At 26.2% G+C, this 62,695-nt stretch overlaps 3 protein-coding genes across 4 annotated transcripts; 1 reads left to right on the forward strand and 2 right to left on the reverse strand.

The window, feature by feature from the left end:
- Nucleotides 1-12,017: 12,017 nt before the first annotated feature.
- LOC145835903 (uncharacterized) lies at nucleotides 12,018-24,392 on the reverse strand. 2 transcript variants are annotated; one of them, XM_082943658.1, is made up of 10 exons: nucleotides 24,267-24,392; nucleotides 19,816-21,036; nucleotides 19,524-19,621; nucleotides 19,301-19,450; nucleotides 18,755-18,913; nucleotides 17,754-17,907; nucleotides 17,179-17,378; nucleotides 15,164-15,424; nucleotides 14,642-14,742; nucleotides 12,018-12,758 (listed from the first exon to the last, which is right to left on the reverse strand). In XM_082943658.1, the coding sequence occupies exons 1-10, from the start codon at nucleotides 24,367-24,369 to the stop codon at nucleotides 12,689-12,691; spliced, it is 2,517 nt and encodes an 838-aa protein (XP_082799784.1). In that variant the 5' UTR covers nucleotides 24,370-24,392; the 3' UTR covers nucleotides 12,018-12,688. The 2 variants fall into 2 exon arrangements, with proteins under 2 accessions (XP_082799784.1, XP_082799782.1); XM_082943656.1 differs by having other exon boundaries at nucleotides 19,524-19,639.
- A 6,078-nt stretch (nucleotides 24,393-30,470) lies between these two features.
- Nucleotides 30,471-35,802, reverse strand: LOC145836439 (lactadherin-like). The gene is made up of 7 exons (XM_082944238.1): nucleotides 35,748-35,802; nucleotides 33,994-34,161; nucleotides 33,603-33,772; nucleotides 33,162-33,312; nucleotides 32,621-32,779; nucleotides 32,259-32,428; nucleotides 30,471-30,644 (listed from the first exon to the last, which is right to left on the reverse strand). Exons 1-7 carry the CDS (start codon nucleotides 35,800-35,802, stop codon nucleotides 30,471-30,473), a joined length of 1,047 nt encoding a protein of 348 aa, XP_082800364.1.
- Nucleotides 35,803-47,689: 11,887 nt separating this feature from the next.
- LOC145836440 (uncharacterized) lies at nucleotides 47,690-54,264 on the forward strand. The gene is made up of 5 exons (XM_082944239.1): nucleotides 47,690-47,805; nucleotides 51,096-51,275; nucleotides 52,826-52,961; nucleotides 53,287-53,372; nucleotides 53,951-54,264. The coding sequence occupies exons 1-5, from the start codon at nucleotides 47,690-47,692 to the stop codon at nucleotides 54,117-54,119; spliced, it is 687 nt and encodes a 228-aa protein (XP_082800365.1). The 3' UTR covers nucleotides 54,120-54,264.
- Nucleotides 54,265-62,695: the final 8,431 nt, after the last annotated feature.

Here is a 62,695-nt window from a genome sequence, read left to right on the forward strand (position 1 = left end):
AATTAAACAAAAATAATTAAACATTCGAATATTAAAATTTATATTAAAATAGTAACAGATGGTATTAAAAAAAACCTCTAAAATGCGGGATTTCTTCCCATGATTTGAAGTACTTTTTATATGCTTTGTTCTTTTTGTTAACAGTAACATTTGTTTCAACTTTGGATACCTACGAAAGAAAAAGTTTATATATCAAAATAAAAAGAATATAATAACTATCAAAAATATTTAGCAAATTATTCTATATATCTAATTAATACTGCTTCAAAGTTTTAAATCGTTAGTTTTTTGATTGCAGAAAAATTAGTCATTATTTTGAATGTTTATTGCCACATAGACAAAATAAACTTTTTTATTAAGAACTATTGCATTCTTTTTACTAACTTAATTTTTATAAAAAATTTATGTATTTATATAGGATTTTTAGTAAAGTACTCACAAAAAATTACTTAATAGCGATTATGAAAACTTAACAAACATATAAGAAAAGCAATTTTTGTAAAAAAAAATGTTTATGTTTTTTACATACATTGCTTAACTACTTTACTTACACATTTCTAAGACAAAAACTTAAAAAACTTAAGCAGAATTCACTTACTTAGAAATTTAACATGCTTATGTTATATTTAACAGGTTATAGAAAAAGGAGTTTTAAATCAGGTTGGCCACTGCTTTTGAATTTTTTTAAATGTTTCTCTCAGACTTTTATAAGTACAATTTTTTGTCATTTTCAGAAGGAAATTAAGCTTAAAATATGAAACTATTGCAACTTAACTAAACTATTTGCAACTTGTAATAAATATCATAACCAAGATATTCAAAACCTTTGCCATTTTTTTCTTTAAGACTGATATTACACAAGTATTAATTGATGCATGTTTACAATTTAAGTTAAGTTTTTTATTTCTTGCTAATTTTGCCTTAAAACAGACTTCTGATTAAATCCAATCTCTAACACTAACTTAATCTTATTTTTGACTGTTTATTATTTATTTTTAAGTATTTAACTTTTTTGCAAAACCTTTTAAAAGGATTAACTATTGTATGTATATGATAGTTGCTTCTTACTTAATCCAAGTTAAATAATTGTATTAACCTGCCACTTCTAAAAAACTTTAATTTTACACAACTTATCAAGAAGATTATTAAGGTTGTTACTTGTTTTTTTCAAAAAAATTTCCAGGTTTTCCCAATTTCTTCCAGGTTTTTAAAAGTACATACTCATTTTTGGGTCTATTTTAATTCAAACTTAAGTTTAAGGTAAGAAGCTGTGTTAAATAGTATAAAAACATTGAAAAGATACTGTAAAGCTACTTTAAATATGTTTTTGGATAAAAAATATTTTGATAATGACAAAAGATTTTTATTTTTATAATAAATTTTTGAGTCAAATCAAAATTTTACTACTAAACATGTGAAAATTGTTAAACTTCCAGGTTTTTCCAGGTTTTTTTTTTTTGCCTAAATTGTCAAATTCCATGTTTTTACAGGATATCAGGAAAAATGACAACCCTGGATTAACTAAAAGTGCTAATTTATAAAATTATCTAAGTACCACACAATTATACTTTATATATTTTTTTATTACAGCTTAGGCTGGTTGTTACTTGAATTTCAGATTTGTAATTTTACACATCTTGTTTTTATAAAAATGCATTACTGTTCATGTTTTCACCTGGAGACTTTATCTTTTTTTTTAATGAAAAATAGGCAATGAGAATTACACATAATATAACTTGTTAAATAGACATTCTAAAAATGTTATTTTTTGTAAATGGAAATTGTAATTTTTTCTTGAGTTTTAAGAAGAGTTGTTGCTAAGTTGTATACTACAGCTTTTTACATTGTGAAATATTTTTTGTTTGATAAATTTATAGAATAACAAAAGTTATTTAACAAAAATATTTTACGTGCATTTTTAACTAATTTACAAGATATGTAAGTTTGTACTTTAACTACAACTTGTAGGCTACTTTGACTAAAAACTAACTTTGATAATTAGAGTTAAGGGTAAACTTAAGAGTTTACTATGTTTTTAAAGCAGTTCTCAACAAATTTATGGCATAAAAAAGTACTTTTAATTGCAAGTAAATAGTATTTAATAGAAATATATTTAATAAAATTATGACCAAGAAAAATGAATCCACAGAGACACTAAATTTACATTGTAATCAAGTTAAATAGTTATTAATTTTATTATAGTAAAAAACTTAAAGCCTAAACATAAAAATCAGAGGCATTTTAAAACATATAGTTTTATAAAATGCAATAATGATTAACTCTAACAACTTTAACCATGGTAGCATCTAAACAAAATTTTATTTTCAAGGATTTATTGAAGAAAGATACCACCAAAGCAACAAGCAAATGAAGGTAAGAAAAAAGAAGAAGTGGTACATAGGAAAGATTAGGGACAAACTTGCTAACCTTGTTCTTTTTAAAAAAGATACCAAAGACAAGTTTATGAAAGAGGTCCCAACAATATTTTACAGCTCATTTGACAGTTTTGAATAAGATATGTTGACACCTTACTAAAATAAGGTCATAATCAATACCATGCTGAAAGTTGAAATAACACTATAAATTTCAAGTGAAAATCTAAGAATAATATAGTTAAAAATATAAACTTAAACAAATAAAAAAATCAAAATATAGTTAAAATTATATTGGAATATTCTTTAATTTAAATTAACTAGGATGTCAAACTTTTCCTGTTCTATTATTTTTTTATTTAGCTATCCTGTGATTTACAAAGACTATTGTAGATTGGTTATTTAACTTGGAAAACCTGAAAGTTGAAAATTAAGGTACAGAAAAACTTAGAACTTAATAAATTAAAATCAAGAACTTGAAATATTGAACAAAACTGTAAATAACTTGGAAATAACAGCAATTTCAAACAATTTTCACGTGCAAAATAATTTAGATTTTTCAAGATTAATAGCATTTATATTAATAAAATAAATAACTATTCAAAATATTAATATATTACAGATAGCCTAATAGTTTCTTTTACTCTAAAATCTAAATGATGTTAAGTTTAAAATTTAACTTATAAATATAAAAGAACAAGCAAATGTGTAGTTTTAAAATACTAAAATTATTGGTCACCCTGCTCATAGGGTTTTTGGGCAACTCACAATTCATTTATGTAAACTAGTTTAATGATAATAATTAATAGTAATTCCACTTTATTTGAAAATATGGAAAATAATTTAAACTTATATTAGAAACATTTAAATGAATTCCAACTTTATATATGTACAAACAATAACTAACATTATCTACTTCTTTTTTTCCTTTAGAATTTTCCACAATCATTTTAATTTTTTGCAATACTGGTTACAATTGACAATTCTGTTTGTTATGGATACTATTAAGTTTCATTCATAAATTAAGAAAGTCTCATTTGAAAATAACAATGTGAGTTCATAATTCATAAAATTCATAAAAAAACCCAATTAAGTCCAAAATGTATAAATGCTGACAGTTAGTAAAAAAAAAAATTATAGCCGTTTATACACATATTGTTAAGGAGGTTTAAAAATTAAATTTATTATTAATTTTTTATACTCAAACTTATAAAAGAAAAAAAAAATTTAAGCCTAATATTTTCTAAGGGGCTTCACTCAAAAAACGAAACCCCAATCCAAAGGATTTTTTAGTTTTTAGACAAAAGACCGTTCTCAAAGATAGAAAAAGTTTTTAATTAGCTATTAAGATAAGGAAAATAATTAGATCCAAAGTTTGGACATTTAAAACGTTTATTCAAGCTAACTTCACACTCGTGAAAATGTCTTTTAGAAAGTAAGTACCATATCATAGCATGTTTTTTAATGAGGCGATGAGCATTTGGCAACAAACTGCTCAAGCATGAAATTATAGTTACAGACAAACTGTGTACTTATGGTTGCCAAGGCCTTGTGAATGTTATTCAAATTAGAAGGGAAAGATATTTGAGAACCATAAAGTGTTCATTTTACAATTTACCAAAAGTAGTATTATTTATTTTTCAAATTATTAATGCTGAGCATTAAATTTTTACCAAAAATAAAACAAAAAACTGAAGTTAAACAAGTAAATTTAAAAATATTAGATTTGATTTTATTTTTTACAAGTATCATTTTAATTCTCAAGTATAAAAGATAACATTATGTATAGTTTTAGCTGTTTTTGTTTTTTTTTTGTTTAACCTGTTATTTAAGATACATTACTTAAAATAGACTTAATTTTAAAAAATATTTTAAAAGACTTTAAAATTGAATGGATAGAGTTTCTTTCTTCTGTTTGCAGCACTAAATATATACAAATGAAATTTAATTATTCTCTTTTATAGAGGTTTGTTACTGTTTAAATGGAAACAATCTGAAAACATTTTCTAATTTAAAAACTAACGATACAAAACTAAGTTAATCTAAACACGCATCTGCTTCATATTTTCAATATACATAGTTTTACTTTCAGATTTACAGATGTGGTTGTGTGTGAGTTAATGTTTTTTTATACTAGTGATTTTTGAATTATATAATTAGTTAAAGGGCCGTTGTAATTATTTCTTCAAATTAATTTTAAATTTTTTTAAAGCAAAAATATAAAAATTTCAGGTGAACAGATTTAGTTTTTAAAAATTATTTATTTTATCTGAGTAAAGTACTCACTAAAACAGTAGCTCAATAAAACACACTCTAACAAAAAACCTTTTTTTTTTATTTAGAAGTTTTGTTTTACTATTTTCTAAGTTTTTTTTTTATTGCTTTGTAAAATAACTACAATATTAAACACAAAAGGACCATAAGTTTTTTAACACTTGGTACTTTTTTAATAAAAACTAGCATTATCATTAGGTTATATTTTTAAAATTGTAAAAATTTAGAAGCAAAAAGTAAGTATAAAAATCTTAATTTATTAAGCAGTAGTAATAAAGTTTAAGTACATCAAACATTTTTTTTTATCGATCTTTATTTTTTCCATAAAAAGGTAATTTTCTTAACTTTTTATAGGCGATACATATAAAAAGTAAGCTTAATTTTATATTTGAATTTTGATCTTAAACTTGACATCTTCACGTAAACAACCCTATATACTATTAAGTTTACCGAAAGTAAAATAAGCTTTTTTCTTTTAGGTTAAGACTTTTTGCTTATCACTTATTATCATAATTTTCTTTATAGAAAAAATTAAATATTCATCTCTTCTGTTGAAATTCTAGAAATTTATTAAAAAGCTCGTGATAGAATTAAACGAAACTAGTCTTATTTGCATCTCAGAAATGATTTTTTTCAAATAGTAATTATATTTTTACATAACATATTTTTAAAATTCCTATAAATCCTTAAAGATATACTTTTTAATACCGATACTCTGTACTACAGCTCAAAATTTCGAAGATGTGCAAAATAACAGATTTAAACAGTCCTAAAACTTTTTATGATGATCTAAAATGTAATTTAAAGTATATCATTTGGAAACGTTTTACAAATTAAGAATTAATTGAAATATTTGTATTTAATTAAATCAAGTTTTTGGATACAACATGATATTACTAGTTATACTAGGATAGCTGTACATATTTAAATTTTTAGGTACATTAAAATCGATAAATCAGTCCATGATAGAAAGCAAAAAATTTTTAAAGTCGTGTCAAGTCGGAAATTTAGCATATGTATATGAGAAATCTTGGTGTGATCTAACAGTTAAAAAATAAAAGCAAGCTAGCATGTGACTTTTTCAAACAAAGCCACGGATATTAACATCATCTCTAAAACTGCACCTAATCAAAAGTTTGTATCTTCTTTTATCTTTAAGTATGTGACCATTAACTTTTTACTTACGCACACATATAAGTTCTTATGTAAATGACAATTTAAAAATTATTATGTACAACAAAGTTGATGTTTTGTTTTTGTCATCCAAAACCACTTTTTCTTGTTTACCTTGTTTTAAGCAACATTTAATTTAAAATAATGTGGACAAAACTCTCTTGCTTATCAAGTATTTAGCTTCGGACTGAAAAAATTTTTCTAGTATTTATTCCGGCCATCATCAACAAAGTGGAAATATTTTGCGCCAACAATAAAAATACTAAATATTAAATTTTTCAATACTCATTACTAATTGCGCGAAGCATATCACATCGTTGAAGACGTCCGTGTTTAAAACTGATTAAACGAGCACAGACTTTAATCTCACAGTAAGCTGACAGTGTCTTAAACGTTGAGCTTAGATTTGTCATTTTTTCAACTTTAACCACAACTTATAGCTTCAGTGCTTCAGTTGTTCACATAAGCCCGCTTTGTTCAAACTCAACAGCGGTTTCTCGCGACTATGCTTGCCTGATGAGTCCTAATTAGGACAAAACCGGTCGTAGGTTGTCTCGGATGCTATGATAGTTAATCGTGTGCTTAAGTTCAGTATTTATAATTATTTTTCAAGACTGACTGGTCATTATTGATTACATTAAAAGGTTTACGTGAATAGGTTTAATTTAGAATGTAGCAAGTTTCTATTATATTTTAACATAATATAAGTTAATTTTATTTTTTATCATTCAGAAACAAATTTTTTTTTTGTAAATTTATACTTTCGCCCAACTTCATTGTTAAGCTGATTTTTGTCTGTCATTTAAATACCATCATTTGTCATATCAAGTTGTTACCAAGTTAATTATTTTGTTTTTCAAGTTGTATGTTTTTCCTTTATTCAAATTCATTTTATCAATAGACCTTAAAGTATTTTGGTACAGCTCAATTAGTTCAAGTAAACAATAGGTGTTAATTGTGTAGCTTGACTTGTTTTTAGAGATCTATTTACTATACTAAACCCCTTGACAGTTTTTATGAGCGTCAACTGTTTTTGATTGTTCATTAAATAACTTATTTTCTAATATTTTCTAAGGTTTGATCATACCGAACCCATCATCAGACCAAAAGCGTTCCTTAGACTGGGATTTTTTTTGTTGCTTACCGTTCATGGTTAAACATGACAAACCGTTTGTGGATAGACGTTCTTGATTTTTCAGTTACAACTAACTGAAAAGTTTCAATGAAAACGAGATCCGGGTTTCGGTCTAACCACGTTTACTTAGCTTGTCTCGCAGCATCAAAAGTCCAGGCTTAGGCTCTGTAGACTATTGGCGACAATTTATTTGAATCTTATGAATTTATTAAAGTATTAATAAATCTAAACTAATTTAAATGCAACACCAAATTTTTATGTATTTATTTTTTAAATGTTTTCATTACATAATTTAGTGTTTAACAAGATAAAATTTATTTCGAACTACTACAGCACGGACGTCGTTATGCGACGCAACAAATTAGTGGAAACAAAACTTCCTTTACATTCTATTTGACGTACGAACAAAATAAGCCTTAGTAAAATAAGTAGTCTTAGTTTGGTTCATCCAACTATAACAAGTATATTAGTTGAAAAGTTCATGCTAAGCCATTCGAAGCTTGATTTTATTGAAATTAAGTATGTTTTAGCTATCTTCGACGTTGAAAAGGTACAAATATTTTCAAAAGTGTAAGCTACGCAATACGGGCTCGGATGCGCTTACCTTAGCCATGTCCCTACAGCAGGGTTTACCAAACTCATTTACTAAATCGCCTCCTTTTCAGAAATTTGAAAAATAATCGCCCCCAACGATTTTACAAAGTAGTTTTTCTCTTGAGTACATACTTAAGAGCCAAAAAAGTTGTGTTCGAAATTTAATTTAGTCTGGTACTTCCTATGCACGCACTTTTGGGCTGTGTTCAAAGCAGTTTACAGGGCTTGAGAAAATAATCTACATTTTTTTTATAATCCAAGTAAAGTGTATTAAAAAGCCTTGTGTAGTCTGTAATCAATCCTGTTTAAATATGAATTGTTTTGAAACTAATGAAATTTTTAGGGTAGTGGTGGACAACTTTTGTAGTCAGCAATTCATATTTACTTAAAAATCTTTTCTAGTTTCAACTCGTTAAAAAGTTTAATTGCGGGCTGCATAATTTAAAAAGCTAACATATAAGAAAATAAAAAAACTCGAGCAAAATTGTAATAGAATGATTTAGTGTTATTGTGACCTAGGAAATACTATTGTGAACTGAAAACTAAATTGCAAGTGTATTTCAAAATATAAAGTATCAAAAAAAAAGATTTTGTTTTTTTTTGCACAAGTAGTTTCTAAATTACTTAGCGGGTTGAAGTTTGACTGGATCTTAACCGTACGTTACCCATCTCAATTCTTAACTGAAACCTGACATTATAATAATCTCTCATATAACGAATTTCGGATATTTAGAAGTTAATACCAAGTAACTTATTTAAGCCGCACAAAATACTTAAACTGTTTTATAAATATGCATTTTCTAAAATTACTATACCAGAGATTAAAAAAAATATAAATGAATGAACAGTTTCTTTTACACATAGTAAAATAAAAATTAAAACATAATTTCTTATCTAGTTTGAGGAAATTTGACCGACTGGTTGGTTATCTCACATGAAAAGTGGTTTCATCAACTAGTAAAGCTTCAGTTAATGCAGTAAAATTATTAATTTTAATGTTAAGATATATTAAAAGCAAGTTAGTTGTAAAGTTAAAAACTTAATTTAAAACATTTAAACCTATACTTTTTGTAGAAGAATACCGTTTAATTTGACTTGTAATAACGTTCAGGAAACTAAACCTTAATTTTTTCTTTTTTTTTTCTTAATTTAAATTCAAAAAAAATCAAATGTTTTACAGTTAATTCTGTGAACCGAAAGTAATCAATTAAAAAATTTTTTTAATTAGGTTAAAGTTTTGTTTTGTTTTGTAACTGTAGCAGTCTTTTTGATGGCTTATTTAATACTGTTTAAATTTATTTTTTCTCTACTTATTAGCCTATAATAATTTTCCAGAACAAAATAGTAAACAAATAAAAGCTAGTGTTGAACTTTTGAAATAAGCAACACATTCTTATTGCTAATATTTTAAAAATTAAGATAAAACAAAAAACAGTTGTATTAAAAGTTTAAAATTCATTAATATATAGATTTTTTAACAATAATAACTCAAGTTAGAAAATAAAATTGAGTTTAAGAATTTTTTAAATGAAAAGTTTGAAGTCATTTCAAATAGAGACCTCAAATCTATACTCTTTTAAAACCAAAAAAAAATTTTTATAAAAATTTTAATGGTTATCAAAATTTTTTTATTTATACAGATATAAGAAGTTATAACAGAAATGTGTCAAATAATTTTTTTTCAAACAAATACTTTAATCACTATGCTATAAAAACTTTTAGTGTAATGTATAACGACAAAAATAAACTACAAAATTAACCAGGTCAAAATAAAGCTACTAAAACATAAACCATTTAATAAATACAGAAGACTTCCGCTTGAGCTCGCACTTTGGACAAAATAAAAAAGTGCGAACTCAAAAATTATTACCATTTTTTTTTTACAAAATGATAAACTTAAATATCTTATATGCAATAACGTTATAAATAAACATGAAATCAACTAAAACAAAAAACAAACATTTATTAAAAAATAGATCTATACAAGCTATTTAATATTTGGTTTTTTTTAATACTTAGTTAGTAATAGACTTTATTTAAGTTAAATTTAAGAAAATATAAATTTGCACTTTTGTTTTGGGTAAAAAGTGCGAACTCAAAAGGAAGTCTACCGTAATTAATATTTGTTAGGCATTATGCAAACCTTTAGTAGAATAAATAAGTTAATAAAGTTTTTATTATAAAAAGACTACTTAAATACAATACAAACCAGGTTAAGTAAGAAGTATTTTAAAAGATCAAATAAAATAAAAAAAATTTTGATAAAATAATGTCTGCTACTTAATTTTAATATAATGTGAAGAATAAGGTTCATGACTGCTTTCAAGTTTTTCTAATCTGATTCTTAATCAATAAAATAAAGCCTCCTTTACAAATATCTAGATTAGATCTTTTGCTCAAGATGTTGAAAATTAAACTGAAAGCTTTCTTAACAACATAGCTAGAAGGAAAAACTATAAACAACAATCTAAATTCCTCTCAAATGATTGGAATTTTTGCCTTAGTTTTTGTTGAGTCTAAAAGCTTTCATATCATTCTTTGGAAAAATTTACTTTAAGTTCAAGGTCAGTTTGTAAGTCTGAGAAGGTTTCCTGTAAGTCGTTTACTTCAAAATGATCTGCCTCGAAGGGATCCATATTTTTATCTATATGATAGCTTTTTTGTGTTAAATCGAAACTTTACTACTTAATATGTTGAAATTGTTAAAAATTCCAGATTTTTTAGGGTTTTTTTTCGCCTAAATTGTCAAATTCCAGATTTTTTAGGTTTCTAGGTAAATTGGCAACCTTGTATAGTTTTATTTCTTAGTCTAACTTAGCCAGTATTTATTTCGGCCATCGTCAACAAAAGTTGAGATGTTTTATGCCATCGAATATAAACAATGAACTTCACCGCACGATCTACAACATCTCAACTTGTTGACGATGGCCGAAATAAATACTGGCTAAAACTGATAAAACGAGCGTGGAGAGTAAAATCTCACATTAAGCTGACAATGTCTAAGACGTTGAGCTGTGAAGATTTGCCTGCGTCAATTTTTCGGACTTTACCCACAAACGGTCGCTTCAGTACTTCGTACTTAAGCCCGCTTGGTTAGATCACAACAGCGGTTTCTCGCGACTATTCCTGCCTGATGAGTCCTAATAAGGACGAAACCGGTCGTAGGATTGTCCCGGATGCTGTTGTTGTAGATCGTGCGGTGAAGTTCATTGTTCATATTAGTCTAACTTAGTGACGTTTCAAAAAACAATTTAAAATATCATGAGGTGATAGTTAATAATAGTTAACATAGATTTCTACAAACCATATATGTCAGGTTATAAAATGGTGAGAGGGATTCCGATCGTCTATGATCTATGTAATTGTTAAATAAGAAAATATATAAATAAAATTATGTAATTTACTTGAAAGTAGGAGTCATAAGTACTTGATTTTTTTCTCTATGTTTTATATAAAGGAAATAAGCTTTTTTGTTTAAGTTTATATTTAGTAAAATAGCAAGATAAAAAGTATAAAATTTATGACAGCTCAAAATTTTAAAATCTCCCCCTTACTATTTATCTCCCACCCTTTAACCCCCTTACTAATTATCGCCCTCCAACTTACTAAAATCGCCCCCAGGGGGGCGACATCGCCCACTTTGGGAAACCCTGCCCTACAGAATTAAAAACTTAACAAATTACGACACTTTTGATTAAGAAACTTCGTGTATTGACATTGTTTTAATATTGTTTAATAAAAACATCTTAATGTTTATATTTTTAAAAACTTTCAATGATATCTTCTGCTTGAGTTAGCAACTTTAAATCTAAAATTTTGTTTTAATTATGCTTGTTTTTTTGTGCTGTGTTCAAAGTGCGAACTCAGGTGAAATTTTTTTAAACTGAATGTTTCTTTTATTTAACTTATAATAAGTAAAATTATTTGTAACATTAGTTATACTTATCATGTAAAATATGGTGTAGTAAGTTTACCACGCATTTACTACTTATTCATTGAAAAAATATTCATAGTTTAAGCTAATAGAAATAAATAAAAGGTGTAATCGTTATTTAAATGATGATGGTTATGTACAGAATGCAGCCACTGGGTCAATTGACGATAAAAATGCTTAATTCAGATATAAACTAAAATATTCAAAAAAAAAAATTTGAAAAACAGGTTCGTAGTTAAGTTATAAACTTTAATATAGTTATTAACAATTTTTGTTGAAAATTTTTTATTTATTTTATAAGAAACACAAATATAAAGACATGAAAATCCGTAGTTAAACAAAAAAAAAGTTTTAGAATAAAGAAAAAAAAACTTTTTAATATGAATTGAAATTCTATTCAACCCAAGTGAAACAATTGTTATACCAAATTTACGTTTTAAGTTAATCAAATTGTGTTTTATCACTCTATCAAAGCCTGCTAAATTGTTATAAAAGTAGTCTAAAGCAGACGTTAAATGATTAAAATAAAAGAAAGCAGTAAAGAAATCAAAAACACAACAAAAATTAACTATTTCAAGAAATTACTGTAACTGAGCTTTATTTAAATTTAGTGTTTCTAACTCAGACAGCTTTTGTTTAAAACGGAAAATGTTGCAATGTATCAAAATTGTAAAAAAAAAATGCTCTTCAATTTTTTTTAGTACAAAGTACGAAAGCAAAGCAGCATCATTTACCTTTTACTAATTGTTTTGTCTTTTCAAAAAATTATACTGCTGAACAAAATATCACACAAGACAAAATTTTCAAAAACGTAGATTAAAAACGCCCAAAATAATTTCACCTAACAAAACTGTACAAGTTCTTAATTTAGCCGAAACTATTTTGTGAAAGCTATTTTATACTAAAAAAAGTACTTTTGACGGTATCAAAGAAAACAATCAAATTCAACTCATTTATATTGAAAAATGTTGTAGTAATAAATGAACTTTTATCTAATACTCTATAAAAAAAAGTAAAGAAATTTAGTGGTAAAATTTTCGTAAAATAGAAATTTTTTTAACATTTATTTAATCTAATAAAAAATATTCAGCTTCTGATGAATCTATGCTTTTTAGAAGCTTTCGGAAATGCTGTTATAAAAAACAAATATAGCAACTTGTCTCATCCATGTCTGTTGTATGAAAACCAAACAAGTTTCCAATCTGTTCAAATCTGAGGTGGCAGTCTCTCGACAAAAAGCTGTTTCTCGAAAAACTCAATAACTTGCTTTGGGAACCTGTGACGAGTTATTAGAGAAAATGATTATTTTTCATTCAAGCTGATTTATAACTGTTTAAATTTTGTGGTTAAATAGGTTACTTATCGTGATCTACAGGATGGACAACTTAAAATCCATATAACTAAAAAAATAATTTTAGTATAACTTTACATAAGTTACACGCTCGCAAAATTCTATGTCTTACAACTCCAACCTGTTATGCACAAAAGGCTGATAATATCTAACTAGAGAAGTTGTACAACCCGATTTTAGAATATTTAACAAGTATACAAAGATTATTTTGTTTACGGAATAACATCACAGTACAACAAATACATTGGCGTGTCATAAAAAGAAGAAAGAAAAGCTATTTAAAAAAAATCAACATGGTTCGATTGATCTAATTTCAAACGTACACCAATAAAGTGCAAGTTGAAAAACTACCTTAGTATTTCCATTATGTAGGAGGGATAGGTAGCTGTCTAAATTGCACGAGGGAACAAAATTTCACAAAAGCACAAAGATAATTTTGCACGGAGACAATTCGGCCGGTTAAATTATTTATTTTTATATTTATAATTGAAGCTTTTTTTTTCTTTAATATCACTGTCACCCCTAACCCTTACCCTCGGTCAGTAAGTTGTTTTTATTCATATATATTTTTTTTTTACTTTCACTGTTACCCTTTACCCTCAGTCATTTTTTTTATAAATTATTTTTTTATTATTTTTTTCCTGTAATTATTTACTCTCGTGCAAATTTGGCTTCGTGCAATTTAGACCCGTTCCCAGAAGGGAGAGTTTATTTTTAGTGTTTGTAAACCACAAAAAAACTTATCCAACTAAGCAAAACTTTTTATGCTTGATAGTTTACATTTGCCTTTTTATGGAACTTTGATATCAAAATTGGGTTGATTGTATTTTTAGATATAGACGTCATATTTCTAAAAAAAACTAAATTTTTTAAATTAATTGGATCGGAATCTTTTTTAGAAGTAAAGGTCATGTGGGGTCTGATTGACTAGTGGTTATTTTGGTTGAAACTGAAATCATTTTTACTGTGATCCAAATATATATATACTTTAAGCAATATAATTTAAGTTTACTTTTGTATGATAACCATGACTGAGTAATTTTTTAATAAAATTAAGTACTGTTTACAGTGGTAAGTTTTACTAAAACTTCGGTGTATACAGAATTATATTAATATAATTTCAAAGACTAACTAATTCACTATTTACAAGTTTCTCTTATAACGTAAAAAATCAAGTAATAATAAAACAAAGATTTTTTTTTAATTATTATCACCTATATTTGATGCTTTTACATTTTGTAACTTAAGTTTCATTATAAAAATTCTGAATGATTAAATATTTAAGTTTCTTTTGAACTATCAAAATTTTGGGAGTTATTATTTACATTACTTTTGTTATATCTACAATATATGGTTAATGTTAAAATATTAACAGTAAATTTATCTAAAATGCACACAGCTATTAGGATGTTAATAAATATGTTTATTTCTATATATTATAAAATATATGTAGTCATCCTTTTACATTAGACTTACTACATTACAGAACTATTTTTGATAAAACTTAAAAATCACAAATACAGTTTAATAAAATCTCTAAAGTTATAATTAATAGAGCATTGAGCACTTAAATTCGTCAAAAACATTATTTATTAACAGTATAACGTTTATTATTTTTTTTATTAGCGTACATAGTATTTGATTAATGACTTTTACTCAGTGCTTAGTAAAGTAACATATGAAAAACTTCTCTTATTACTACTTTAAAAATAACATTGTAAAAAAAAAATTGCAAGTCCTATGATACTCACAAAGCAGTTGATAAAAACTTAATTTTCTAATTCTAAATAAATACAAACAAATATTACTTGTGATATACGCAGGGGGCCGGGATGTATTCGCCTTCTTCAATGCCTTCGTAAATTACCTTCAATCTCAATTTACCATTTGACTTCGTTCCGTTCGTTACCTTTGAAATATGTTTCATAAAACAAAAAGCATTTATGTTTTATATATATATTTGTAATGATTACCACGCTGACAATAAGCATAACTAGCATTAGACTTAAACTTTAATTGGTTGTTTAACATATGCTTATTAAAAATTTGATTATCATCAAAGTTAACTTTAAGGTAATTTCTATAAATGTTTAAATTTCTTAGTTTTAAATAAATTACCACGAAATACAACAGTCAATTAAAATACAGGTTTTTAAATTAATTAAAAACTTTTTATTACATTTATTCGTAAGAATATATATCAAATTAATTTATCACTCTAACAACAAATAATATTTTTTTCCTAGCATTGAATATTTGTAAAACCAATACATAAAATAACTGCATACAATTACTTTCATAAATATACTTGATTATATTGAAATGTTAACCTTCACAACTGGTATTCCCTTTTTCCACCACTTGGACTTCACTTGAATACTTTTTGCTTTCTGAGCCACATGCATGGCGGTTGGCGACGTGTAATCGGTTATCAGGTCCAACTTCCTCGGACGCCCATTTTGTTTCGGCTGCCCCGAACTTGTCGGGTCGACCTTTCGTGGACGTCCCATTTTTTTCGAGCTTTTTTCGGTTTTGCCAAACTGAGAGACGCTTTTGGCGGTTTTGTTCAGCGCTCTTGAAGCGTTTGGAGCCTTCAAAATAATTAAAAGTGAGTTGTGAATGTAAATGAAAGTATTCAAGTTCATATCAACTGAACGTTTAACATGATAGTAATCAGTTTGACTAAGGCAAATTTAGATTTAAATATACATACATCAATTTAGTCATGTTTATAAGAATATGATTAATTAAGTCTGACTTTCTTGTTATTTGGATTATGTCTTATAAGCATTTACATTGTTATATGTAAAATTATATACTTCTTTGTAAATTATTATTAACAACGATTACAATCTATGTAAGTCTGAATTAAAAGAAAAACTTATTATCTAAAAAATCAAAAACAAAAAATTAAGCGTTCTAGAGTGACTATAAATTTTGGAATTTGTTCTAGATCTTTTGACTTTATTATAAGTTTTTTTTCTAATTTTCATAATTTTATAAACTTATCAAAACAGGGTTCGTGCGCGAAATTTTTTTTCATTTAGCCTGACTGAGACCAATTTAGCCTGACATTTTTTTAAAGTAAGGAAAATTCCCTTTAGAAGTCATTTTAGGTATTGTGGAGGCCTTGATTAGTACTACTATAGTCTCCGACTTCAACCAGCTTTATCTCAAAAATATTTTGAGCTTCAAAAGTATGCAGAAAGCAACTCATAGCTTAGTTACAACACAATAAAATAAGACTAAATTGTTAAAAATGTGATTTTACCCCCATCCCCTATACCCTTAACATAACAAATTCAGTGATAAGTTTTAAAATAAGTGTTATATCTAATCTATTACTAGTGTAGAAACTTAATGTATATTACTAAACACAATTGTTCAAATTAATTAAGCACTAAGTAAAAATATTATAAGCAGAAGATCTATAATAAAATGACGTGCATTGTCGTGTGTTATTAACATTTAATATGAAACGCTTACACGAGTATTAAATAATCAAAATATGTTTATTATAGTATTTTGACTATTACTTAAAATTGATACATAACATACAGTGATTGTTGATGTCGTATTAGATTTAAAAAGCTTACACTTTAATTTGAAAAAGTTTAAAATTTTGTTCTTGTAAAGAAAAATGAATTGTATCTAAAATTTGTACTCCCATGAAACCTAGTACTTATATCTTAAAGCTAAGTTTTAGTGTTGTGAATATCTCCAATAACTTTAAACAAACAGTAAAATATATGAACAAACTGCTAAGAGTTTTAATCTAAAAAGTATTGGTATAAAGCCATTTGAAATAAATTTGAAATTAAAACAGTTCAACCAACTAAGTTCTGAAAAACATAGCTAATGCAAACAAATTCAAACAAACAGATAAGTTGTTGAACTATACTGTAATATTTAAACTGTATTTGTTTATGAATTTTTATAATTATGACATATATAATCTACTCAAAACAAAATAATGAAGGTTCTTAAAAAAATTTAAGGTTTTAAGCATTTATTTTTACAAATACTGACTGATTTTGTCTTTAATAACTATATCTTTATTTAGAAATAAAAACACATTTCAATTTGATCTTAAAAAATTTCTCAATTTTTTTTTAATCAAAGATTTTCAAGCATTTGAACTGAGAAAAACTGAGATTCTCAAACTTTTAAATAAAAAAACTGATTTAGCCTGACGTTTTTCAACTTTTTTCAAAAAAACTGATTTAGCCTGACTTAGCCTGATTTAGCCTGACGCGCACGAACCCTGATCAATTATACATGAACTAGACACATCTGAAATTTAGAAAACACAAAGAAAATTTTAAGTACTAATTTAGACACTTACAATATCATTTTTGTTTTTCTTCTTGATTCGACTTCCTGGTGGAGTGAGCTGTATGGACGGTGTTTGAGAAAATTCCCCCAATTTCTTTCGTTCTTGTTCGTACAAAGATGCAGATAATCCCATTGCGTAACCCAAACCGTTCGCTACAAAATCATCAGCATATTTGCTGTTCATCTTTCGTTTTCTTTTGCTTCTACCTGCTATTAAACGTAAAAAACATTGTAAGGTATACAAAACAATTTAGGAAAACTTACTTATCAAAGGTTGATGAACCAACAACATGCAGTTAATTTAAAACAAAAGTACAGAAAAGTAAGTTTTACACCTACATAGTTTTAACGATTATTCGTTGCTTAATACGGTTTGAAGAAAATTACAGTCTAGAGGATTAGTTATCAGGTCGTGCTTTGCTACCACTGCATAGCAAGTTTTCAAAACAAAAATACTTTTCTGTAACAAAATGGTTAATAAAAGAAAAAAAAAACTAAAAATATGTTTTTTCAGATGTAGCTGTAAAACAATGCAATTTTTTAGAACGTTTATATTTATGATGATAAACAAAAAACAAAACTAACCAGTTGATGGCTGTTTACCAATATCCTGACTTGCTGCATTCAATTCTTCCTGGTATTTTCTATCTGCTTCTTTTATCAAACCCGGACAGTCCAGGTCTTTCTTCTGAACATACTTAACTTCGGACTGACCTTTCAACTTTATCGCGTAAACAACCTGTTCAAATTAAATAGAAGATTATACTTAAACTGCAAGTTTGTTTAATACAAACCTTTCTTTAGCTAGTGCACTTTTTTGACAGGTTTTAAAATGAAAAATAAACTTGCTAATTTACCTTTACTTCATTAAACAATGTAATTACTATTTGTAGAAAAATACTTAAATGTCAAGATTAAGTGAGACTAAAACTATTTAAACATAACATCGTTCCCTTTTTATTTTATCTTTCAGTCTACATTTAAACTTTTGTTTTGTATATAAATTGTTAGCTTTGTCTGTTTGATAGAAGTTCAAAATTTTCTTTTGTCTATAAAACAACTAAATCATTAGTGCATGAATGTAATATTTTTGCTGGTAATGGTCAAATCTGATGTGACTCGATTGTTACTGAACAATTAAGTTCATAAATTCAAGTGGAATTAATAGCAACTTTTGAGATTTCCTAACATATATTCAATTATAATTCTGTTATGTATATGATTCAATGTTTAAAAGTTACACATTTTTCTTTTTCTGCCTTTTTCAAAACAAGTCAACCGCAAGTGACTTTTTCTGGTTAATCTGGCCACCCAGGAGAAAAATGTGCCTTGTTTACAGAACATTTATGTTCCAGTAGAAGCTTATAATAAGCTCTAAAAACCTACCATTATGTATCTTTCTAATATTTATATATTTTTTTGAAAATATTATCTCATAAATAGTGATGTACCGGACCAAAATTGTGAGTCCGGTACATCACTACTCATAAAGTACTCAATTTTAAAGACACATAATAAAAAAGTAGTGAAAATTTATATACTTATAACAATGTTGTGTTGCTACATAATAACATAGGAAAAACAACCTTATTATCCAGCATATGTCTTCCTAACATCTCTTGTATATCTTCTTTGGTATATTTCTTACTTTTTGATGACGATTGAGGCACAACAGGAGTTGCTGAGCGACTAAATGCTTTCGGATTTATCCAGTGATAAAGTTCTTTCAACTTCGCTTGGGATGACTGTTTAAGTTTAGTATTATAATAAAAAGTAAATTAAGTTACAAATGTTCTTTTTCACTTCTACACCTTCTATTTCTGGAAAAACAATAATATAGATAGTTATAAAATATATTTAAATATAAATTATTATAAAAAATATAGTTATAAAATACAGTCATCTAACAATGAATCTATATCCGCTGATTTTAATTTCTAGAATTTAAATAAATAACTTTACTGAAACATAAATTTATTGATACTGAAATAAAATTTAAGTATTAATTAAAATATTTTTTCTTATAACCTGATTAAATTATCCTGCTTTCAAAGCTTTAAATGGAAAGATATTTATAAGAAAAAGAAATTAAACTACTTGTGATACTACAAATGATTAAGCGTGTTAGTTACCTGCTTGTTATCATTTTGCTTTACATCTTGCATTTTCTTTTTTCTATCTTCCTGCAGCTTGTACAACATTTCAAACTTGTCAATGATGCCTTGGTAATTGACTTCCAGGTCTTCTAGTTTCTCCCATGTGTTAGCAGCTTTAGGCAGTCCCTGTGAAAATCAGTTAGTAATATATTAAAAATTATTGTACAAACTAAATTATTTTCAATAAAATGTTAATAACCTGCCACTTAACAAAGTATAGTGTGCCGTCATGTGTAACTCTTTTCTTTGACAGCTTTTCTGGAATGTGGGTGAATTTTTTGGGGGAATACTCTTCATCTAGAACAAATTCTTTGACTGTCAATATAACTTAATAAAAATATTACAACTAATTTTTTCACATGATTATATATTACGTAAATAATTAAACATAAAAAAAAATTAAAAAATTTCACTTATTATAAAAGATTAACAATGGTGCAGTTATAATTTAAGAAATTTTGGAAACATGCAGGACTTAAATTTTAACTTACCTTTAGGTGCTTCAGCAGCTTTCTTTTTCTCCAGAATGAAAGCATCAAAATCTATTTTTTCGACTTCTTTTGTTGAGGGTTCTTCCATAGGTGGGGGTATTGGTTTTACAACTGGTTTGTGCATGGAAGTATCTACTGCTTGGTTGCTTACTACTAGAGGTGCACTTGTGACCTTTTCTTCTACATTTGCAACTTTATCTTGATCAGCAGCTGTAGTTGTGGCAATTTGCTCATCGTTGTCAGCAGTTTCTGTGGTAGGTGGTCCACCAACATCAAAAGCCAAATCATCCTTGGTAAGGTCAATTTTATCACCTGGGGATAAAAAAGTGTCTACATCTACATCTCCAAGATCACCTTCAGCTTCCAAATTTGTTTTTGAAGATGACTCAAAGTTGCTTGGTTCAGGCATGGAGTGTTGTATTACATTCTCTGCATTTTTCTGCACCAGTTCTTTGACTTTTTTATCCAAAGTGCTACTTTTTTTCAACGGTGATGTTGATGGAGGTGAAAACTGCTCGCTGATCTTTTCAAAAAGGTTGCCGTGTGAAACAACTTTTGGAGTTGTGGTAGCAGACAATCCACTTGGTTGTGGCTGCTTTCTTATAGGGCTCTTTTCAGGCAATCTAGTAACTTTGCTCTTGTCCAACCTCCTCCTTATTTCAGGAGTTTTAACATTCAAACCACTATTCAGCATTTCTTTTAGCTGCTGAGCTTTTTCAGCAATGCTCAACCTGGGCTTACCCGCAAGTCTCCTGCTGGTCCTGCTGGGAGTCAATGGAGGGGTTGTGACCTCTTTCTTGATTTCAGCAATTTTATTCACGTCACTCTGCTTCTTTATTTGAACGGGACTAGCAGCTTGCTGCTTAAGTAAAACCTTCTTCACCTTAACTGGAACTCGAGGAGAAATGTCTTCTTGAGCAGGCCTTTTGCCCATTAAACCCTTTTTTTCCATCTGCTTCTTAATAGCCTGATTAAACCGAGCTATTAGGTCTTTGGAAATGTTGTCTTCGAGTTCCCACGTGCCTTCGGTTTTGGGCAAGTTCCTCCACTTTACTTTGTACATTGTCTTGCTGTTGAACACTTTCTTGCCCAGCAATTTCTCTGGCACTTTCCCATCAAACAACTTAGGAGCTTGTTTTTGGATGCTTTCCTCGTAATCGCGAATCAACTCATTGGGGAGGTGGGAAGGTGGCTCCCATGTTGACTCGCTTTTTGGGTATCCTGTTGAAGATTGAGCAAAATTATACTTATGCTTGAAATCATAGCATAAGCATGTCAGTACTTAAAAGAATAGGTTTTTTGCAATCTTATTAGAAACTAGACCTCCCATACAAAAAAAAATATTTTATAAGAATACCAAAAAGTTTTGCATTATTTGCCCTTTACCTTAAGCACGTTTACTGATTAATCAACACTGTATAACAAAATATGATATGCCTGGGTTATTACTTATCTGTTTGTAGAGCTATAGTGCAAGGGCACAGGAGGGTCCAACATTTTTTTAACTAAATTTAACATTGGTTTTTATGTCTAAGCTATAAGTATTAATTAAAAGTCAATTTTTTAAGAATTTAAAAACTTAAATTAGTTTTTTAGATACAAACATTTTTGTGAATAAATTCTATACAAACGTATGAACCACTGTTTATTTAATATAATTTATCTCTCTTGGAAATTTAAAAATATATTAAAAATCTAGCTTTTTTTGAGCTATAGACTTTAAAATTTCAGGAAACCTTCTTTTTATAGCTGAAAAGACTTTTAAGGTTTAAAATGTTTAAAACTTTAGCAAATAAAAATTTTGACAAAAAAACAAAAAAAATAGTATTTAATCAATTTAATGACTAGTAATGGACCTACTTTAAAAATTTAAAGAAATTTGGTTTAAAAATGAAGGAGAAGATAGATTTTTAGTGAATTAGTCTTTTTTTGCGGTTTTACTTGGGCTTTTTATTAGGAACTTATTTAGATTACCGACTTGTATAGCTTATATCTCAAGAATCTTGTTTAGCAGTTAAAAAGATCTGATAGTATAAATAAAGCTCTACTAAATAATATCACCTTGTAAAAAACAGGGTGGATCCCATATGCCCTTAAATTACAATGATTTTAAGGCTAAGTTTTTATGTTACTCAGACTGTATGTAAAATTTGTTTATACTTTTTAAATGATCAAGTGAAGTTTTTCTATTGATAATATTTATTTCAAAAAGAAAATAGTAATTTTGAATACAAGTATAAATTTAAACCAGTGTAAGGACAATAGTATATGATTATACATAAGTTAAAAAAATTTAATTTTTACATCAATATGTCATAGTGGGCATGCAACTGAAAAAAAAAATTGTGATTTTTAATAGGGTCAGATAGCTTAGATTCTACTGCATTTGGAGCTTCAAACCTAATAAAAAATCAGTCTACTGTCTCCAGTTGGCAAAAAGTGATATGAAGGGTTTTTGCCTGAATCAAATTTTGATGTTTTTAAATATTATAAACTAAACAGTCTAGGAAAAAAAACTTCTTTAACATAAGGGTTTTTCTCAAATCTTAGATAAAAAAATATTTTAAAGCTTAGTCTAATTAGCAATTACATCAAGTTTTATTAAGTTTTTACAGAGTTGCCACTCGTTTTTTCAAATTTCTTCCAGGTTTTTAAAAGTACACATTTTTGTGTCTATTTTTAGTTTCAAGTTAATTTCTATTTAAGAAACTGTGTTAAATAGTGTAAAAATATTGAAAAGATACTGTCAAGTTACTTTAAATGCGTTTTTTAATAAAAAAAGTTTTTGATAATGACAAAAAATCTTAATTATATGATAGATTTTTTGTGTTAAATCAAAATTTCACAACTGAAAATGTTTAATTATTAAAATTCCAGGTTTTTTGATTAAAATTCCAGGTTTTTCCAGGTTATTTTAGCCTAAATTGTCAAATTCCAGGTTTTTCCAGGTTAAGTGGCAACTCTGTTTTTATAATAAAAAAAGTATGTTATGCACTTTTTTGTTGTTAATTTGAGCATAAGCAAAATATACACAATAAAGCTTATCTCATTTTGTTAAGTTTTATTTGACCTTTCAGACATTTTAGCCCCTCAAAAAACTTTTAAAATAACTTTTTAAATTAAAGCAATCAAAGTCAGTGTGCTCAATAGGTTTTTAATCCAAGGTGCATTCAAAAATGCAAAAAAAAACTATTTCATTAAAAATCTACCTACTCCTTTGGTTTTTGACCGAAATTCTCAAACTTTTCACAGAAAGTACATAACTAATATTTAGATCAGTTGAATGAAGGATTTTTTATTGAAGTTAAAATTAAAGAATTTTAATTAAAAGGAATTCCTATCTTTTTTGGTATATTTTTTATCCACAACATTTAATTTTTTGATACTTTTTAAAACACACTATTCAAAGTCATTTAAACTATCAAAGGAACATTACTGAAAATTTGAGGTTTCTACAGGGTTGCCATATCTATTTGGCAAATTTTATCCAGGTTTTCAAATTTTCCTACACTTTTTTTTTTAAATACACATTTTGGGTCTCATTTTAGGTTAAAGTTGAGTAAGGTAAAATACTGTATAAATAGTATAAAAACATTGAAAAGATACTGTAAAGCTACTTCAAATGTATTAATTAATAAAAAAAAAAATTGATGACAACAAAAAAACTTTCTACATATGGTAGATGTTTTAAATCAAATTAAAATTTTTATACTAAAGATGTAAAAATTGTTTAAATTCCAGGTTTTTCCTGGAATTTTTTTCAAAATTTCCCAAACTCCAGGTTTCCAAGTTTTTTGGCAACCCTGTTTCTAGTTCAAAAATGAAGGAGATCGTATATTTTTAGTGATATTTTAATTTCTTAGAAAACTGACGATTAACTTGTTTTGCTGTCCATTTGTTTGTATAGAATTTTTTTTACAAAAACATCTATATTTAAAAATTATTTAAAATGAATGAAATTTATACTATAAAAACTGATGTATAGTTTACTTTTTTAGATTTAATATTCCCTATGTAAAATATATGCTAAATTTAGCTAAAAAACAACTTAAAAACTGTCCTAAATAACTTTGGTTCTAATCGAATTTTTTTTATTTTAGTTTATAAAAATCAACAGATATAGTCTTGAGCTACACTGAAATTTAAAAGTTTTTCAAAAATGGATTTTTGGACAAAATTTATTTTGTTATTTCTAAAAGGCAAATAGCAAAAACTAAGTTTAAAATGGGACCAAAAACATATTTCCATTGATTTACATCACATTTACTATGTACTAAACTTGCAGTATGTTACCATATTTGTAAGCTTACAAGAAACACAACTTATTTAAAAAAACTGTCTAAAGAACTGTGTTTACATGTGTTATAGAACACGTTTTTGCTACTTTTAACTAAAAGCAACAACATCATTAAAATACAAAATTAGTGAAAATTACATATCAACAATAATACCTTTCCATTTAACAAGGTATTCTTTCTTTTTAGTTTTTGGAATAATCTTCCAGTCAAGGATTTTTTCAACAGTATATTCCTTTTCTAAAATTTGTCGTCCCATTTATGTTATTATTTATGATACGCTGAAGTTTATTATTCACATTGATCAATATATCAATATGAACATAACAATTGATCTAATTTTAGTTTCCAGTGTTTAGTTTACATATAAGATTATTTTTTTGACAAGCAGAATAAAAGAATTTAAAAACGTAATTTAAATGCAATATTTAATTTTGAAAGTTAAAGAAATAAACTTCTCAATAAAGTTACTAAAATAAATTACCTAAAATACTCAAAAACAAACATGCTCATTAACTTTAATGTTATATTTGTTCATGAAGTATGGTTTGAAAACCTTGTGTGACTTAAACAACTGAGAAAAAATTTATTCAGATGCAGTATTTGAAAAAAAACTTTATTCTCTTGGAAGCTAAATTAAATAAATTGTTAAAAACTTTAATTTAACACAATTAATTAAACTTCTTTATACAGAATAAACAAACACTACCAGACAGTAAAACTTATTGATACATCTAAAGGCAGAAAAATAAACAATCATTTTTATTAGTTCATTACAACTCAATTAACTAACTTATTTATTTTACAATTAAGGGCATAGGGGGGTTCACCTTGATTTTTACAAGTTGATCTTATTTTATAGAGTTTCATTTGAGCTAACAGACACTTTTAAGTGCTTGAAAAAAATCAATTAATTTTTGAGATATGTGTGATCAAAGTTGGTGACCTCAATACGTTCCTAATAGAAGGCACAAACTAAAAACATGAAAAAAAACCATTTCACTAAAAATTTATTTCCTCCTTAAGTTTTTTTAGCAATCTTCTTCATGTTTTCACAGAAAGTCTATTATAATATTCTAAAAAGATTGAATGCAAGATTTTTTTTATTTATGAAAAATAAAATTTTAACAAAAAAAAAACACCTATATTTTTTTTACTAAAAATTTATAATTTTTTTTTTTGAATCACAACATTCAAAATCTTTAAAACTATAAAAGGAATGTTTTCTGAAAATTTAAGGTGTTTAGTTCAAAAAATTGGAGAAAAAGATAAGTTTTTAGTAGTTTTTTAAATTTCCTAGAAAATTGACCCCAAAAAACTTGAGGTCCATATGTTTTTATTGAAAACTTTTTTTTGAATTACAATATTTCCAAAGTTAAATAAGATTATTTTATTCTACAAAAACTTTGTACTTCAAGCTTTCATATAAGATGCAATGTTATTTTTAGTAAAAACAAATGTTTGACCCCCCATACCCTTAACAACCAAGGGCATAGGGGGAGGTAAACACCCTTTTTTAGTTTTTAATTTTATTTTATTCAGTTTTTACTTAGCTATAAGATGCTTTTTACAGATTTAAAAAATTCAAAATATTTTTAGAGATAGACTTTGACCGGCTATATCTCAAAAATTATTTTGGATTTTTTAAATCTGTAAAAAGCATCTTGTAGCTTAGTAAAAATTGAATAAAATAAAATTAAAAACCAAAAAAGGGTGTTTACCTCCCCCTATGCCCTTAAGGATAATCACTGGTTTTTATAAATAGTTTCAAAGTTTTCTTATTTTCTTTAAACTATTCAAAAGTACAATTATTTCAATCTTTTTTCTTTATCACAAAACTAAATTTAAGGCTGAAAGTTGTACTTAGTAGTATCAAGTTATTGTAGTGCTTTATTAAATGTGGTTTAAAATAAAAAATAAAACATACTTTTTTGGTGTATAACAGTCATATAAATTTTAATATCAAGTACATAAATTTATATGTAAAAATTGTTCAAATTTCAGGTTTATTATTATTATTTGTAAATTTCAGATTTATTAAGAATTTGGGTCAAATGGCTAACATAATTATTCAAAATTTTTTCCCCAGAAAACGTTTATCGTTGCAAGGGGTAGAGTTTGAGACTGATGTTTTTTTACCATAAAAAAAAAAAAAAAAAAAAAAAAATTGCTAGTCTTATCAATTTCTTTAAAATAAGCTGTATACTAGAATAACTAATAAAAAAAAAGATTCATCAGGGTGGTAAAGGGTTTTAAGAAATGTCAGTTTTTATCATACAGGATTTAAAAATACAATTTTTCTTCACCCTCAATAGTATAAATTTTCAAATCCCAGGCTTTTCTGGGTAAAATAACAACCCTGCTTTGAAAGTCAGTCTAATTATGAAATATAATTAATATAAATTATGAATGATTAAAAAGGACCAATTCAAAAAATATGTTACTATGAATCTCTCAATGGCCTCTACTGTTTATTTAGTTTTTTATTTATTTTGCTACTCAAAAATTAAATGTAAAATTTCAAAATTATGTATAATCGGTTGGTGAGGAAATAAAGGCTTGGTCATTGAGCTATATACCATTTGCTTTCTTATACATTTGGATACATTAAAGCATATTTGTGCACAGTTGTCAGCGTGTTATTTTAAGACTGGTTTTGATTTTTTTTTTTAAGTTCTCTATCTTAAAACTTACCTCCCATTTAGAACCTATTGAAGGCTTTAACTTAGATAACTTATATTTTAAAAGTAACTTTTAATTTCAACAAGTGGTAAAAAGTAACAAGTAGCTTATCTAATTAAGTAACAAATAAGATTTTATTATTATTGCTTAAAAAACATTTGTTGCAAAAGGCCCACAATATCATCATATTGTGTTTACCACCATAGCTACCAGATTTCATCAGCAAACCACCACACTATTACTTGAGCATCTATATTTTTAAGAAATGCAAATGATTATTTAGTATTTACAAAATTTATTTATAAGTTTTATTTTGGTAATTGTTAAGTCTACTAGTTATTGAAATGAAATACAAATACTGCGTAAAGTTTGAAAAACATTTATTAAATTAAGTTTGTCTATCCATTAAACTGCATTGAAGTTACAAATATATGTTCTAATCATTGTAGAAAATAAACTGGTATTCTTAATTAATCCACTGTAAATGCAGTGCAGTCTAATAGCTTTTACAATTTGAAAACTTTCAAAATTCAAAACATAGTTGTGCTTGCAGAATTGTCAGTGTCTTCCTTTTTATTTTTTGTATTAAGCATTTGCATTGTATGTAAACTAAAAGACGAATGCAATAAAGTCGTAACGAGTAAACTTATTTACAATTATTTTAAATTTTAATTAGCTTGTAAGTGTAATTCTGTTAAACTATAAATTTACAAGTATACTACATGTAGGAGAGCTGGCAGAACAAAAGAAGTAAAGGGTTCTGTATACTAAATAACATTTTTTGTTTTAATTAAAAATTCTCGAGTTATAGCGTTGCTAACAAAAATCTTGCAAATAGGCATTATATGAATTTACTAAATTATAATTTACAAACAAATTGATAGAAATTCAAATGCTTTATAAAAAACATATTAGGTAAAAAATAAAACCTGAGCTTGTCAAAAATTACAAACTATACATTAAACTATGTAACTGTTTCAATATAGTGTGCCAAAAAAGTACGGGTTGCTCTTAACACTAAAAAAAATTTGTAGCACATCCTTTAAAAATAAAAATCACGAATTGTAGCTTTTCTAACAAGTGGTTTTTTGTTTGTTTATTTGTTTTATTTTAGATAAAAAATTAATTAAGCAACAGCATTTAGCTCAAACTATTTAGAGAAAATCAAGAAATACTCCAAAAAATCTTTTTGGCAGCTCTGGTTTAAAGTAGTTTAATACCAAAGTTATCATTGTGGCGATCAGAGTATTAAACGAACTCCCCTTTTTAACTTTGGCTCCAAAGCTCATTATTTTTTAGATAAATTTTAATCTAAAACTTTCATTGTACTTTTTTTTTCGTAAATAAAAAAAGCAAAAATTTTCTATGTCGCTAAAATAAAAGCGCTAGGGTAATGCACAATCACTAGTAGTACGTCACTACTAGTACGCATAAACAGATTTTATCCTGTGTTTTAGCAGAAAAACTTGTAAGGTTTACAATTGATACGGTTGTGGCCGCAGCCTGTTTTTAGTTTTAGTCATTTGTTCACTGACCTTTAATTAAAAAATACTAACTAAAAATAGATGGTCTGAGTCGAAAAGTCAATAACTGAAAATACAAAATTTGCTACGCCGAAGAGTTTTAAAACTTGTGTTTAGTTTTTATTAAATTTTGTAATTGTTATAGTGATGTTTATAGTAAATGTAACTTTTATATTAGTGTAACTTATTTGTAAATGTTATACTGCGTAAGTACTAAAAGTAAGTAAATTACAAAAGTCTTTTTATTTCATTGTTTTAATTAGAATACATAAATTACTATGAATTCTTTAAATTAAAAATATATATATATCAATTTTTATTAATATTATTTAAAAATCACTACTACTATTTGGTGTGACATTGAGTTTTATTATAATAACTTTAGAAGTAGAACTTAATCTATAATAGATGCATTTTGAAAACTGTTATGAGCACAATTATTTTAGTTTTAAGTTTTATACTACAAAATATATTTTTTGATATGTGTCAATCACTAGGTTTTAATTTTGCAGTTTAAATTAGAGAGTTTAAAAGTCGTCATTAGGACCCCTATGAACCATAAAATAACTCAGGCTGCGTAGTTTTTATAACTTTATTCTTTAAGTAAAACGATGTTTAGACGGAAGCATTCTGTTTAGACGGAAGCATTACAACGATCACATAAGGGAATTTCACAATTGGAAGTGAACCTTTTTTGTAAAATAACTTTATTTGTTTTTAAATAGCCAGAATTATTGCATTAAAACTATATCCATGAAAATGAAAAATTAAACTATTAGGTAAGCCTTTATAAGCAAATTTTGGTATATTAGAAAAAATATATTGGTAACTGCCTAAAATGATATCGGACAAATATCGAGCTGAAATTAGCTCTCAAATTCGGCCCGAAATGATCACGCTTTTACAATATTAATATGTTTTCAAAGGAGAATTAAAGTTTTATATATTTAATTTTGATATTGGTATTCAATACAACTTTTTGCAGAAGCTTTTCTTGATGTTATTAAAAGTTTTGTTTAAACTTAGTTTGAATATGTATTGTTTATTATAAGTGATATGACGTTAATTAAACTTTATTTGATGTATAGTAATTTCTTATGTCCCTATGTAGCTAGAATGAAAAGAGAGCCTGGTACTTTACTTGTTGGTCAAATATTTCAAAACTGTGACACATTTTCTCAAAATAACTTATCTCATCTCTTGGGTTACCAAGTACACCTATCTTTATGATTGATTTATGTTCTAAGTTCTATTATTGACCATGTACCCTCTATTACCATATCTAGGTATGTGGATATTGACATTGTTTAAAATACCTGGTGCAAACCTTAGCTTTTATATTTTTTAGTTGCTCTATATTACTATTAGATATTTCATCAAAATGTTTTCAAAAACCCTGCTGCATAGGAACTTCATAACTTGAGTTATCTATCATATCTAACTCAGTCTTATGATATAAAACTCAGCCGTCATTGGAAATTCATGAAGAAAAATATGTAACAGTAGGTTTCTGCAAAGTTTATAATTAATAGAACGAAGAGAGTTATTTCGCATAAACGTAGATTAGTAAGAATATATCAGTATAAAAAACTCAAAGTAAAGCTCAAAATATTTTAAATTAATATTTAACAGACTATTTAGTTTTAGCAAATTAACAACTTTACATTTTTAACATATATTAGTCTATATTGGTCGAAGAAAAAAAACAACTGATCTTTAATTTGATTGAAAAACTAATTTAGACCACTACTACTTTGGTTTTATTGTATCTTTAACTAGTTTAGATAATAAATTGTGTTAAATTTTTACAAACATATATGTAAGGACAGAAATAGAATATACTAAAAAAAAAATAAACTAAAAACCGTCAAAACGAGTTTATTTTATAAAAAATCTATGAAAAACATACAAAGCGAAATATCAAAAGGTGACTTTTATAACTGCAGCATTATTTTAAAGAGTTAAACATAAATTTAATATTCTAATTGTATATAAGTTTATATGTAAAAAAAAATATGCATAAATAAAATACTCAGAAACATTGTAAAAATACAAAACAGTTTCAGTTGAAACTAAAAAAAAAGATTCTTTAACATCAAATTTTTTCCGGTGGTCGCACAAATTCTCATCGCTTTTGACGAAAAGGCCGTTTTGTTCAAAACCTCATTTGGCGGCAGTTCCTCTCGCCGGCCACGGACAGCACAAGGTCGAACCTGAGGTCGGGGTGGACGTGCCAGAAAGTGGGCACGATGCGGACGAACCTGGCGTGCACCGGCCGGTCGAACTGGTTCGTCTTCCACTGGTACCGGTCCGTGTTGCCGTGGAACAGCTGTGTGACGTAATAAGTTAGGTTTGTGACGTAATAAGTTAGATGTTTGAGAAAGTATTAAAAAACTAAAATAAAGTGAATAAATATATTGAGTCTTTGTGGTTATGAATTTAAAAGCCTTAAAAAGTTAACGCTTTGAAGTGTGCATAGCAATTATTTTTTGATAAACTCTACTTTTCGGCTGTCTGTTCTCGTTTTAATATCTTTTCGTTTTTACATTCTTTATAATTTCTTAATGTCGGAAGGAGTCGGAAAACTGCATATTGTTTAAGAAAACAAACTCAGTTTTATAAAAACAGTACATAAAAGGAAGCACTTGAAGTATAAGTTATTTAATATAAAATAGACATTTTGTTTTTCTACTGTGTAAATCATAGTTTTTTGTTAAAAATATTGAGAGAAAGACTTTGATTAGCTTCCATGTTACCGTGGAACAACTTTGTGACGTAATAAGTTAGATTTTTGTGGACAGGTTAAGGAAAAATAAGCATATAAAAGTAATAATTTGTATAATGTAAAGCGATCTAAGAAGTTTTTTTAGAGAAAGTTTTACTTTTAGTTGTATTTTTATTTTTTGAAACCATTTCGTTTAAAAAGAAATAATACAAGCCCAAAGTGTTATTTTATTTCTAAAATATAACTGTTTGTTTCTAAACAAATTTCAAAGCTGTTGTTAACATCTTTAATACAGAGCTAAATTAAACTATTTTGTTGAAGTAAGCCATTACGATTAAAATAAGCAATTTTAGCAAAATGGTTTGTAAACAGTGGGTATTTGTAAAGGTTTTTATTAGTTTTTAGAGTATTCAAAACAATTAAAACTTATACTAAGTTCATGTATGGTTGAAATCCAAATGTCTTTGCTCTGTATATAAACTACGATATAATTGGTTATATAGACAAATACATATGGTCTAACATTATAAGTATGCAAACAAATGCATATATGGTAAAACTTAATTCGTATATTTTTTTTTGTTTTACTAGAAAATACATTTTTTTAAAACATAAAACTTAATTAAACAATTTAAAGATACAGCATCTTTTTTAGTCAATGAAACACTAAAATACATATTTTTAATGTCTTGCTAAACGTTTCAACCTACAAAAAAATTCAAATTGTCTGAATGTGTTTGAAATAATAAAGTTATTCTAAGTAACATCTTTGCAAGTTTTCTCGATGGTAGATTATATGCTGTTATTTAGTTTTATTTTTTTAACGTTGTAGGAGAAAAATTGTGTTTTTAAACGTCAGGTTTCGTGTAATCTTCTATAAAAGCTATTTAAAGATACAAAAAGATAAATAATAACTTTCTCAAAATAATTTATTTATTTGGCGCAACTTACTAAAAAATTAAACTGAAAAGTACTCAAATTTGTTCAAACTGTAATGTGTTCTCGAATAAATATCATATTTTAATTTCTATAATTTAAAACTTTAAACTTAGGCGAAAAGAAATATATTTTTAAGGCATATCTTAAAAGTAAACATGAAAGTATAAAAACTTTAAATTGTTTTTTTTTTACTGCGGAGTAAACACATTTTATAATAAAAAAGCATTCTAAAATAGAGCATGAAACTATATTTAACATTATCTAAATATACATTCTCACCATATGCTGCCCCGCACCGTCCACTATGTACCTGAGCTGATTAGGGGAATTCCCGTATTGCACCTTGTAGGCGGTGACGTAATGATCCGACCCGGTAGCTCTGCCCTGCGTCACCGCCCCGAACACCTGCTTCGGTTGCAGCAGATCCACCTGGATCCACTTGTAGCTCGCTGTGGTGATGTTTTACAGTAAGAAAAAAATATAATTTTATTAAATGTCGATATAAACTTTCAATTTAAAAATGCAAAAAAAAAAGGTTTACAGTTCTCACAACACTAAAACAAAACCAAAAATTTACAGTTTTACAAAAATGTACAATTCTTTCAAAATTAAAAAAACCATAAACAATCAGCAAAACCAACAAGGATCGCCATCCGAGGGGCTCCAAGCGCCTGCCCCCATTTCACTGTCGAGCCTGGCGTGTTGAGCCGTGTTGATTGTTTTGTTTCCGAAACTTCCGCTAGACGACAGCTGCGAGTCGCTGATGTAACCGCTCTTCATTCCCGCCAAGCACTGGTTGTCTGTTGATAATAAATTTAGTTTCTGTATTAATTTCGAAAGCATTGTTTTAAAAAAACAGGCTATGTATGTTTTTTATTAAATTATCTTTTTATAAATGTCAGAAATTTTAAATTTTTCGTTACATATAGATTATTATTTGTAAAACTTTAAGAAAAGCTCCATTCAAAACATATAGAATTAATGAGCATTAAAAGGAATATTGTTACCGTTTAGAAAAAAAAAACAATTGACATTAGACTTGAAAGTAAAACATAAATATAAATGCTCTTCCCCATAAACTTAAGTATACTACTTTAGTAAAAACTAATCAATATTTCTTTTTTGAAAACGTGTAGCTATTTCTACCATCTATTTTCAATCTTATACTTGCTAACTACTCACTGTTAATTCTAGTTTCTTCCAGAAGTATCTCGCACCTGAGATCGGGGTGAGTGTTCCACGACACGGGAACGATCCTGATTATCCTGCACCTCTGCGATCTTTCGAACAGCGTGTACTTGTGCGAGTGTCTGTCGCTGTTCCCTTCGAACACCTGTGTAATTACGTTCTTGATACAGTTTTATCTTTTTTTTTTATAAGTTTTTAATATTTTTAGTATTTTCTTATCATAACATAACTAAATTTACTGAGTTTCTCTTTTTACTGATTTAAACGTTTTTATTTCAAGTACTTAACGTAAAACTTATTAGTTTATAAAAACCAAGTACAATTTTATTTTTTTAGTAATTAGTATCTAGATTAAAAGTATTGTATTCTTTTTGAATCTTACTTTTATCTAATCAAACTACAATCAATTTCAAAAATTCAACATGTTTCACAAACATTAGGTTGTCCCGAATAGTTCATCACGTAGCGGAGGTTGTGCTCGTTCGGACCGACCTGAACCTTGAAAGCTGTGACGTAATGGTCGCTTCCGGTCGCCCTGCCCTGGGTTACCACCCCGCACACGTTCTCGTCCTTCAAAAAGTCTACTTGCAAGTACTTGTACGTGCCTGTTGGTTATAAATTAAAGATAGCTAAGCTGTACTTTTCGCACTTTTCTGTTAATGCTCGTTTGAAGCGATATTTTTTCGAGTATTTGTTCTAAATAGAAAATATAAAAGTGTTTCAACTAATCGATATTGCTTTTTAAAACTAATTCAAACAGTGACAAAAACTTAAATCTTCAGAGCTTCATTTTCTTTTTCTGTTTAATTAATAAAAAACAACAAACTTGGGTCGTGGTCACTTGGACTCCAAGCTCCGGCCCCGTCCTGGCCGTCCAACCTTGCTTGCCGGTGGGTGTTGTGGGACTGGTTGCCGAAACTTCCGCTGCTCGAAAGCTGGTGGTCGCCGATCTGTCCGGACTTCATGCCGGCAAAGTAGTGCAGCATGGTCGAATCTGCGGGGAAAAAATTGAATTGACTGTCTTGTTCAATATTAATTTCAATCAAAAACTTCAATCAAACGGTTTAATTATGTTATGGTTTTGATTATTTAGAACTTATTGTTTTTTGTAGATTTTGCTCAAAGTTAATAACTTATTTGCACCTTTGACTGAAAAATAATTTTTTTCAGCTTCAGTATTTCCTTTTACATAACGAAATATTATATTAATTAGGTTATAAACTAAAATGTTTTTGCTGTATTAGTAAAATGACAAGTTTGTTTTGCAAAGTTTAAGTAAATTATAGAATTACGAAAATAGTTTTTTAGTTTCAGTTGTCAAAAAATAAACTTACAAGTTTAGTATGAAAACAATATGAAGTTTGAATAAAGTATTAACCAAAACTATGATGGACTTATAAAAAGATTTTTTACGTAGATACAAAAAAAAATTTAATAAAGTTTAATACTTAGTTATATTCGAAGTTCTATATTAGTTACTTTTAATACAGCGCTCATAACTTCTAAAACAAATATCTGATTTTAAGCTAGAAAAAGAGAACTTTGAATAGTTTTAAAGGCTAAATAATTTCATTACTTGATGGATTAAAATCGACGTTTGATCTAATTTTTTTGACTGACAACTTTAAATCTTAAAAGGTTCAAGTATGTTTCCAAATATTTTACATATAAAAGCAAATCTAACTTAGTTTTTGCCTTAAATAATAAAACTGGCTGGTCTTATGAACTTAAAAAGTTTGACACAACAGCATGTTTGAACTTTCAAGAAATTTATATTAAAGTTTGAACCAGCTAGACGAATAAAAATGTTCCATATAGATTTAACGTTATTACTAAATGAAAGGTAATAATAACATAAATACTTACAGAATTTTATCAAATTTTGAATTTAAATTAATATAACCTAAATCAAACTGCTTTTAGAAATTAATTACTTGCATACTTTGATCGTTTAAGTAACGTAATATTGTAGTTACTGTACATTTACAGTATAAGTTAAAACAAATTATTTGCAGTTCACCAATCACCAAACTTGAAGTGCTAAACAGTTTAGAAACTTACAATCACGATGCAACCAGTAAAACTAAAAAAAAAAGTGTTTTTGCAAAGAAGGACGCTTTACAAAGTCTATTTTTAATATATTTAACTCTGTATTTTCACTTATAAAACACTATTGTTTGTGTCTCAGTTTAAAACTCTTTGTCTTATACAAACGACAACTGTTTAAAGACGGTAATCTGAAGTAATACACTTAGTTTTGAAGCAAAACTGAAAACAAGTTAAAATGTAAAGAATAAGTCAGGGATAAGCACTCTGCGATCCGCGAATCAAAAAATTTTGGCCCGCGACATGATTTTTAGCTAATATTCAAGTAACAATGTAAAAGCAACTTGAGAGTTTTTCAAAATAATAGTTTTAAAATGTTATTTTTTTTCAGACTGCTATGTGCCTTTTGTTTTCATTCTTTACAAATCCATACTTACATATACATATTATATACAATACATATTTGTTTAATTTACAGAAAAATTAAAATAATAAATGGCTAACATAGAACTTTTTCATGTTAAGGTCTCTCGCAAATTACTTTTTCAGTAGATTTGTACAGCCCCATCATAAAATGCTGGACGGCCATCTGGACTTGAATATAGTTTTTTTATTAAGATTACAATACTAAATTGTACAAATTTGGAACGGTGGGTGCAAAAACGTATTTAACATTTATCAAAATTTAATCAAAAAGTTGTCAATTTTTTTACACGAAACTAATTATGACGTTGAAAAATTTTTTAACTCGAAAAAATTTTGATAAAAAAAAGTTTATAATATTATTTTCAGATTCAGAGTATGAACCAGAGATATATTTTATTAATTGCTGTGTTGAGTATTCCGAGTTGGAATTCTTGGTACAAGACTCAACCGAAAGTAACTCAACCCAAACCAGTGAAAAAACCCGTTCAAAAAAGCTATGAAACTTTGAGAGCTTATTTGGAATCTCAAATAAATGAAGAAGTTATCGAAGTAGAGAAACCGTTTTACGATCGATCGGTAAAATACCTCGTGAATATGTTTGGTAAAAAGGAGCAGCCAAAACCAAAGAAATCGCTCCCAACTTTGGTTTTTAAAGTGATCGTACTGAAATTGAGTCAGTTTATCAAAAGCTTTGACTCAAGTGGTGAATTGGATTCAGAATTGATTGAGATAGCTGTTAAATTGTTTATACTTCAAATTGCTGCATTAGTGTAAGACTTTTTTTATAAGATATTCTAAAGTAAACATTCTTTATATAATTTTTTTTCCTTAAATATGAACTAGTTCAAACTCATAGTTAAAATTATAAGTGAGTTGTAGAAACAAAAGCATGAAAATATAAAAATAAATAAAACTTACTACATTCTTTAGGTTGAATTCACTTATCAATCATGTGGTAGTGTCTCTGTTGACATATTTAAAGACGACAATGAAGAAAGTTTGGAAGCTTGTCAAAAATTTGCTTAATCTTGTTTTTACCCCAAAAGTAAAGAACGCTGCCTTTGCTTTTGTAATCTTAATCGGAATTACACAATCTTTGTGCGTTATGGTAAGCATAGTTTTTGGACAACATATAGGAAGCTGTATGTACTAATCACTTTTTAAAACTAGCATGTGATGCAAAATAATTCTGTTACTACCAACCTTTAGTTGACAATAAAGCTTAATTAATATGTAAAAAGTATTAAACAAAGTATAAGAAAACTATAAATGTTACTCAGGTTTAATAATTTTAAAACCACAGGTAAACCTTGACAAGTTTGAGGATATCTACATGGATGGTTAGCTTATTTTAAAATAGCCTAATTTTGTTGATAGTTTAATAAGTAGAAACATTAAATTAAATAAAAAAGTGTTATCAGTAAAAGTTGAAATTTCTCTTATATTAAACTTCAAATATTAAAAATAAATGGAGGCTTCTGAATATCTGTAAAGCTTTTAGTTGAGTTATAGTTATTCACCCAAGAGTTTAGGAAAATATGAATATAGATTGAGTTTTGCTATAAAGTTGTGTTCTTACTGTTAGTCATAAGTTAAAATCTAATCTTAGAGTGTTAAATTAATCTTATTTAACAAAATTATTATAAATTTATAAAAACTAAACAACCTGATATAACAAAATTAATTATACAACACTTTTTAAAAACATTACCTTAATATTTATTTAAACTTAAAAGTACTTTTTATATTGTAATTCAATTTACCAGGTTACTATATCATTGAAAACGTACTAATCGACCCTAACTATCTACCCTACGTTTCGACTTTTACCATCTTATCTATGACCGTTTTGCTCGGCTATCTTCTCTACAAGAACAAACGCTTGAAAAATAAAAGTGCTACAAAGGACTTAACTGCAGTTATGGTAAGTGTTTTGTTTAATTGTTTTTATACGCTAAATGTAAGAAAGTTTCAATAAACTTTACTAGTTATTTATATTTAAATAAACTTTCTATTGTTTCTTAATTTAAAGGAAGAATAAGAAAATAAAAATTTCAGTACATTTAATTGTAAAAAAAAATTCACGAAAAGTATAAATTTTATATATCATAATAAATCGGATAAAAAGTTTAATACTTTTACTAATGATAAACTTAAAGTTGTTTTAGTAATTATTTATTAAAAGTACTAAATTGAATTAAAGTTAATTAAGAAAACTGCATTTAAGATATACAGTATTTATCAGATTTATACGATAAGTATTAGATATAACATTAAAAAAATATTTACTCATTTATTGTAGGATTAAGTTAAAGTTTTTTCATTTAAGTTTTCTGAAAGTACTTTTCAATTTTATCTCTTTGACATGTAACTTTTCATTTATTAAAAAAAAAGTACTATTATTTTAATAAATAAAACCAATTTTAGAGTTTTAGTTTATTTATAATCAAAATTTTTACCATTAACTTGTCGTGTTTTGTTTTTTAGAGCTTTGGCGATATTTTTATAAATAATAAATATGCTATAGCTTTCAACGTTTTTAAAAGTCTTACACTATGTGTTTACATTGATCGTGTTTATATAACTCAAAATATATATTTTTTTTCTTCTAACCACCATAAGTAAATTTCAATAAGTTTTTGTTTTCAACATTTGTTTAACATATATATATATTTATTGATATAATTTAAATGACATATATTTATGCTTAGATTAATTTTTTAATCACTGTATTTTTTCTAGTGTATAGTTTATCATTTTTTTTATATTTAAAACGAATACAAATACTGATGCAAATAGTGTAAATAAATTATTATAGGCAGAAAATTTCTACGACCTGTTCTTTTATAACAAGAAATATTAACACATAAATGTTTTTTTTAATAAACTTGCTAGTTTTACACATTGCTGCAAGTAAAGATAAAATAATAAACAAAAAAGTACAAAACACAATGTTTTCTGCACTTTGACCTCATGCTGTGTGAATAAAACTTAAACAAAACATTATTTTCAACCATCAAGCATAATACCTAGATTTGTATTGAGAAAAGAGTAGATTTAAAATAATCAGCTGTTTATTTTTATTATAGGCTTAAGTAAAAAAAAATAATTTAGACTTGCTTTGACTTAAAAATAAATGCATTTTTAACGAGTAAAAATAATTATTTTTTTAATTGAATAAAATTCTAATCACTTACAATTATAAAAGTTAAATCATAGTATAAGTGCGATACTTTTTTTTTAATGTATTAATTAAAGTCTGCTATCTTTAAAATCTAGTAAGTTTTTAGTACTTGTGTTTATTATCTACTATTATGCACATAATTATTTTAAATGTATGTTGAAAATAAACTAGTTTTGTTTGAACAGTTTATGAATTATAAGTTTTTTATCATTTTTAAAACGTCCTTAAATAAAATAACACCAGCAAATAACGAAATTCTTTGTTATGTTTTTTTTCTGTATAACTAATGAGGTGGTATTATTTAATTTTTTTTAAAGTTTCTAATGTATATGATGTTTAAACTTTAGTTGTATCTTATTATACTTATGAAGTGAAATTTTTTATTTTATAACTACTAAAACTTAGTTAAAAGTTACTAAATGCTGCTATTTGTCTAAAAGCTTTAATCTTTTTTTGTTAATTAACTTCTTGATTATAAAGATTTTCAAAAATTAAATTTTGTCATAAGACCACTGAAAAGATGACTGGTAATGAGAAAAAGAAATCCTCGGGATCATTCAGAGATCAAGCGGCATATATACTAAGGTCTACGCGTCGCAGAGGAATGAATGGGGAAATTATTTTAAGGGATTATTTGGTCAAATTGGGGGAATCCGTAAAGATTAAAGGAGGTGACGATTTTGAAAGGGTAGTTTCTTCACTCGAGATTTTGGATCAAAATGAAATAGACGGAATGAAAGTTGTGAGTGACTACATCACCAGTTCGGAACCGAAAGCGGAGAAGCCGACCAAATCTACTAACGATTGGTGGAACGAGTGAATGACGTCACAAACTTTGCTGACACTGAATATATGTTTTATATTTGTTTGTTTTTTTGTTTGCAATAAAAATAAATGTCTGTCTAATAATTATGTTGTTTTGTATAAGAGTAAACTATGGTTTTAAATACTGCAATTTTGATTCTTTTAAAATATATGTTTTGTGGATGACCTTATTTACAAGCAAATAAAGATATTAGTTAACATTTATTCTTAGAAATTTAAAGTAATGTTAATAAGCAATTTTTATCGATCCAACTTTCAAAATTGTGCATTTAAAATAAACATTGTTATTTATTATAACTAAAACTAGTAAAAAAATTCAAACTTTGGTTACTGAAAACTTTTAAGTATAAATAAAATTTAAAATCCTACACTTCCATCAAAATTTCATATCACCTCATTTTATGTTAGCTCGAATAAAAAGTATAAAAACAAATAAAACTAATATGCTTTAAATGACAGAAACTAAATTTTTGAAAAAAAATACAAGCTTTTTGTATGTATCAAACTAAAAATAAGATTATTAGAAGGAAACAAAAAAAAATTGGTAGCTTTTAGAACATTTTTCTCTCTCTCTTTAACACTGAATGTTCGTTAATGTAGCTATTGTTAGTGTTCTTAATGTTTTGTAATAGTTTTCATTGAGCAGATTTCGTTCTATTTATGTTTTTTAACCATTAAAAGCAACGTTTTAGCTTTAAATCTGACACCCAAAGTTTTTAAGTTGTGTTTTTTGTACTTTTTTTTTGTATTTAATTCTTTAACACTTTTAGTAGAGACAAAAAACGTTTTAGTTTACGTTTCATAGTAAAATCAAGTTTTAAGTAAATAACTGGATTTAACAAACTGTTGATCGGTAAAAGCACAATTAAAATAAGAGAATGTATAATGCTAAGAACAGGGTATCCAAAATAACTTGCGAAAGAAAATATAATTATTGGTAAAAACGAGCTATGCCTGTTGCTACAATTAAATATACTCTGAATAGCGTAATATTTTATAATTCAGATTTTAGTTTGGATAAACTATCAAATTTATTGAACTGGACTTTTAAAAATATTAAAATGTATACAACCAAAATAAAAGTTATTAGAAACAAGTTTGCACTAAACAAAGCAAAAGAAAACTTCAAGCTCACCAAAATTTTGAGTAAAAGTCAATTAGGCAGACTGCAGACGAATTATAAAAGCTAAAAGTTTTTTTAATGTTTATACTTGTATTGGATAATATTTTTAAAAAATGCTTGAATTAAAGTACCAATCGTCAAAATTTCTTATGCTAAAATACTGGTAGAAAATGGTATACTACCTGGTTTAGAACAAGTCCAAACTTTTTCAATATTCACAGCCAACTTGTACAATTCCACAGGTTTAATTATTCGCTCAACAACTTTGTTTGAAATAAATATGTTGCTTGATACAACCATTTTTTGCGTAAATTCTTTTTTTAAACAATTGGTAGAAGAGACACAACTAATAGAATTGTCCTGCAACAATAAAAAGTAAATTCTGTCACTTCTGATTCCTAAGCTGTTATAGGATTTGTGAACGGTGTAAAGCTGAAACTCTGTCATTAGAACTAATGTTTAAAGAAGTTTTGGATGAAATTAAAGTTGAAATACCAACTACACTGCAAACTAAACTTGAACGCCATTCAATATATTTACTGCAGTATGTTCCCGAAAACTTGTTTGAATTAAAACTATCACAGCTAAATTAAACCCAAAAATTACACCAGAGAGAGCCAGGTTTAACAGAAACAATAAGTTATAACATTTGGTCAAGTTTTTATCATCAAAGATTTTTAATTTCAAAAGACTTTTAACAAGTATTTCTGCATTTACAACAATAATACTAACAATTATATTATGAATATAATTTATTAAAAAAGGACTTTTATCATTTGCTTCGCTAAACTAACATAGTTTTCTCTACATTTACAAGAAAGATCAGCACAATCTAATCCATAATCATTAACTTTGTTTCTGTCAATTGAAACGGGGTAACCTGTTGTACAGTTAAAATGAGTTGTATTTGAGCAATATTTTTCATTAGACTTTGCTTCGCAGTCAAAGTTTAAGTCGCACACTTTTATAATATCAATAAGTTTATGTTTAGTAGATTCACGTTTTTAGTACCAGGGGCAGTTAGCAAGTTGTATTTACATATTTCGTAGACTTTACCATCTTCAAAATCAAAGCTAGTGTTTTGAAGTTTTTCAATATATGATATTTTTCTATATCCCGAAGTTGATGTCATTTTATAAATCATTAACATTGTCTTGATCAGACTGGTTTCACTTAAATGAAAAGTTGTTAGTACAAAGTTATCAAAGTAAAATTTTGACATTTGCGGATAGCTTATTTCATAAATAGTTTTTAAATACCTACGGAATTTACTCGATGGTTTTGAAATGTTTACGTTTACTGATAAAACTTCAAAGTCTTTAAAAAAAAACTATAGCATCTGAAAAAATGCAAAAACTGAAAAATTTCTAAAAACATATCAATCATTATAAAACATCTTAGTGAACATTCAACTTCTTTGCAAGGGCACTCATTGTCCCAATTACATGATCATTTTAAATTGAATAGACAGTAAAATCTTTTTTTTTTGCTTATAGGTAAATTGTTTGTTGTACTATAGAACTAAAAATTTTCTAACACAAAAGAGCTTAAATGATCGTTATCAAACAGGTCCGATTTTAAAGAAAAGGTGTTTCACCTAATATTTGCTGAAACATCAATTAAATTTTTTATTCATTTATTATTATCATTTATACTACTAACCCTAACCGACCTTACCCAAAACGTTTTTATTTTTTTATCTTTACCCTTAACCCTAACCCACCTTACCTAAACTTATAAAAAACTAATTAAAATATAAGATTTTATAATTTTTATATGCTAAATCAGCAAATATCGGAGGATTTCCGTCACATCAACTAAAGGACTCATTTAAAACTTTAATATGTTTTAAAACACACCGGACGCACTTAAATACGAAGGGTTGAAAGCAGTTTGTCCTTTGGCACATTTCAAGTCTTCATTAATCGTGTTGCATTTTTACATTCCAGCTTTAAACCATAAGTTGCAATACTTTTCATCAAGACCTCAAAACTGTATTTCTTTGTGTCTAAAATATTCGTTTTGAGAAAGAAACTGCACAGAGGTTTAACTTAGTGACTTTCACATGTACATTCATCGGATTAATCTTTACAATCAATAATTCCATCATACACTTAGGATAATAGAATAATCTTTCTGCATTATAATTGTGCTGCATTAATAAGCATTGCATTGAATAATATCTAAATGCGAAAGAGTATAAGTTAAAAATCATGATCTTGCGTTGTTAATTATTTTTTTGAACGACAAAAAAAAAACGCTCAAAATATTTGGTCCTAGGATCTTGTGCATAAAGAAGCTTTTGGTTCTTGAGTCGCACACCACGGATACCTTTTATTTAGGACAATTACAGCTTAAGTTAGTTAAATTACTTAAAAATTCATTAAAATGCGAGAAACAATAAGACAGGCAGTGACAAGTTGAGCTGGAGCAGGAGTAACTCGATTAAGGGCAACTCGACTCAAGCAGGGACAACTCGGCAGGGACAACTTGGGCAGGGACATTCGAACAAAGACAACCCGAGTAGGGGCAACATGAGCAGGAGCAACAAAAGCAGAGAAAACTCGAGTAATAACAACTTGAGTAGGACTAACTCGATCAGGGGAAACTCGAGCAAACACAACTCAAGTAGGGTATCTCGAGAAGAGAAACTAGAGCATGACCAGAATTTTTTAACTTGAAAAACAAGTCGTAATAATTACCTAGAAAATGTGTTTTTAACATTCATTTATTTTATATAGTTACTTAGGATTTTTCGGAAAACAAACAGTTTGAAAAATTGTCAAAGTGTTGTTAAAAGGTCTTAATCTTAAATTAGTTCAAAATAAAAGTTTTAAGTTTGGGGATATTTTTAATTCTTTGCAGTTACTAACAAAAATACTTTGCAATGCCACTGGTGTGCAGCAACATAAACTGCCTTTACACAGTTATTTCAAGTACATTGGAATTCCATTTACTTTTGTAGTTTAAGATAACTGCAGACTTTAATATAAAGCACAACAACATTAGAGGTAGTATAGATTGTCCTGTACCCTCTATTCCGTCATAATGTTGTTCCTGTGGTTTTTTTTATTATGCAGATTTGTATCTTTTTTGAGCTAGCTTCACCCCTGGTTGGGTGTATTAATGGAATTTGTCAAAAAACTTTCTGATATTCATCTAACTCAATCAGACTTACCTATTGTTCTGCACCTTGTGACAACTTCACCTCAAACTTTTCTTTTAATCTCAATGATTCTATGCTGAAGTGCTTAAGGTTAGAAACATTTATATTGAACTGTTTGTTAAACTCAGGTTGATTCAGGACAGTTTTTTTTTTAAGAATCTCTAAGTAATTTTAAAATTTCTGAAAAACTCAAGCAAGCTTTTTATAGATTTTGAACAACATTTGGTAGAATTAGTTTCAATATTTCGTTATATCATAATATAACACACTTAGTCCTTTTTTTGCACATATTAGGATATTAACAACAGGATAGTTGACCACACAACAACTAGGGTTGCTACTTTTTGAGTTAAGTTAGCTGATCTCAGTAACCTTAAAATGTCAGGATTCATTTTAAGTTTTTTTTTAATGTCTTTTTACTTTTTAAAGACATTAAAATCATCAAGTTTACTGAGATAAAATTTTGATGGTAATATATACTATATATATTATATATGATATGGTAAAAATCATCATTACAACTTTTGCAACAATTAAGGTTATGTAAAATTTTTGAGACATGCTCTGTTCAAAGCTGCGCACAATTTCTACCCAAATAACTCTAACCTGCTTAATTCCCACTTAATTGATTTAAACCTAACCCAATTCCCATCCAATTTGTTTAAAGTAAAAAAAAAAAAAAAAAAAAGATAACTGATCAAGGGTAACAGCAATAGTAACAATAAAAGAAAGGAAAAAAAAAATCTTGAGTGGGAATTGATTTGGGTGGGAGTGAGGAGTATGCTAAAAATATATGTTAAAAGATTGAAAATCAAGTAAGATATTGGAGGTCATTAACTATCTAAGAATGTATGGTATTGGGTTTTTTAAACAATCTTAAGCATTAAAATGTGTATCGAAAGAGGCTTATAGAAATAAAATAACAACTGAGGTTTTTGTAATTAGATATTTACCAATTGATTGATGATGGTAGTAAATAAAAAGACAAGTTCTGTTTATTGAATTGTTGCACAACTGTTAAATAATTTAAATTACACATTTAACTAACTGGTTTCAAATAACATATTATTGTGTTACTTACTTGAAAATTACAAAAAAAAAAAAGTGGTTGTAATATGAAAACTTAAAGTATAAACTGGAAGTAATTTTTTAGAGAATATAAAATTTTTGATTAGTTTTTGATATTTATATTTTTTTTGTAAAAAGTCTGCAATTTTTTTATTGTAAGTTTCTCAAAACACTATAAATTTACTAAAAATATATTTCTCTTTAAATTTTCAAGCTGGAGACCTTAAAGATTTTATAGTTTAAAAGACTTATGAGGTTACAGTTTTATAATATATTGATAAAAAAAAATTTTATATAAAAAAATAAAAAAAACAAGTGACTTTTTTTTTAATATACTTTTTTAATAAAAAAAAATATTTTGCATTCAATCCATTTAAATATTATTTATAGAATTATATTATGTGAATATTAAAGATAAAATTGTTAAAAAAAGAAGGGGAAGATAGATTTTTAGTAAATTTATAGATTTTTGAGAAACTGACAATGAAAAATTGCAGTCTATACATTTGTATTATAAACGTAAACAAAAATGTCTATATCTCAAATACTAATTAAAAGTTTTATATTCTCTAAAAACTAGCTTCCAGTTTATACTTAAAAGTTTTCAAATAACAACCTTTTTTTTGTTTTGCATTAGGAGCCTTTTGAGGTCATCAACTTTGGTCGCTTATATCTCAAAATTTACTCGAATTGTGTTATGCAACTAAAAATGTCGGATAGCAAGGTTAAATTCTACAAAATATGTGTTTTCATTAAGATCCATTATAAATAATTTTTTGTATGTTTTGTTTTCTGTTACTGATCTTAGAATAAGATCTTAGGCTAATGATGCATGATTGAATTAAAATGACAAGATTATCAAATTTTAATTTAAGTTTGCTGGTTGTAAAATCATAAGCTGATTATTTGTATAAATGCATGATTTTAAAAATTTTGATTACAGTATCTATTAGATGTTTAAAAGTAAATAATTTAAATTTTTTTTTCTCCAAGTAGTTGAACAAAAGTATTATGAGGTTTGTCACGTGATTTATTTACAAGCAAGGTTAAATAACTACTCATTTTCTAAGCTTTTTGATTGTTTATTTTAGATTATTAATTTTACATAATGGGTAAAAAGTCCACATTCTAGTTGAAGCAAATATTAAAATCTGAAGTTAATGAAGATTGACCATTTTATTAGGAAAAATCTCCAATTTTGAACAAAAACTATAACATTTTTTTTTAAAAACCTGGAATTTTGAGCAGTTGTAATAATACTAAATAATGTGATTTAAGATAGATAAAAAGTAATTAATATGTACAAAAAATTATATATCCTGTTTTGTGTTAGTTGTATTTATTGTAATATACATTTCAAGTAGTATACAGTAGTATAAATTCAATAATTTTATACTTTTAGAACACTTATTTTTAATCGTGTTAAATTTTTTACTATAGAAGTACAACATAAATTAATCAAAATTTTATTTGTAAAACTCAGTTTCATCCTTTAAGGGATCTTCAGTTACAATTTAAATCTGAAAAATATAAACAAAACATGGAAGATACTAAAAAAAACTAGTAAAGTAGAAAATGTAATTTATGATATTTAGAAAGTTTTGAGTCTTAAGCATGAGAATTGTATGTACTAGAATTACTAAATAAATTAAAAACCTTAACTTTGGTATTGAACATGAAACTACTAGATTTAAAAATACAATCAGCTTAAAGTGAATAAATAAACTAAATGACTTACATACTACCATGTATTGAAAAATTTTAATTTAAATTAGTTCAATGTAACTTCAGCTAGCTAGTAGTTTATCAAGTTATAAATTTAATTCAAATCCCTTTGTTTATGGTAATATGTAAGTCATTTAGCTTATTTATTCACTTTAAGCTGATTGTATTTTTAAATCTAGTAGTTTTATGTTCAATACCTAAGTTAAGGTTTTTTATTTGTTTAGTAATTCTAGTACATACAATTCTCATGCTTAAGACTCAAAACTTTCTAAATATCATAAGTTACAATTTCTAATTTACTTGTTTTTTTAGTACCTTCCATGTTTTGTTTAACTTTTATTTTTCAGATTTAAATTGTAACTGAAGATCACTTAAAGGGTGAAACTGGGTTTAACAAATAAAATTTTGATTAATTAGTTATGTATATTTGTCTCCTTATTTTCAAATAAGTTGAGAACTACTTTTTTTAAATTTATAACCTCAAACATAAAACTACAAAAGTATAAAACTATAAAAGTACTAGAAAAGTTATACTTTATAAATCCTGGAACAAAATAAGAAAATCAGGTAAAAGTTTAAAAACACCAGTGGCCACACTGTTTGAATCTAGCTTACAGTAAAAATCAAGTTGTTCCTTACTGTATTTTTTTACCTATAAATAAACAATGTATATACTATTTTGCGTAGTTTGTAGAAGTCTGACTTATTTATTATTTAATGAAATAACTTGTATCAAAAGTTAAAGTTAAGATAAAACTATCCCAAGAAACTTAAATATTTAAGTCTTTATAATTCCTTAATATTAAGTAGGTTCTTAAAGCCTTGGGTTTTTTTTTTAATGAATATTGTCAATCAAGTGTACATTTTACTACGTTTTAAAGGTTTTATAAATAATTTCAAGTTGTAGATTTATAAAAATGAGCAGTCGTTTTAAGAGTCTTAAGGAGCGTTTGCAAAATATGACAAATCAAATAGAAGACTATGAAACAAAAATTGAAGAAGTCTTTGCTAAAATTACACAAGTAGAACTGGCTATTAATGAAAAGGAAGAAGATAATCGCAGTTTAACTGCTAAGTAAGCTTTTTTTGTTTTTAATATTTAAATGTTCAGAAAAAACTTCTTCATTTGACTAAAAGTAAGAATTTTAATTTCTAGTTTTCTTAGGTATTTCACATTAAAACAGAAGTTTATACTTTACTAAATCTAAATAAAACTAGTATATACTATCTATACTCTTAAAATATATAAAATTAGATAAATTGAGACTGTTTATAATTTGTTTTTTCATTATTCCTGTTTTGATCTTTAGGTAATTACTTAACATGATGTCACACCAATATCAAGCTGAAATTATATGAATTTTTAACCATAATTTTAGGCTAAAATTACAATGTTTTTCTTTTTAATAGATATGATATTTTGAATTTTATTATCTGAAAGTCCATCTTTAATTTCAGCTTAAAAATAATCTAGCGTTTATGTGATTTGACTTTGAAAATATATAGAATACAATCTTACTAATAAAAGTTTTTATATTGTTTATTTTTTTAATAAGTAAATAACTATATTGATATAATTATATAGCTTGTTTAAAACATAGTATCTTTTTAGACTTAAGATATTACTCAAAAAACATTTATTTTTAGCCTAAATTTATGGTTAAAAACATCAAATATTGTATAATTTCAGTCTGATATTAGTGCGACAATTTGCTAGGTAATTACTGATTGTTTAGTTTTTATTTTTGTTTTACTTGAAGTTTTTATTTCTAATTAAGTTTTAGTACAGCATAATGTTGATTTACAAATTTAATTTAAAATAAGTTGGACCTTGGTAAAGCTGTCTTCTAGTTTAAATCTACTGAACAAAATAACTAACAGAAAATAATTAAAATTGTAATTTTATTATCTTTCAAGCTAAAATGAAGTAAAGTAAAAATTATAATATGGTTTCAAGTAAAACTTTCAAAATGTTAGGTGTATGTATTTTTCTTGTTGCACACAATCAAACTACTCAAGCTAGTTTGAAATTTTTTAAAGTCTCAATCTAACTTGGGATAACTGAGGCCAAACCAGATTAGTTTAAACTTTGTTGAGATATTTAAAAAAATCAGGCTAGTTTTGTTAGATATTAGATGAGTTTGAGTTCATTTAGCTTTAAGTATTATAATAGTTATGTTTTACTTTTCATCTTCATAAATTGTATTGTGTACTAACAAATGGTTTGCTAAAGTTTTCTACCTTGCTGGTTGCTGTACCTTTAAAACAAATATATTTTTAATAAGTCTTTTAAACACCTGGTGTAAAAGATATTAATAGTTTTGCTTTTGGTTACTCAAAAATAGAAAATAAGTACATTTAAGCCCAAAACAGTAGTTTTTAACATTATGAATATCAGAATACAGTGAATTACCCATATAATTTTTTGCACAGCAGACAGTTTAATTTCAAGTTTTTTATTTATATGAAATACTTTTTAAGGTTTAGTTGTATTTGTAGTTAATTGACATATTAAAACTTGGTAATAACTAACTATGAAAAACAAAAATAGAAAATTCTGTGCATAAATTTTACTATAATTTATACAACAAAAATTTTTTGTGCACACCAGGGACGTAGCTAGCTCAAAAAAGTTACAAATCTGCAAAAAATTAAAAAATCTGAAATAACTTGTGATTACGTCCTAGCGGGAACACAGCAATTTAAACTACCTCTAATGTTATTGACTTTAATCTGAAAATATGCAGTTATGTTAATACATCAAAAATGGAATGTTGAAGTACGAGTGATAACTGTATACAAGGAAATTTATTTTGCTCCTCACGCTCTATGACTCTTTATGTCATGCCACTTGTGTAAACCCAGAAAACATTCATTAAAAATAAGTATAAACAATAATAAAATTTAACTCAAAAAAATTTATATTGTTTTCAAAATCAAACATCTAACGTCGTCAATAGTAGCAACAAGTTATGCAAGTTTTGATTTTTGAAGCTACAGTTTCCATTAGAATCAATTTTGCAATGCAGCTTTTTGAAAAATTAAAGCTTTAACGCGCTAAATGTTACAATTTTTATGTATTTAATTCGTTTTATTTTTACGACACTAAAAATGCTAAAGAGTACATGTATGTCAAAATTATCTCTCAAGAGTGCATAACTAAGTATAAATGAATACTAAAAGCTAAGAAAGCTGAAGTATTTTCAAGCTGAAATAAAAGCAAGTTTTTTGCATGTAAGTATTGTTTCTGTAGGTTTGCAGAAACGTACCAAGCTATGTCCCTGGTGCACACTTAAATGTTTTTTATGCACATTAGTTAATTAATAATAACTTTTTGAAATGAGAAGAATCAGATTTAAAGTATTTTATCAAACTCAGACTTTTTTTAGCCTCAAACAGTGGCAAGCCTGATATTGTTGAAGAAATTTTAGTTTAAATATTTTTTTTCACTTTAAATTTAAAGTTAACTATAAACAGATAAATTTATCTTAAACTAGTCATCTTAAAAATAGAGAGTAAGGTTTAAAGTAAAAGAAAAAGAGTAACTTGAAAATTATTCTTTAAAATAAAACAAAAATAAAATAATTAGCAATGCTGTCATACTAAAGTAAATTATGATAGTTTTAATAGTATGCATAAACTTCAATATTTTAAGTAATAGAAAGAAACTAAACTTAAGAGTAAATTCTAAAAGTTTTACAATCGTATTATAGATGACATGTAACCAAAGGTATTAACTCAATCAGTTATATAAAAAAATATATACTCTTAAAGAAATTTAAAACAGTTATAAAAGTAATTAACTTTTGTACATAAATCTTCTCCCACAATTTATTATACTTTAAAAGTAAATACAAGTTGTTATGTATTAGAAAAAAACCTTATTAAGTTCTTTCTTAAAAAAGCAATTTCTTTAATTCACTGAAAAAACCAGTTTTTTAAAGAAAAGTTTTTAGACTCGCTTATGTACCTGTTTTGTTTAGTATAATGTACAATATTAAAGAACAAAAAAATTTATTCTACTTATATGTTTTTAAACATAGTTGTACTTAAAGTTGTATTTTTGAAAAAAGGAAATTTTCAAAAGTATACAATAAAAATTTCATCTAAAGTTATAACTAGTAAATAGTTATTTAATTCTGTAGGTGTAACGAATAATTTCAAAATAGATTAACTGACTAATTTTTTACTATAAAAACTATATTTATTTGAATCACTTGCATATTTCTAAAAAACAAGTTTTATTACTAGTAAATAAACTATCATACATCCATAGTGTGAGTATACAATTTAGTTGTTAAAACAAAAAAAATACAAAGCTACAAGTTTACAATTGTAAGGTTTATGTTTTTTTTTGCTGCACAGAATATCATTGATGAGGAAGGAACTTGAAAGTGCGACTAGCAGAAACGAGTCAATAATCAATGAGATTGAATTTCTTACCAAGGAAAAACAAGATGCAGAGGGCAGTTTGAAAACATTGAGGGAACAAAATAATTGCTGTGAAAAGGAAGAAGAACTGGATCAAAACATTTTAATTGCAAGGTAAAAAGTCTGTTTTACCTGTTAAAATTGTTAATTCAATTAATTTAGAGATGTTTTTAATATCTTGGACTTTTCAAAAATTACAATGCTGTAAGTATAATTTATTTTTTATTTATAACTTGAAATCTCGATCAAAAGAAGATGTTTAAGCTATAGTTTTGGTATGTATTTAAAAAAAAAACTGCCTGTTAGGTAATTTATAAGTAAAATGACTATAAGTTACAGAGTTGTCACACACTCAGGCTACTCATGATAACTCAGACTTATTAACTTTGAAAAACTCAGGCTAAATCAGGCTATTTTTTATAAATCTTATACTAAATTTAATTATTTAGTTATTTTTTTAACTTAAGTTTTTATTAAGTATTATTGTTATTATTTTAATATTTATAGGTTACATACATATATAAACTCGATCAATAGTTTTTTTAAATTTGGGCTCATTTAAGTTTTTTGTTTCAATTTTTTTATAAACCAAGCCCAAGTCAGGCCAGTTTTTGCTCACTCAGCGAGTGGCGAACCTGAAGTTGATTATTTCCTTAAAACACTCTAGATCAGTGGTCGGCAGGTCAAAAAAGGAACAATTTTTAATTGCGTAATTAAAAGTGTTTTTTACATTTGTTTAAACAAATAAAATTAGGCGATAGATTACTTTTTAATGATAATACTAAAATTTTTAAATACGTTTTTTAAACATTGTTTTACTTAGAATTTTTTGCTATTAAATTATTCATTCACCCTTAATTTTTTACTTGTCTAGTAGTAATAAAGCTTGATTTATTAAAGATTTAATTAATTTGATAGTCATCCAAGATGACACGTGTTATCCTTAAAAAAATGAATATAATTTTTATTAGGATTTTCAAATTGTTTTGCTAAAATTCATGAATACAAGCTACATAATTTAGATTTTCAAGTAGTTTTGTTTTAACTTAATTTGAAAGTACATTAATTTCTCATTGACAATATTTTTTAAAGATTTTTATAACTTGTATTATTTTTTTTAAAGTGATAGCTCAAATGTTAAACATAATAAAATGATCTTTAATAAAGTAAACAATTAACAAAAATCTTAGTTCTATTTATTATATGATTATTTTGGTCAGTACTTGTATATATACATACATACTTATTTGTACCTTCTGATTTAAATAAAAATGTGCAAATTAAATATTTTATTTACTATAAGATTTCGGTGGCGAAAAAAATTGCGACTTTTTCAAGTTTAAAAATATAGGAAGCTATCAGATTATATTGTAAAAATAATAGTTGTGTATGGATCTTTCTGTTAAATATGGCTCACCTAATAATAAACCTACTCTAACACAGTATCACCTTCACTCTATTCGATAATACATATACAAAAGATATACAAAACAAAAAAATACTAAAACTAATTTAAATGTGTATTTTTAAGTTCAGGTGAATTTATGTTAACCTTGTTTCAAACTAAAACTTTTTTACTTTAACAATACAAACTAACAGTGCATGAGGCAACATGCATGCTAGAACCATCACCTGTAGTTGATAAAATTTACTGTAATTTACAGCAAGGCGAAAGAAGAGACGGAACGCTGCTGTGAGGAAGCCTGCAGAAAGGTGCAAGCCAGAAACTACACGCTGAACCAAGTAAGGAGAAGGCTTGAAGAAGTCAAAAGTATCAATGAAAGTTTGGAAAAAAATAAGGTGAGTTGTGTTGCTTTGCTTTAGTAAAGTTTTTATGTTTTAGAACCATTTATTTTCAAAAAAAGATTTCGTTGTTTCATTATGCAAGAAAAACACTTTTTTACAATAACACTCTTTTTTATAAATCATGTTTTCAAACTTCGAAATAGCATAAACACTTTTATAAATTTCAGCCTTTGCTACACTGTCCTAGTATTTTAACTTCAAACCTGGGTTATAAGTTTTTAAGCATCTTCCTGGTTTTATTTTTATTGATTTTTAAAGATATTTGAAACATTTTTCATGTACTAGTACAGTATCATAGCAACTTATTTTTTGTAACAAGATGGAACTTGAAAAGGAAGTAGAAGAGTTGAAGAAGGAAGATATCAGTGAAGACGAAGAAGAAGAATTGCAACAAGAACTTGAAAAGTAGTTTTAACAAAATAGTTATATTTTATTTTTTTTTTTTTTTATTTCAGTACAGTTGATACCATTTTGGAGTGGGATGGTAAAATAGTTTTTTACAAGTTAAACTTCAACTAATTATTAATTGGTTTTAAAATTGAAAAATTAAGTAACTTTTGAGATATATTTGACTAAAGTTAAAGTTTGTAGTTGTTTTTTTTTGTTTTGAAAAAGCAAACAGACGCGGCGAGAAAACAATAAAGTATGTTTTTTACTGTTGTTTTTAGGATAGAAGACAATAATGTTTTTTTTTTTAATTTCATGTGCCACGTTTCTAGGCTTATGATTTCAAACCTCCATTGGATAACTTTTCAAAATACATAACCAACATACACATTTTAAGAAACTTTAAATGAGATATATTATTTGAAAAAATACTAAATACGTACTTGTTTAATGATGTCAAAATTGCTTAAAAATTAAATAAAAAAATTTACTTGAGAATCTTGTTTTGACATAAATTAATTAAAAAAGAATATCAAGAAACTCATTTCAACTTATACTCATACAATCCCGTTTGTAATATTAAAAAAAAACTTAAGTGCGAAAAAGCAACTTGAAGAGGCGGAGAGGGAGAACGCATCGCTGAACTCGCAACTCGTTCAGAGGCAGGCCATGATTGAAGACGTGAAGCATCAGATCAGTTTGAAGGTGGCTGAGAAAAACAAGTGCCTCGGTGAAATAAGAGAAATAAACGAATTTGAAGTGTAGTTTTGAAGTTAATGTTTGAATTTGCACTGACATAAAAAAAAACACCAGTCTAATATGGTAGCCGAGTTTTAAATTCTCAGTTTTATTGTATAATGGACAGTGTTTATTTTTGTACATTTTTATAGATAGTTTCAAACATATGTTACTTTTGGTATCAAAAAATATTTTATTACTCAAAAGCTGCTTCTGGTATAAGTCGTAAAGTTTATTATTAAAATGAACTGTTTAATTAAAACTTAAAAAAAGAAAATATTTTTAAGTTTAAAAACAAGCAATAGTTTGTTTTCATAAATACTTAAGAATATTTATAATATGTGTATAAATGATTACTTAATGTATGAGTTTCTAACCTTATTTTTGTCTTTTTAAAGCTAAAATAATGTTGTATATCTTAAATATTTTTTTTTTGTTATTTCTTGAAATTGTTTAACTTAAAATTGCTTTTAATGACTTAAAATACTGCTATGCACACCAAATATTGATGTATATACCAAAATAAGTAAGTTGTTTTTGCAGTTTTTTCATTTAATTTCTTCCAAGTTATATAAAATTCATTTAATTAGTTTAAGTTTATTGTGTATCTGTAATTATTTGTGATATATATTTATTTTTTTGTTAAAATATAGTACTGTCTTCATATGTTTAATCAAATAAAATGTGCAATAGAAAAGTAGCTTACGTATGCCATATTTGAAAGTACTGTTTTTGTTCTGATTATTATACTTCATTTATTGCTGCTAAAACGTTATTCTTGTAAAAAAAACAAAATATTTGGTTTGACTTTTTTTTCCATCATGCTTTTGTAAAGTTTGAAATTTTTTTGTACATTTTTATACTTAATGCTTTATAAAAGAGTCTTTAATTAAAAGTATATCACATGTCTGCTTTATATAGTACTGTGTAATAATTAAAAAAATGATGTATTGCAACGAAATTTTATTTGTTATTTTATAGTTATTTTTTGCTTAACAGTAAAGTATTGTATTTTGCAATACAATATGCGGCCAATCAACTTTTTACTTGTAAAAACTAATATTATTTTTGTAATTTATGATGACTTTGCTTTGTAATAATTTACTTACTTTTGTTAATTTTAACCTTTATATTAATAGAAACTTTTATTTATTGAGTTTTTTAAAACTTCTTCCTTAAGAGTAACGTTTTTAAGTAAGAATCTGTTAACTAATTTTAGTGAAAAAAAAACTCTAATTAAAAACCACAGTACAAAAAAGTTAATTGAACAAGAATAGTTTAATATTAGCTATATATTGTTATATGTACCATAAGTTTTTTTTTGTCTAAAATACTTGGTTAGTAGAGAAAAACATTTTAAAGTAGTTTATATGTCTTAAATTTGTTTCGAACTCTAAGGTGAGTGCTTAAGTTTAATTTACAGAAACAAACATAACATTTTATTAAACTTATAAAACAGTTAATACACATTTACACTGTAATACGTTTAAGGAAGTTGACCAAGTTGACAACATTAGTAATAACTTGTAATAGGTTAGTAATATTTGCACATCACTGCTTGTTAAAAAGTATACTAATTTTTGAAAAGTTTAAGGTTTTACTTAAAACTTTAAACATAACTTATAAAATGAAATTCTGGCTAGTTTTAAACCATGGATATTTTACTTTTAGGCTCTTTTCTTCTATCATGAAAAGATTTTACTAACAAGGTTTTTGAGATTTTGAAGAGTTTTATGAAAACTTGTTTTTTGCAATAAGAACTAAAAACAATTTTAGTTTTATGTGCATATTACAACAAACACGACCGTTGACTTTGCGTAGCAGTTGTGATTTTATACTGTGAGCTTTCATTGAATTAAACATCTACTATTTTTTTTAAAGAACTGTAGTTTAACTAATTATAAACTATAAAATATGTTTTTTAAGCAGCTATTTCGAACTGACAATAGGTTTTAAAAAAAGTTAAATCATTAAATACTTGATTGTTTTTCTCTGTAGTATTAAATTGATACATATTTTTCAACTACTTATTAAATGGCAAAAATACCCTAACTCAAAGTTTTCTCCTCATATTTATATGGTTTCGTAATTCTTTTTATTTGTTCTATAAATTATTTTAAAGCCACCAACAACAAAATGGTATTCAGTTATACTCCTCGTAGTTTAAACTTTAATTTTTTGTGGCATGTTTTAATTATTGCACAATTTTACAATTACCGTTTTACTTATCGTCAATTAGTCTACCTTGCATTGGGTTATTGTTGGTTATTTTTCTCTTCAGTGCTGATATTAGAGTAAGTTGCTGATATTAAAGTGTTTGTTCAAACAATATAAGTTTTAAAGTTAAGATATGAAGCATATATCTCTGACCCACGAGTTATTTTTTAGCTGAAAAAATACTTTTGTAAAACAACTAGAATTGAATTTTTATAATAAAATTTTTTAAACGTGCTTTAAACCTGATTTTAAGTACGCAGTATTGGTTAATAAACAATTTTTTTTAGTTTTGATTTTAAAGTGTTTTTATTTTCATAACTCTTTTTAAATTTTACCGCTTGGGAAGACTTTATCTGATAAATATAATCCTCATTTATATATTATAGCCTGTGTCATCTAAAACTGCTATAAAACTGTTTTTATGATATCTTAACATAATTATATTTTTTTAATTCAATAAAAAGTGTGTGTGGATAGGTATTGATAGTGAATCAAATTAGTTCTCACATAACAAAGCTGAATTCTTTAACGCTGTTTGTTTCAAAAAATATTCGTTTGCTATTCGTAAAAGTAATATAATGAATTATTTATGTATTTGTTGAACTTATATATGTGTTAGCTCCTTGGAAAGTTTTAATGTATGTATTGCTTTAATCTAACTAGACTTAAACAAAGTTAATCCCTAATACAACAAACAAATCTTAGTACTACAACTTTATTTTCTGTAGTAACATATTTAAAAGCTTACAGTCATTGAAAATTAAGTAAATAGATAACTTGCTTCATGTTTGAAAAAATCAAACCAGGTCATATAACTAGTTTTATTAAAATAAATTCTTAAGTATCTGTTAACTTTTAGCATTGTATTTAGATGAGATTAGTTTTTAAGACTATAAACTTTAGTTAAAATATTTGTTTCTTCAAAATTCAAAAGACTGAAATCTACAGGATTTTTTTCTAAATTTCTTATCTATTATGTTAAAAGTGTTAGATAATAGTTAGTTTTCGAAACTATTTGCAGCAAACATTTAAAAAAAAAAAACTTACTACAAACAAAACTTTAAAGAAAAGATTAATTGATAGAAGTGCTTAATTTTGTAAAAATATTTAAAATAAATTTCATTATAATTTTTTACACATAGGTTTTAGTTTAGCTTTTAAACACAGCTTTTAGTTTTCTGTTGATTGTTCTTATAAAACTTACTTTTTTTTTAATTATCTAAATCGGTCAAACATACTCTGGACTGCTTTGAGTCTTGTGTTCAACATAATTTTTGATAAACAGTTTATGATGATGTGTGTATGTAGTTGTAGTGCAATTGAGGGTCGTTTTTACTTTCATTGATTTATCTTCAGTTTAGTGTTTGTTATATCTCCAATTATTTTTTTTACTTTATATTATACTAAAAGTTAAGGAACGTTTTCCTAAAAAATCAAATAAGCTATGTGCTCGTTAGTGGTTTAAGGAAAAAAATCCATTTTATTTGGTTTATTTTTTATTTAAATACGTATAAGGTTACTATTTCTTTCTACGTTCAATCTAATAAAACCATACACTAAAAAATAAATTTAAGCAATATTTAACAAACTTGTTCGTAAAATTATTAACTAAATGTAAAACTCTTGACTCTGTGAAAAGAAAACTAGCAGTATTTACTTTATCTTCGAAAAAAAGTTAAATTTTTAAGTTTTTATATGTACAGGCTCAACAAAAATAATAAATATTTCATTATTTATTTTGGCAAGTACATTTGTTAAACTTGGATCATTTATTAAATTTCGTCGTACAAAACAGAAACATATCCTTAAATTTAAATCAATTTTAAAATAAAAACTGCTACATGTACAATTAAGCAAGGTGGTAAAAAATAAATGTATGTATTTTATAACAATAGTAAGACATATAAGGTAGAAATAAATAAACATAATAACAACAGAAACAGAGAATTGAGTGGTATCATTGTTTAAAACTGTTTTTTTTTTTCTTATTACTTTTTCTTGCTAATAAAAAATATGCTTTTTAATGTTTTTTTATGAACGGAATTAAGTACACAATGCAATAAGACAGCTTCAAAAATGTACTTAATTAGCATCAAGCTTGGAATGCTAAATAAACTTTTAATACTAATACTTTTCGATAAAACTTTTCATTATTAGAACATATGGGTATGCTTTATAAACAAAAACGTTTATGTTAGGCAAATTACATTAAAATTAAACATAAAAACGTATTTTTCTGAAAATACAACATCATAGTATTTTCGTTGCTCGATTAAGTTAGATTTTATATTTTAAACAGATTAAAAATATATAGCACCTTGTCAACTAAGGAGAAAAAGTTAAAGCAAAAGTTTAAAACTAACTTACTGTGTTTTTTGTATATGTAAGCTAATAAAAACAAACAGTTAAAAATTAGTATTTATTACTTAAATGCATAAAAGCAAAATAAAACATTTTTAAGTTGTACATTGTTAATGAAATGTTTCTTTTTGACTTGTAAACAATAAAAACAAAACATTTTAACTTACATTTTTGAATATAAAATACTCGTTCATTTTGGATGTAAGGATAAGTTGTTGACAAATATAATAAATTCTTGATGTTTTTGGATAGACATATTTAAAGAATAGCATTAAGAAATAGTTGAAAATAAATAAAAACATGTTTGATAACAACTAGCCTAATTTTAACAAACTAAGGTTGAACGGGTGTACGTCATTTCAAATTCGAACAACTCAAATTCTTAAAAAATCTAAAGAGCCACAAAACGAAAGTTAAAGTATTTTTGAACAAAGTCATAAACGTGAATGTAGGTCTAATTTATACCCACAGACATTTTTTTTCGAAAATTAAAAAATGTTTTTGGAGATATAGCTAAACCTTGTTTAAAAGTATAGTATTTTTTAGTTAGTATTTTTTAATTGTTAATTTAAAGAAGCCTCTTTATTCACTCTAAACACCACTTTTTTATTTAATTTAAGTTTATATTAATGTCTCAGATATCATTGTATAAACAATTTTGTAAGAATTTGAAATGTCTGAATTTGAATTGTCATGTAACCGGTTAAACATATGTATATCACAACATAAAGTAATAAAAGCATGTTTAAGCTTTACATTTGTTAATTTAACCTTATTTTTTAAGCACCTGAAAGTTTTGTATATAACGCCTGTCAAATAAAATGTAAAATTTTGACATAAACGCTTCTCACGCAACTAAAAAACTTAAGAAATTCGCCTTCAGCAAAACTTAAAATGATCAGAGTAATCTGATCAAATTTATGTAAATTAAGCCGTGGTTTTACTTTATACGTACTATATCACTAATTGGTTTTTTTGATTATTTGTTGTCAAAGCAAAATAACGATGATTGCGGCAAAATGCTCATCTATAAAGTGATTCGTTTAAAAATATTTAGTAGTTTGTTCAGCTTATAAATTAAAAGCAAATGCTGAATTGAAAACACCATAATGTTAAAAAAAGAATAATCTTTCTTGCTTTGATCATCTATACAGCGAAAAACAAAACTAAATTCAGGTCTTTTATAAAACAGCTATAACTTTCATAGTAGTAAAAATATGTTTTATAAGATACTTAACATGTTATAAGTATTTAAAATGACGACTTGTTTTTGTAAAATTAATATTAATTGTAAATGTTTAATGTTGCAAGCATCTCTAGTCTACTGGTTATAATACTAGCTTACACGTATTTGAAACAAAAAAAAATTATAGGTATTATTATTACGGTTTTGTACAAAAGTTAAACAAAGCTTGCTATAGAAAAATGTTACTTTAAAATTTCAAAAGACAAAAAAATGCTGCATATAACAATTTACAAACTTTTATTTAAGTATAAAATATTAGGAAAAATTTAATAGAGAATAAATAGCAACTATGCTAAACAGATAAACTTATAATTTAAAGTTTTTGGATACATTAATTTATCTATTACGGTGTTTAAATAGGATTAAAGTACCAAAATATATAAACGGAGCTTATAATTTGTAGACGAGCGTATAAATTTCGAGAAATTTTAAGCTTGTTATTGCCACTTTAAAAATTTGGGCAATTTGTGACTTTATCAATTGTTGCAATATTGTAATTTAATTACGGTTTGTATCGCCCTTAAGCATTTAGGCGTATAAAGAAAAATAATTTAAATATAACGTCTACAATATTGTACTTTAGTTTTTATTTTCTACCATCGTAGTATGATTTAAAGATGAAAAAAAAAATTAAATTGATTCTAAAATCATTTGTAACAAGAAATAATGAAACAATGTTTATTACAATATAATTAACAATGTAGCCATTTATAATCAAAATAAAGTTGTACTAGAAGTTATATAAAAGTTTGTTTTAAATTATTTTTGCTTTTCAGTCATGCAAAAATGTAGTTTTTAAGTGATTAAAACATTGTTGTTTGGTTATAAAAACTATACAGTTGAGTGAATATAAAAAAGAGGTTGTAAAAACTTATTTATTTTGTAAACTTTAATTTGTTGAAAAAAAAAGAAAAAGACTTTATTAATAAAGCGATAAGTTTTATAAATTTAACTATAAAGTTATTTTTGTTTGTATCGAATTTATACAGGTTTAGTTAAAAATGCCTTTAAAAATGAGATCATTATATTTTTTTTTCTACAGAAAAACAAACCCTTGATAGAAAAAGTTTTAATTAAAATAAATTTTTCACAACATCTTTACTGATCAAAATGTCTTAACTTGTTCATATATTACATAAGCTATGCAATATATTCAGTTGAAAAAAAATCAGGTATCAAGTTGAAATACAAATCTGAAAATTACTTTTTTAACAGGAACCAAAAGTCTATTTTTGTTTTAGTAATTATATTGGTTAAGGCTATTCACTTTTTTATGTGAACCAAAGTAACTTCGTTTCAATCTTTTATTTAAAGCTTAATTAATTTAGTGTAACAATAAATTTCGGTAGTTAAAATCAGCGTTGAATGTTACAGCAGTTGTTATCTATACTAAAAGTACTTCGTCAAATTTTTAAGTACTTTGAAGCTAAGAACTTTTTTTTAGTCAATCAAAAACTTTAGTTTGTAGAAAAACTTACAATTAGACTTTTATTTATATGATTAGCAATTGTAAGAGCTTTAGTATTGATTATTTTATCACATTTCTGCTTCAATATAGCATTTTAATATCAATTAACACTGACAACTATTAAAATTAACTGCGGTCCGTGGAACATGTTTTTAATACAGTGCGGTCCGCGAGCAACTTTCTTAGAAAAATTGGCCAGCCGACTTTTGAAAGCTGCCAACTGTTGATGTAGAATTTGTGTGGTTTTTAAATTAAATATAACGTTTTTCGATAAAGGCTTAGTACCATTCAATAAAAAAAACTTATAATTTGAAGCTTTTGGATACACAAGGTTAGCTATTACGATGTTTAAATAAGATTAAAATCTCAAAAATGTATAAACGGAGCTTATAATTCGTAGACGAGCGTATAAATTTCGAAAATTTTTAAGCTTGTTATTGCCACTTTAAAGATTTGGGCAATTTGTGACTTTATCAATTGTTGCAAAATTGTAATTTAATTACGTTTTGTATCGCCCTTAAGCATTTATGCGTATAGAGCAAAATAATTTAAATATAACGTCTGCAATATTGTAATTTAGATTTATTTTGTAGCAGCGGAGTACATTTTAAAAATGAAAAAAGTTTTTCTTTTATTAACTCTGAAATCATCTGTAACAAACAACAATGAAATAATGTTTTATTAACACTTATGTATCAAAGTAAAGTTGTATCAGAACTTCTATATAAATTTGTTTTTTTTAATTTTTTCTTTTCAGTCGTGCAAAAAAGTAATTGTTAAGTGTTAAAAACATTGTTGTTTGGTATTAAAAATTATTTCGTGAAGTGAATATAAAAAAAAAGGTTGTAAAAACGTATTTAATTTGAAATCTAAATGTTGTTGAAAATAATTTGAAACAAACTTTATTAATATATCGATAAAATATATAAATTTAACTACAAATTTATTTTTGTTAGCATCAAGTTTATAGAGGTTTAGTTAAAAATGCTATTAAAAGTGAGATCATTATCTAAATTAATTTTATACAGAAAAAAAAAGTCTTTATACAAAAAGTTTCAATTAAAATAAATTTTTCACAACATCTGCAAACTTGTTTATAATTTATATAGACTATGCACAAAATTTATTTAAAAAGAAAAATCCATAAATCTAGTTGAAATTCTAATTTGCAAATATTTTTTTCAACAGAAAAAAATAAGTTTTAGTTATTATGATGATTAAGGATTTTTACTAATTTAACTCGAAAAAAATAGCTAGTTTCGATATTTTATTTAACGCTTAATTAATTTGGTGTAGCCAACCTATAGTTAA

Source organism: Thalia democratica, chromosome 5, assembly GCF_965202585.1.
Source record: "Thalia democratica chromosome 5, ktThaDemo2.hap1.1, whole genome shotgun sequence".
In the NCBI taxonomy this organism is placed as follows: Eukaryota; Metazoa; Chordata; class Thaliacea; order Salpida; family Salpidae; genus Thalia; species Thalia democratica.

What these genes read in the sequence shown, in the direction of transcription:
- LOC145835903 (XM_082943656.1), bottom strand. Translation starts at nt 24,369, where the DNA reads ATGGGACGACAAATTTTAGAAAAGGAATATACTGTTGAAAAAATCCTT. An exon ending in AGCTGCTGAAGCACCTAAAG is followed by an intron (nt 19,640 to 19,815) that starts GTAAGTTAAAAT and finishes TTATATTGACAG; the next exon opens with TCAAAGAATTTGTTCTAGAT. An exon ending in AGGGAATACCAGTTGTGAAG is followed by an intron (nt 14,743 to 15,163) that starts GTTAACATTTCA and finishes CATATTTCAAAG; the next exon opens with GTAACGAACGGAACGAAGTC.
- LOC145836439 (XM_082944238.1), bottom strand. Translation starts at nt 35,802, where the DNA reads ATGGCCGTCCAGCATTTTATGATGGGGCTGTACAAATCTACTGAAAAA. An exon ending in ATCTACTGAAAAAGTAATTT is followed by an intron (nt 34,162 to 35,747) that starts GCGAGAGACCTT and finishes TTTTCCCCGCAG; the next exon opens with ATTCGACCATGCTGCACTAC. An exon ending in GGAAGAAACTAGAATTAACA is followed by an intron (nt 32,780 to 33,161) that starts GTGAGTAGTTAG and finishes TATTATCAACAG; the next exon opens with ACAACCAGTGCTTGGCGGGA.
- LOC145836440 (XM_082944239.1), top strand. Translation starts at nt 47,690, where the DNA reads ATGACAAATCAAATAGAAGACTATGAAACAAAAATTGAAGAAGTCTTT. An exon ending in CAAAACATTTTAATTGCAAG is followed by an intron (nt 51,276 to 52,825) that starts GTAAAAAGTCTG and finishes TGTAATTTACAG; the next exon opens with CAAGGCGAAAGAAGAGACGG. An exon ending in AAAGTTTGGAAAAAAATAAG is followed by an intron (nt 52,962 to 53,286) that starts GTGAGTTGTGTT and finishes TTTTGTAACAAG; the next exon opens with ATGGAACTTGAAAAGGAAGT.